This window comes from Crocuta crocuta, unplaced genomic scaffold (assembly GCF_008692635.1).
Source record: "Crocuta crocuta isolate KB4526 unplaced genomic scaffold, BGI_CrCroc_1.0 scaffold299, whole genome shotgun sequence".
Lineage (NCBI taxonomy): Eukaryota > Metazoa > Chordata > Mammalia > Carnivora > Hyaenidae > Crocuta > Crocuta crocuta.
In genome coordinates this window covers 5,020,051-5,092,139 of record NW_027532747.1, presented here as the reverse complement: position 1 = coordinate 5,092,139, position 72,089 = coordinate 5,020,051, and positions in this window count along the sequence as shown.

The following is a 72,089-nucleotide window of genomic DNA, read 5'->3' as shown; positions in this document are numbered from 1 at the left end:
TGGAGCCTCCTTTGGATTCTCTCTCTCTCTCTCTCTCTCTCTCTCTCTCTCTGTGCCCCTCCCTCACTCATGCTCTGTCTTTCTCTCTCTCAAAAAAGAATAAGTGTTTAAAAAATTAATTATAAATAAGAATGAAAAAAATTTATAGCAGAGAAATAAATGGCAATTACAAAACAATTGCATACAGAATAAGAGAAAAAAGGGGATGTAGTCAGTTCAAATGTGTCCATATTGAAAAAGAAGGCAGCATGGAACCTCAAACCAAGGGCAGCTCAGAGGATAGCTCCTCATTCCTTTCTTCTTAGCCTGATCTGCTTGTCCCAGCCACTAGTTTGCTTTCTCATTTATCTTGTTTTTCAACTGGCATTAACATATCTTTGTTGTTCCTCAGCACAAAGCAGTTGGGTCACAGGGCAGAGGTGGCCGGAGGAGAGATTGTGTAGGCATGGTATCGGCAAGGTCAGCAGAATTTCCCCTTCCCTGTGCCCCAGCCTAAATCAGTGCCACATACTTTCCTGGTCCACCATGTTATTTTGTTATTCTGTTGCACTTAACAACCATTTGAATCATCTTTGTCCTGTATTCGCTTACCTTTTTGTGGTCTACCTCTCTGCGTATGTAAACTATACATCCAGAATGTATATAAACCCATACTTCTTTGCAGTTGGGTTTACAGGTACATCCTCAGCTCTTAGAACATCCCCTGGCATATGGCAGGTGGGGAAGAAGAAGAGGGACTGCTATTGGATGAATAAATGGAATTAAAGCCTGTCAGTAGAACTCATGGTCTAGCATGCTAGATAACATCCCGGTCTCTTCCAGCTCCTGTATTCAAACAGAACCAAGTTCGCCATGGCTTTTGGAAACTGGGTCTGAGAAATTGGTAGTTCTCCAGGGGACAAAGGGGAAGAACAACCCAGGCCAAGGAATTACTATGAGAGAAGGAAATACCCACCTTACCTCTTATTATCACCATGGTTTTGAAAGGCTCCTTGGAAAGTTTGGAACATGTCATCAAGTGATTAGTTGGAACTTGTTGGAGTGGCAAGTGAGCATTGATTTTTAGGTGGTTGAAAATGGATACCTACTCATCTGGTGGGATCCCAATCAGGGCCAACACCTCTTTAAGTCAGTAGAAACTGCCATTACAATCAATGGTTTGTACTGAGTATAAATCCTCCAGTCAAATCACTAAGAAGTGATCAATAGAACTGCTTTTTTTTTTTTTTTTTTGATGTCAATAGGCAAATGGTGTGTAAGGTAAGTCGATGGGGAAAGTTTCCAACTCTATTCTGTAAACTTTTGATTCTTTGGCAATTTAAATTGGAGCGATGTGCACAGAATCCTCAGGCTTACAGCTTCCTTTCCAGAAATCCTCACTGGTCTCTCACCCATCTGTGAGGCTTCTTGGTTTCCAAGAGCAGCACTGTAACCTTTAACACATTGCATGGAAAGAACACGAGGGTATATCTGAGGTATAGCAGGTAGTTTTTCTTTCATTTACTTGCAATCACATAAATAGAGAGAGGAAAGAGAAAAGAGCACCCCAAACAACCTCCCATCTCTTACCATTTCATCAGTTACCTTATATAATCAATGAAGTTCCTGAAGGGAAATTGAGCTGTAATGGCTGCCTCTTAGAGCCTACAATCAGAGCGAGAGCTTCTTGATGAGCCTGATATTCAACTTATCCAGATGACTCTCCTTAGGCTAATTAGGATTGGGTGAGCTTGGGGAAATGAAGAGGTTGGGTGGGAGATAATGAAACCCTCATTCCTGAGCTGTCTCAGAATTATGAAGCTTGACGTCCTGGTGTGGGAAGTCAGTAGCCCATGGACAGTGAGCCCTGTCAGTTGCACATGGTGGCCAGGAGGCCAGAGAATATGGGTTTCATTCTGCCTGTGGATATACTCGCTCGTATAGTCACGGTGGCCGCAATCAGCATTTCTTATCCTGGTCTCCCTGACCCCTTCCAGGCTGTCCACATCTTATCACTTACCTGCTGAGTGGCTTTAGGAAGATGATGATGATGATGGCGGTAATCACTACAATAATAATAACAACAATATCACCAGCTAACCTCTATTGAGTGCTCCTACATGAAATAATTTTGTCTAAGCATCTCCTGTGCTTTTACTTATTAAAATTCTCATTGCCTCCTGCTCATTTTTTTTTTTTTTTTGCATAAGGAAACTGTAGCATATAAAGGTCAATTAACTATCTCAGTGTCACACAGTCTGTAAGATATTTGAACCAGGGTTTCTGGGTCCAGAGACCAGAGAGATGAAGGCTTTCATCACCAGCAAGCCAGTCCTCCACCTGGACACCATTTTCTCATTTCTTTAGGGCTGTTGTCATGAGACCTGGGTGAGTGTAAATGTGAGTGCTTTCTCTGTGAATGATACCAAAAGAAATTAGCACAGTCATGCCTTTGATAACTGAAGTGTCAGACTGAGAGCATATGATCCCTACCGAACCGCTGCCCTAATACTGGGAACATAATTTGAAAACACTCCCTTCTGATGGACTGGCTGGTGGTGTCGTTCTGATGCATTAAAGAGAATACTATCATCACAGCCCTTCAGCATACTGTCCCTTGGTTGAGATAATTATCTGCTTACTCAAAGCAGGACAATGACAGCCAGTCTGACATGAACAGATCCAATACTGCATTGACATACATTTTTTTTTTCTGACCCCCAGGTATATTTTTCTCTATTGGCTTGCATGTTTCCAGCGATTATTCTGCCATTTTGACTTTCTTTTACTTTGATTTTCCTCCCTAAAGGATTATGTTTTTTTTTTCCCCCTCACTGTGTCCCTAACACTCAGCACAGTGCCTAGAACACAGTAGGATCATCTTTCTCTCAGGTTTGAATTTTCCTTATTTAGTGTTGATATTTATGCACCTGCCAGTTTTACTGGATTCATGTTCTAAATTCTGAACTTCTGATTAGCTATGTTACTGTTTTCTCATCTTCCAGGTAGGTACCCTTTATTGCCACATTGCAAATGGCCTTATACAGAGTCCATGACACAAGGACTGGTATTTTGTGGCCTGTATTAGTCAGGATGAGCTCGGTTATGCTGTTGCAACAAATACCCCCTAAATTCAATTGATTTATAAAATCAAAGGCTTATTTCACGTTATCTCTAACATGGCATGGCACCATATCTTCTCACTATTGAATCTGGGCTGAGGGGGTAACCAGTTTCTCAAATTGCTGGTTTCATGGTAGAGTTTTGGTGGCCTCAGCACCAGCAGTCAGAACGGACACGTGCAACTTCCATTTGCGTTATGGGCTGGAATTTGTTGTTCAACTCCCCTCCAAGTCAAGGAGGGTAGGAATTGAAATTCTGCAACATTTTTGGGATGTAGACAGCTGAATATATCTGGTACGCAGCTCTAATGGTTACCACATGATCCCCAAAAGTCCATCGAGTCTGAACTACAAGAAAGGAATCCATTAAATGAGAATACAAGAGAAAAAGTGATGATTGCTTTAAATGTCAAAAATAATGTGAAGAGAATGGGAAAAAGAATAAACTGTTTTGCACATCTGTTAGGTTCAAAGATCCTTACATATGGGTTTCTATTGACTTCTCAACAGTCTTATAAGACAGATATCATTAACTCCACTTTTCACCCAGTGGGAAAGATTAGAGATTTTAGGAACTGTGTAAGGTCAGTTGAGGCAGAGTTACTCTTTCCCCTGTATCTTTCTGATGTGAGCAACCAGAGGGGCTGGTCCTTATCTTATCTCAGTGACCCTGAGGACAGCGTGTGGCATGAAATAGATTCTCAGTAGACGATGACTGAAGGAAGGAGCCATTTGAAGAATTGCTTCCTGATTGAAGAATCAGGTTGGGTCTGCCATATGTATTTAAGTATGGCCAGTAAGTGTTAGCAGGTGGACAAGAACTCCATCACCAACTGTGACCAAAGCCTTCCATAATGTTATTCTTTCTCTCTTTCTTTCCTCCTCAGGGATGAGTTCTCTACTTGGAGAAGTGTCAGCTTTTTGTGCTCACCCCAGCTACTCAAAACAGTACAGTCCAAGGTTTCTTAATGTGGTTTCTTTTTCTTATCCTTTCATTCCTTCTTTACTGAGTATTTATTTTTTAATTCTGTTATTCTTGTTCTTTGCAATTTTGGAAGAATGAATAGTAGCACACTTTGTATGTGGATCCAAAATGCAAAAACCAGAAAGGTGCCAGAAAAGAATGTTCTATTGCTTGTCTGAGATGTTGAGTTCTTTTCACTTCTTGAGTAGAAGTACTTGGTGTGTTACCAAGTAGCGCAGCACTATAAATCCCACAACAAACATGTGAACGTTTGAGTTAATTATTGTGGAAACAATAAAACTAAGTGCAAAGTGTTCTTATTCGTTAGCAGGTCAAGTCCTTTTTGAGAGGGATGTATAAACTGAATTATTCAAGGAAGCCATAACTTCAAGAGGAGGCTCTCCTTGCATTTAATGATCATTCTGGAAATATTTTTGAGCAACTAGTTGTAATAACTCTGTTAATTATAATAGTATATCTTCACTGAGAGCTCATGGCTCTCAGAATCGCTGTAAAGCATTAAATGCTATCTCATTTTTCCTCACGGAACTACATGGGAAGGGTGAAACAGACCATCTTGTATGTCCATTGTCCAGATGAGGTGACAAGGCTTTGAAATGGGAAATGCCTTGTCTAAAGATACGGGGCTGGGAGCTCAGTGCTGTCTGGCTTTCGGGGTCATCTTCACAACCATTTGACCTTGGGGCTCCATTCCTAGGATGTGCCGATTACATGGCCACACAATCATGCACTTCACAAGTCTGAAGGGCTACGGGGTGACCGTTACACTTACTCCCTAATTATGTATAAGGGGGAACTGAGGTCCATAGAGGGGATGGCACCTGAGTTATCCATTCGCTTGGCAGGACTGGGGTTCATGTCTGAAAGCCTAGGATCATAGAAGGTGGAGTTTCTTGGGCTCTGTCTAGATTCAGAAAGAATGAATTAAAACTCATCTCTGCCATGACAGAATGGAGTGATCTCCATGCACATGGGGCTCAGTTTCCTCATCTATAAAATGGATAATTCTATGTGAGTGTGTGTGTGTGTGTGTGTGTCACACCTACGTGAGGGTTAAACGAGTTAGTGTGTGAAAAGCCTACCCCATCAGAGATGTAATCATTTATTGTGCAAGCAGTATAATGAATCCACTGCTCTATCTACTGTGATAATTTCCTGATACTGTAGTGAAGTGCTTTTCTGATATTTTAATAATTTTTTTAATGTTTATTTCTGACAGCAGTGTGAGCATGGGGAGGGTCAGCGTGAGCAGGGGAGGGTCAGAGAGAGAAGGAGACACAGAATCTGAAACAGGCTCCAGGCTCTGAGCTAGCTGTCAGCACAGAGCCTGAGGTGGGGCTCAAACTCACGAACCACGAGATCATGACCTGAGCCGAAGCCGGACGCTTAATGCACTGAGCCACCCAGGCGCTCCATGTGATATTTTTGTTTGAAGCAAGGTAGAGTGAAGAGGTGAGAGGCTGGCCTTGGCCAGCGTGGGAAGGAGAAAAATCAAATCAGTGTGATTTGCTTCTGTGACCTCTACATCCAGGTCAAGAGAGCTCTAGAATCAAGAAGGACGTTGCCCTCTGACCACCATGCAGGTAGTGAAAGTGAGTTCATCATTAACACATAAGACCATGAGTAGGAAGGCCTACTCATCATAGGAAGCCCCATCCAATTAATTGTTCTTGCCAAGAATCAGTTAAGAGTTGATTCTACCAGAGTGCCTACCCCGACCACACTGGGGAAAACATACAGTCTCCAAATCTCTGCTCAGGATGAAAATCTGTCACTGATTATCCCTTTTCCTGGTCCCTAGATATGCTCACCAATGACTCCCAAGTCTCAGGGCCCAAAGGACACAGCACAGTGTGTGAGCAGTGGGTGCAGCAGGGCAGCCTCCAGCCAGCTCTGCTCCATGGCAGCCTGGCCCTTGGGCAAGTCACACCCTCTCCCCTGGCTTCTCAACCTAATGAGGCACAGAAAGGAAGGAAGTGCCATTTGCCGTGGCTTCGTCATAGTCCTCTGTGGGGCTACATCTCTTTGTGTAGGAGACCATCATTCTGAGCCCGGAGGACACTGACACAGTCAAATGCCGTAGCATAGGCAGATTCCGGGAACAAAACCTGATTCTCAGTGCTCAAGTAACAATAATGATGATTGTCACACTGAATGTATTTTATTTTTGTTTAGAAGACTCTGAGCTCCTCAAGTACAGGGGCTCTATCTTTTTGTTATCTATCTACTTCCATCCTCAAGACATTCATAAACAAGAAAAGGGGCGGGGCACCTGGGTAGCTCAGTTGGTTGAGCTTCCAACGTCAGCTCAGGTTTGACTCATGGTTGCTGGGTTTGAGTACCTCATAGGGCTCCCTGCTGTCTTCGCAAAGCCTGCTTCAGATCCTCTATCCCCCACTCGATCTGCCCCTCCCCCACTCATGCTTGCTTGCTCTCTCTTTCTCTCTCTCTCTCAAAAATGGGGCCCCTGTGTGGCTCAGTCGGTTAAGTGCCTGACTTTGGCTCAGGTCATGGTCTTGCGGTTCGTGGGTTTGCACCTCACATTGGGTTCTGTGCTGACAGCTCTGAGCTTGGAGCCTGCTTTAAATTCTGTGTCTCCCCCTCTCTCCCTGCCCCTCCCTCACTCATGCTCTGTATCTCTCTCTCAGAAATAAATAAACATTAAAAATTTTTTAAAAATGAATAAACATATTTTTAAAAAGGAGCAACATCAACACCAAAATTTACTGAGGACCTACCCTATGCTAACCACTGTCCTAAGAGCTTAAAATACGTTAGCTTCTTGAACCGTTACAGCACCCTCCCAAGTTTTAGATGAGGAAACCGGGACACAGAGAACTCAGGTAACTCGCCCAAGGTCACACAGGTATGCTGAGATTGTAGCAGGCACTCATTAATCATTGAATGGATGGATGCATGTCTTGCCCAGACCCCGTCCGTTGACCCTGACTATGGCCCTCTTCCAGTGTTTCTGGCTGGATTTGGGAGTGCCGCTGGGGATGGTGACGAAGGAGACTTTGGGAGCGGCGGGGTGGCCTGCCGTAGTGAAGCAATGCAAGATTTCTAAGAAAACGAGAAGAGTGGGTAGTTCGCTTATGTTGCTTCCACACGTGAAAGCCTCCCATGCAACAAGGTGCCATTAGCTCTCTCCAAGCCACAATGCTTACGTGGAAAATGAAATCGGCTTGCGGTGATTTTATTTTTATACCTGGGTCCGCCTTGGTTCATCGGCCTAGTTAGCACTTCGGAACCTCTAGCTGACTCTGCACTGCCTGCTAGCTTTAATACACTTCTACTCCGGCTTGGTACACAGCCCTAATGTCGAACACACGAGGCAGACAGCTGCCCGGAGGCATTCTCCATAGAAACTCTCATATCACAACAGAACCCAGCTTTCCACTATCACGCCATGCCTCTTCCTCCCATCAGTGAGCACCAGAGCAGGGTACAGATGCCAGGCAGTGTCACAGAAATGTCCTAATAGACACATCGGGGGAAAGTGGGGCGGCCCCCACTGCACACCGGGTGCCTTTCCATCATGACTTTTGTTCCAGATAACCCGATTACATGTCATTAATTGCTCTTCGAAGAATCTGTTTGCATCCTACACCGTGTGGACCTAGAATGCTAACCTAAAGGGAATTGCCATTGTCTTCTTCATAGCCGCCCCAAACTCCAGTACATTTGCATGAGGGCGTATTTTGATTTTTCTCCTTCCAGGAGATGAACTGTATCTGTTTCCCTGAATGCAATAATTATTTTATTGCCCTGGCTTCTATCTGGGCACACATTCCATTTTCAAATGTAAATAATCATTTCCACCTTTAATAAATTAGATGGAACCTGTCTTGCTCGGAGAATGAACATTTCAATATCTTCAGACACACAATGACATCGTATCAATATTTAAAATCATTTTATGCATGTATTGCAGGCTGTCCAACTTCATTAAGTCCATTCATCAAGCCTCTAGCTAGAGTGTATTCCCATTGGACTTGTAGGCCTGGGGGCCTACCAAACAGAAATTTAAACTAACTTGCCTTTTTAATTCACATTATTCTCAAATATTCTCTTTTTTAACTCCCTGCCATGACTAAGGCATTTAGACTGGGCCATGATTCGGTACATGTCAACCCTTAACTGACACAGTCCCCATTAGTATGTCTGAATATGTGTGTCCCGGTAAAATACAGTATCCATTCCTCCCTCTTTGTTGATAAATTACCTCTACTTCCTCCCTGCACTTGGCAATAATTTGAGTTTATTGCTTGATGTTTCTGTTAAATATTTACAAACATCTTAAACTATGTATAAACGGAACCTTCAATGTTTCCTAAGTCTCATTCTCTCCCCCGACTCCAAAATCATAAATCTCTTGATCTATTTTTTATATTCCCAAGACTGCCCCCACCAGAATGTGCGATGCTGGGAATGAGAAGAATCTTGCAAGTAAGATCAGCCCCTCTCCTGGCCGCCTCTGCAAATCAAGCCGGATTTGTTCCCAAGACATGTATTATCGAGCTGAACTGAAATTCCGTGCCACAATGCCAATAAACAATTAAGGCATGCTGAGGAAATTGCAATAAAGCCTTCCCAAACAGGGCCCCGACCCAGAGAAGACTGGAGAGGAACCCTTCCTCTGTGAGGTCACCTCGTCAGAAAAAGCCGATGCAATACACATTCATATTTCAGGGGCAACCGGGCATCTAGGAGCTAAGTGGCTCTGTGGGAAAAAGAGTGGGGCATTGTATTAGTTTCTTAGGGCTTTCCTAACAGAATAGCACAGACTGCATGGCTTAAACAGTGGACATTCTTTTTTCCCTCACAGTTCTCGAGACTTGATGTTCAAGATCAAGGTGTTGATAGGGTTGGTTCCTGAGGGCCATCTCTTGGCTTGGCAATAGCTGCCTTGTTGCTGTGTCCATGCGTGGTCTTCCCTGTGTGCAAACACTGCCCTGGTGTCTGTTTATGTGTGTACAAACCTCCTCTTCTAAGGATTGGATTAAGGTCCATCCATACGACCATGTTCTAACATAGTCACCTCTTTAAGGGCTGTATCTCCAGAAGCAGTCATATTCTTGGTTGGTTAAAGTCTTCCAGGGCAGGCGAAGTCTATTCTTCTTTGGTTCATCTAGCAAAAGCCCATTGTCTCAATCTTGAATGAGGACTAGAGCAGCTCATGTCTTCTCTGAAGTTCTTGGAGGTTTCGTGGCCAGCTTAGCTTCTCTGAGTTCCTGCTCCCTCTGGGGTCCAGTGGGGATAAAGATTGCTTATTTTATGCAGTTCTAAGGATTAAATGACCTAAAAAATGAGGAATGGGATGTCTGACAGTAGGCATTCAATGCATGTTAGAAAATCTGAATCAAATGGCATCAGGGAGGTGGCATTTAAACTTGGGGTGAAAAATGCATGGTGCTTGTAAGAGGGAGTGGAAAGGTGAAGATATTCCAGATGTACGGAAGAATTGAGTGTCGCCTTTTCTTCATACTTCTTCCCAGTTTGGGAGCTTTATTTTTTAATGCTGGGTGATTGCATTTTCAAGTTAGTCGTGTGTTCAATATAGTAATAGAACATTATTTGAGTGACTTCCAAAATCAAGTGCTTATATTAAAAAAAAAAAGTAGTTGAAGAGCTCCCATAATATTAAATTGTTCTGCACTGTGTGTGCCCAAATCCTCGATCTTTTCCAAATTCCGTACTTCACAGTTTTAAGAGCCCTTCATTTTAGAATTGAATGGGGTGTTCTGGGCACGTGCACTGCAGGCCACTTTAGTCTCCCAACGATCGCGCTGATAATGTTAAGAGCGCTCCAGCTACATGGAGCACAGCTCTGGTGTGCATCTGCCCCTTCTAGGATGGAAGCAGACTGGCCTCTGGAACAACAGTGCCTATGTGGGTCTGGGCTGGAACCACTCCAGGCCTTGAGGCCTCTGACACAGCCTTCTCGCTCTGGTTTTGTACAGAGGTCTGGATCCCAAGCAGAACTGCATGATTAGGTAAGGGACTATGGGGTTTATTTCCACAAGGCCAGCCATGAAGAAATCCCTGCAGAGTTGATTGTCCATTATTGGAAGGACAGAGACAAATAGTTGCTAAAATTCTACCCTGTTCCAGTTGCGAGTACATAGACTTGCGTGGTCTTTCGTGTAAAACAACTGGTGTGATAGTCATGCAATGTGAAGACTGAAGCTCAGAGAGATTAAGAACTGTTCCTGCAGATGATAACGAGCATCCCTGGGTCTGGAAACCCAGTCTATCTTATTCCAATGGCCATGTCCCTTTCACGGCTAGTAGGCGATGGGGGGCGGAGAGGAATGAGGTCTTAGAAACGAAACATGGAAGGAGCCTGGGTGGCTCAGTTGGTTGAACATCTGGTTTTGGCTCAGACCATGATCTCAGTTTGTGGGTTCAAGCCCCGTATCAGGTTCTGTGTTGACAGCTAGCTCAGAGCCTGGAGCCTGCTTCTGATTCTGTGTCTCCCTCTCTCTCTGACCCTCCCCTACTCATGCTGTGTGTGTCTCTCTCTCTCTCAAAAAAAAAAAAAAATTAAAGAAATGAAACATGGAGCCAGGCCTTGAACCAAGTATTCTGATTCAGTCCAGAGCTCCTTGTACTCATAAGAAGTTGATGCCGCATGCTGGAAAAAGAATATTCCTTGGCTTTCTCCAGTATCAAGTCCAATGTCATTTTCATTCACAGAGAACAAGCAGCATATACATATAGACCATCAGTTACTAAAGAAAATCCCACCAACAGACAGAGGCACAGGTGGAAACATACGGATTGAGGCATGGAGACAGCATATGGCTATTCAAGGTACTGAGGTCAGACAGCTGCCTAACAAAGATCCATTCTCTGTGCCTCAGCTTCCTGGACCCCAGATTCTTTTTTTTTTTTTTTTAATGTTTATTTATTTTTGAGAGTCTGAGAGACAGAACATGAGCAGGAGAGGGGCACAGAAAGAGAGAGACACAGAATCTGAAGCAGGTTCCAGGTTCTGGGCTGTCAGCATGGAGCCCAATGCAGGGCTCGAACTCACAAACCAGGAGATCATGACTTGAGCTGAAATCAGACACTTAACTGACTGAGCCACCCAGGTGCTTCCCAACCCCAAATTCTAAATCAGACCCCTGACCTTCACTCTCAAAATTCCCTTTTTTCTTCTTCCTTTTGAATTACAAATATCATACTATGCAAAGTGCATGTTCCTTTCAGAGACTTTATTCATAACTGTAACCCTCATCTGTTTTTCCTAAGAGGCTGGGGTCTGTGTCTGTGATTTGAGAGTTAACCTAGGACCTAGGTTTACTGGAATATAGTAGAAACTTAACAAACATGATTTGAAGGCATGTATGGAACTAATATTTTTCTTCCACTTCTCAGATATGGTATAGAATGAACCTATTTTTGGACCTACAGTCTGAAGACTTGGGTTAATATTATGTTTTTGCCCTTCATTTGGGTGACCTTGGGCCAGACTCTTCACTCTCTGGGCCTCAATTTTCTCATGCATAGAAAGTGGATAATAATACCACTTTTCTGGGGTTCTGTGAAGATGAAATGAGATAGAATCTGTAGAAGATCCTACAGAACTCAGTGCATAGCTACTAGCTGGGATGTTTGTTGACTGTCAAGGATTCTCTACTCCAAGTGGTACTGTCTCTTAGAGTCTCAGCCATGGGCAGGCTCAGGACTAAGACAAAGAAAAGGTTTTTCTGGTAGTTGGTGATGAAGCACCAGCTACAAAATTGTGTTTGGTGAGATAAACACAATGACTGGGGCAACTCATGGGATATTCCAACCAAATATACCTCCCTCCTTCAGAGTGGAAGCCACCTAGAGACCAGACATCTTGTGGACACAGAGAAAACCTATCTCCAGTGACAGGAGACTCAAAATAAAGATGAAGAAAAAAGGAGTCAAACGGGCCAAGTTCAGCATTCATCTCAGCTATGCAAGTGCTTGATAAGACAGTTCCAACTCTCTAATGTAACAGTTCAAAGGGTGAGATTATGTAGAAGTTATTTATCATTATGTGACAGGAACCTAAGGTATTGCTTATAAAAAATCAACTTTAAAAAATTGCTCATTCACCCCATTCTTACTTCCAGAACATGTGTTCCACCATACTTCTTTTGTCCCTAATTCTTCAATTTGTCAGTGGATTGCTCTCCAGATTCATTTAAACAAACAACAACACCAGGAAACTTCTTATGTTGTTTTTCATTCCTTACATGGTTTGTGCCCAGTGATTTTGTTCATGCTCCTCTATTTGTATGGCTAATTCTTCCTTGTACATTCTACCTTCGAAAATCCTATGTTTTTGTCCAGTTCCTGCTAGTCTGGTCATATGGTTAGCATGGGATTCTGGCCTCTCCTCATGAAACCAACACCAGAGAGGCCATAAAATTAAGGACATTGGGAATGGATTTGAACAAGTAATATAAATATTTAAGAGATTTCTGAAAAGACCAAAGCCAATTATCGTGATCAGAGAGGCCTGAATGTCATTTTTAGTAGGATGGATATTAAAGAGAAAAGTTTACATGTTTTATCTTTTTTTTTTCACATTACTCCTGACATATCTCTGATAACCATATGGTCTCTTTGAGGCATAAAAATAGCAAAGTTCAACCAGCGAGTTATGCGGTCAGTGAGGAAATATCACCCCTCAAGAAAAGTTTAGGATTCAGGTATCAGCAGTGTTGGTCAAGAGCCTGGATGTTGAGTGTTTCCATCTTTATTTCCTTCCTTATCTTCCAAGGAGGCTCTTTGGGAAAAGCCATGCCTGGAGACAGAGAGGAAAGCTACTCTACAGCTTTGGGGTTATGAAGCAAATGGCATGATCAAGCTCAGAATTTGATATTGGAGCTCTTTATCCTGTGGTGTGTGAGGAGCATAGTCACAATCAAAGAAACTCTAACCCTAACACTCAAGAATACTGGGATCATGAAGCAGAAACAAGCAGTTACAAAGAAGAATCAAATTGAAGTAGTAGGGATAGAGTATACAATATTGGACATAAAGAATCAGGATGAAATAAAAAGCAGAATGAATACAGTTTAAGAATAAATTAGTAAGCTAGATCAAGTTGAAGACTTTTCTGAGAAAGAGGCAAGCAGGGATAAAGAGGTAAAATGTATCCAAGGAAAGCTAAAATAAGTGGAGACCAGGAGCACATGATTCAATGTAAATATTATAGGTATTCATAAAGAGAAAGACAAAATAAATCGAAGAGAGGAAATATTTAAAGAACAATAATGACAGAATAAAAGAAAGAAAAAACATTCATATTAAAAGCTCTCGTGGAATGTCAAACAGAATATGAGACAAATCATACTCAAGAGTATCAAAGAAAAGTAAAAAAAAATAACAAGCTCCCAGAAAGATCACCTATACAGAAATAACAATCAGATTAGTCTTATTTCTCAGTAACAACACTGAATCAAAAAGGCTGTAGAGAATAATTTTGAAATGTTGAATGAAAGTAACTTTAAATCTATAATTTTATACCCAGCTGAACTATCCTTTAAAATCTGGGCAAATAGGGGTGCCTGCTTGGCTCAGTTGGTTAAGTGTCCAACTTCGCTCAGGTCATAATCTCACTGGTTTGTGAGTTCAAGCCCCACATGGGACTCTATGCTGACAGTTCAGAGCCTGGAGCCTGCTTCAGATTCTGCGTCTCCCTCTCTCTGTCCCTCTCCCACTCATGCTCTGTCTCTGTCTTTGTCTCTCTGTCTTTCTCAAAAATAAAATAACCATTTTAAAAAATCTGGGAAAATAAAGACTCAGAAGGTTACTACCCAAATACACCTTCTTTGAAAATATTTTTGGAAGAAGGACATCAGTAGGAGGATGCTTTGAGGAATTTGGATACTAAGAGTGAGTACATAACTTAGTATACTTTATCTTGTGTGTGTGTGTGTATGTGTGTGTATGTATTTAAAACAATATCCAAAAAGAATCAGGTAAAAAGATAACCCACTACATATTAAAAACACAGTCATGGTTCTACATAATGTAACATAATATTAACACATTTACCGGGGTGGAATGAGGAAGGGGGCTAGGAAAAGTGTTTAGTTAATCAGAGAAAGGTGAAAGCAACCCAAATACTTCTTATTCTGAGGAAAGATAATGACCTTGGTTCTCTCTGATTTGCCCACCAGGTTGATGCCCAGGTTGTCATCTTGGCGTCTCTACTTTATGGCTGTGAAACCTTCAGGAACCTTCTCCTTCTCTCTCTGACCTTCAAATCCAGGATGATAATACCTGCCATGGAAGGTTATTTATAAAGTTTGGATGTATAGCTCGACTTCACCACATGGTTGCCCTGGACACAATGTTGGCCCTTAGTGCCCACCGGTCAGATGCCAGCATTTTTGTTGGTGAAAACATGGCTTATGCTTACATGTTTTTTTTTCCTGACTCTGGCAGAAGGCAGACAACAAAAAAAGGTTTTGTTTTTTTTTCTGTGAGGGGTAAGGTGGTTTAGGGGTAGAATGAGGTAAATCACATCTGAAAATCACATTTCTTCCACCAAAGTTTATAAATGTAGTCTTCAAAACTTTGCAAACTGTTGCTTTTTATTTTTTCTTTTGGACCCAGTATGCATTTGTGGCTCGAGAGATCAGGGCTCCCGCAGGGCCATTAATTGCCCGGTTTGTTCCCTGGGAGTAAATCATGGGCACTAACACATGTTCATTAGGACATCTTAATTGGAAACAAAAATCACCATGGCGACCGCAAACATGATTTAAGAAGAGTAAAGCAGGCTGGTCAGTTTTCATTTGGATTTTGTTTTATTTCATTTTATTTTCAATTCTCCCACAGGCCAGGCACAGCCGCTTCACGATAAAAAATAATGGCCTGAGAAATGTCCTTCTGTAACATATCCATGGCTGTGTGAGTTTGCATAACTCAAATGCGTCTGGAGGGACCCATCTTTTTCTCTGATCCTGCTGAGAGCGAGTTGGGGTGCCCACATGTGGGTGACTTGGATCCCCCAAACTGCTGCCATGGGAAGCCCCAGAAGGCGATCTTCAGGGAACAATGTGGTCCCTCTCCAGTCTCTCCTTTATTGCACTTGTTCAAGCGATAACGTTCTGAAATTCCCATCCCCTAGTCCAGCTGTTAGGCTGGGGACCCTCGAATGGTCTTTATCTTCACGGAGAGAGTACAGCAACCTGCCCGTGTGTCTTTTGATCGATGCCTAGTTTTGCTGTAGATTCTGGAATGACGAAAGTTCCGTAGTACGATAAAGGGCGCCCCTTGGTCAGACGTGCAGAGGTGTGGGGACGAGACCTCCTCTTTCGTGGCACTTTTTTCTTTATTCTTTGATTAAAGTCTCTTCTCTTACTTACAACCCCCATTAAGATGTCTCGGTGTCATTTAGGGTGTTAATTGAGAGGAGGTTTAAGCTCATCAAAGCGATTATAAGTGATAGTTAAAAATTTCTATATATGGCCTGTGCTGGAATCAGCACGGTGGGGTGCCATTTTTTTCCTTTATCCAACTGACATTGGTAATAATAGATGAAATTATTACTAAATCACAGCTGCAGAGATGATATCATGACTTTTTTTGTGTGTAATCTTTGATGAAAAATTAATTTTTGAGAGGGATAATTTAAAATGATTTAAATAGTATTATACTGAAGTCCTTGCTGGTAATTAACACCAATCTTTTCAGAAGTGAAACCACTTTTGCAGCTGTTTCTAAAGATACCTACAGTATTTGTAACTTTTCTGTGAGTGAAATTATAGTGTTTGGACTTTATTTTTACTGCACAAGGACCATTAGAAGAAAAAGCCGTCTGATAGGAACTTTTGTTCTTTGAAGCCTCGATCCTGTTTTGTGTTCAAAGCTCCCCCCTCCCCGCCATGCTAGTTTAATTATCTCCAGACGGTGGATCAGGGCAGCGTGGGTCTTTATTTTTACGTTTTAAACACATAAAAGTGTTTATGGCAGATACCTTGTGCATACGTCTCTTTAGTCCCTACATATTAGTTACGTAAGAACAAATAACTTGATATGCGGAAGGTTTAATTGACAGAACAGATGGCCAGTCATAAATGTTCGTTCATCTTCATCAGTGACTTGACTTTTCTTCAAAATCCCCTTCGATCACAGAGGCAGAAACACTCTAACGAGAACAGGCTGAAAATAGACTTTTCTCTGCTGGTTTCTCCATACTTTAAAGGACAGAAGGGAGGAAGTGAGGTGTGTGCTGGTGTGTGTTCGTCCTATATCTACAGACCTGCAGGAGAGGTTAAAAAAAAGAAAGACGGCGAGATTTAAGTGGAAAAACAAATGAATGAGTGTAGGGGGGAGCTGCGTAGTCTTCTGAGTCTTGAGCTTTGCTTTCTTCTGTTTGAACATGTGTGCTGATGTTTGACAAGACACACGGCACCAGATATTCATGGCAATTGTAGTGCATGCCACTTTGTAATCTTTTTTCTCCCCCTCAACTTTTGTGCAGAGAAGGGGAGGAAGGAAGCTGGGGGAAGGGATGAGTAAGGGGAAAATGGAGAGCGCGAAGGAAGGGAGGGACCAGAGGTGAGGGATGACACGAGAGCTTCAGAAATTGTTATCCTGGGTATCTGTTCATTAAAACTGGAGCTCCAGCCTCAGCTTCTGCCGGGGGTGCGATTTTCTTCCCGCAGAGTGCAACTAGCACCGCTCTGAGCTTCCCTTAGGAAAAGAGAGAACAGCGAAGGTACAAAAGAAAGGTCCTTCTGGAAGCAGAAAGGCCAGTTTATTGGCGAAGGGGGGGGTGCGTGCCTGTGGACTCGGCAGCATGGGGCTCCTGTCAGATAAGATCAGCTCACGCTGTAACGCTTGATGGTTTCTTTTTCGGCTGCAGGTGGAGGGCGATCGGCAGGCACATCTGAAAGCTGATCAACCAACCAAGGTGCCTTAGGTGACCCCACTGATACCTCACTGGCCAAGAGGAGGAGTGAACAGGCTTGCCTGCGCGGGAGGCTCAAATGGGGGGCAGCCACCCTGCAGCCGTGAACATTAAAAACGTGTATCTTACTTTAAGTTGACTCTTGAGTACGTGTGCGTGCCAAGTGTATTGTAGGCGTTAGCTAATTGAATCCTTGTAAAAAACCCAGGAGGTGGAGCCAGAATCCTTCTATCCATGGAGCAAGGGAGGGTGGTGTGCCCCCCGGTACATGCCCCGTGCCTGGAAAGGGGCTGGAGTCCTAGAAGCTGCACATTAAATGTTGGTGGAAGAAGAAATTCACTTCCCCTCTCACGGCTCTGTGAATACTCCGGCGTCTCTTGGCTTTGATCTCTTTGATCTCTGGTTCAGGAACCCATGGATTTTAGAATTAGAAACTCTGGCTCTTATTGTCCTTCAAGACCGTGTTTGATGTCCTCGCTTCCTTCAGCAGGCTCCCCTTCCGTCAGGAGCCCACGCCTTCGGAAAGTTTGTTCACGTTTATCGTGACCCTCACCAGGTCTTATTTTAATGATGTGGTTCCACACCAGTCTCTCCCACCAGACTCTAGGTTTCCTGGTGGTGGAGACCAGGCATTTATTCCCTGAGGCATGGACTGTATTCATTCATTCATCCCACAAGCATTTCCTAAGGGACCTCTCGGTATCAGGCACTGTGTTTGGCACTGAGGATGCTAAGGGAATCCCTTGCTCTCAAATCCCACATAGTCTGCTGGGAAAAAGACCAGGAACAGTTCATTGAATGAATAAATTCAAGAATAAATGAAAAAAAATCATTAAATCTGATACCCTTTAGGGAAGAAATTGGCCAACTTTCTCTGGAAGAGGCCAGCTAATAAATATTTGGGGCTTGGGGTGCCTGGGTGGCTCAGTGGGTTAAGCATCCGACTTCAGCTAGAGTCATGACCTCACTGTTCTTTTTTCTTTTTAATGTTTTATTTATTTCTGAGAGAGAGAGAGAGAGAGAGAGTGAGCAGGGGAGGGTCAGAGAGAGAGGGAGACACAGAATCTGAAGCAGTCTCCAGGCTCTGAGCCAGTTGTCAGCACAGACCCTGACATGGGGCTCAAACCCACGAACCGTGAGATCATGATCTGAGCTGGAGTCAGACACTCAACCAACTGAGCCACCCAGGAGCCCCTCATGATCTCACGGTTCTTGAGTTCAAGCCCCACGTCTGGCTGTCAGCACAGAGCCTGGATCCTGCTTCGGATTCTGGGTCCACCCTCTCTCTACCCCTCCCCTATTCACGCTCTGTCTCACNAAAATATTTGGGACTCTGCAGGCCATAAGCCCCCTTGACAAATATTCCCCTTTGTCACTGCAGCCTGAAAGCAGCCTTGAAAGATACAGAAGCAAATATGAGTGACTGTTTCAATAAAACTTTATTTATAGAAACAAGCAGTGGGCCGAGTCCGCAGACTGGTTTGACGACGCATGCCTCAGGGCCTCAGGCTCATTCGCGTTAAACACGAAGACAAAATATGCCGTGCTGAGTGTTATTTCCCGGTCTGTGGGTGTAGGCCGCTGACAGGGTCCGAGGGGCGTGGGCTGGGTGGATTCCTCAAGATCTGCACGTCGCCAAGGGCCGGTAGGCCTCTCTGTCGGCAAACGTCTGGGGGGGGCCCGGTGGTGGGTGTCAAGGCAGAGGCGTTTCACCTGGTCGCGGGCCTCAGTGCTCTGTTCTCCCCGGGGGGCTCTCACAGCCTTAGGAGAACCGTAGGGAGGCGCCCCCATCTGTCCGGGCTGGAGGGCGCGGCGGGCGTGGGCCGAGGACGGAGAGCCCAGCTAGGCTGGCCAGCAAGGTGGGGTCCCGCACAGCAAATCAGCGTCTCCGTGTCAGCGCCGTCTGCTCCCGGGACACACTTGTCACCGGCCCAAGTGACGATCCCGCGTCCCAGGAGCCTGGAGGCAGGTCCTTCTTGACTGGCCGGGCAGAGCTCTCAGCGAAGGGCCCCCAGCTCGCCTCCTGGACTGTCACCTTCCTCGGTGCAGGGCGTCATTGTCCCCACCCAGGTCCACGCTCTTGGGACTTGAGGTTGGGTGACAGGACCCTGCTGGCTGCCACGCGGGACTCAGATGGCCCTGGAGGGGGAGAACTCGCGTCCCGAACGTGGGGTTCCAGGCGCAGAGGCAGGTGGCTGCACTGCCCTGGAGGCTGGAGGTGCTTTTGCTTCCATTTCACAGACGCGACTGCGGAGGGACAGAGAGGTGAGGCAGCACGCGGAGTGGCCTGACCGTCGGGGTCTTATGGCTGCCACGCGGACACGGCCCAGCGTCGGGGTCTCTTAACACCCTTCCAGGTGCCAATGACTTAACCGCCCTTATCAACACTCGGTTCACAGGCCACTTCTCCCCCTAGAGGCCTCTCGGATTGTCTGGCAAATCCGATACTTCGTGGGGTCCTGGGCTTGTCTCGGTGCCTCAAGGACCTCAGACTGTAAGGTCCTTGAGGGCAGGAGAGGCGTCTGCTTTGCTCACCGCCACATTCTAGGAGCTAGCAGGGGCCCAACATCAACTAGATCTCTGTGAACACTCGTCCTGAATCAAGCACTTGGTGAGCTGTCTGTCCCTCCTGCCATCACATTAGTTCCTTGCAGTGACCCAGGCAGGCCGCGTGGCCTGCTGCTGCTTGGCCCTGCACCCTGAGGCCCAGGGGCATCGAGGCAGCCCCAGGGGAGGGGTGGGCTGAGCCTGTGCACCTCTCACCCTCTGGCCTGGGGCCTCCGCACACTGTGGGAATGTGGCTGAGCACCCCAGGGTGCCCGGGCGCTGGGAACCCAGAACAGATGCCTGTGTTAGCCTGCCTCCTGAGGGCGACAGCCCTGCCTGCTCCCAGGTCAGACTTGCCCACACAGGCTGGCACCACCCAGAGCTTCAGCGGGACCCCTCCGCCCCCGGGGCACTGCGCCTGCCTCTCATCCGAGCTCCGAGTGGGATCTGCACCTACAAAGGAGTCAATGAGCCTGTTTTATGGCACACCAGCCCCCACCCCCCAGTGTGCGCATAGAGGGGCTGCGCTGATCGGGGTTCCCCTTGATCAGGGCAGGGCCCAGATGGGAGCCCAACCCACGGCGATTAGGCCCCAACAGGGCGGATTAATTTCCAGCGATCTCTCCTCAAGGACAGTATGACTCGGGCTGAGTGAACGGTACTGCCGACAGCAAGCTGGTGGATGTCTGTCACCACGGAAGCAGCTCGCTCTATTCTCACACCGAGGTGTGCCCTCCTTGCTCTTGCAGTCCGTTTACTGCCTTCTCCGGCTGGGATGATACCGGGCACGTAGCAGGCACTCCGTGAATATTTTCAGAAGGATTCCACAACTGTCTTGGGGACTTGATTTTCAGATCACATACACACACCTGCGGACCCGAGTCAACCAGACCAAGGATCGAGTCTCACTATGTAAGGTTTCAAATACTTCTGGAATTTACAAAGAACCAGCCAACTGAGAAATGTCCAAATGGGTTCACTATAGCAGGATGGTCAGCCTCGGCTCTGCAGACATTTGGGACTTGGTGTGTGTGTGTGTGTGTGTGTGTGTGTGTGTGTGTGTGTAGTGGGGGTGTCTTGTGTTACACTGTAAGATGCAACAGTATGCTTGTTCTCTACCTACTAAATGCCAGTAGCATCACCTTCACGGTGTGACAACCAAAAAAAATGTCTCCATCACCTCGTGCTCCCCGTCACCAAAATGACGAGGGGCTCTGCTCTGGAGGAATTATCGGAACTCCGCAGGCTGGATGCATTCGTTTTGCAGCCTGTATCTCAGTGTGCGCTAATGGGTCTCAACCTGGCCTTTGGGGCTGGGATAGGAGGTGGAATCTGTCCCTAAAGGGAGGTAGACAGATTTAGGTGACACTACACCTGTCCCCCCGAACACCCACCCGTCCAGCTAGGCTCTCTGTGTCTTCCTTGCTCTGAGCTCCCAGCTTGCTGCCCTCTGTCACCTTCACCTGTTGAAGTTCTGATTCACTGAGGTCCAGTCCCAGTGCCACCTCTTACGTCAGAGTGTTACCCATCCTGGTGACATGCCACCTCGTCTCGATTCTCTTGTTGTCTTTAAAACTCCATTTTAGCATTGAGTTCAGCCTCCGCCGTCTCACTTCTCACTGAATGCGGGACAAGACTTTCTGCGCTGAAATTCGGCACATTGTATTCATCGAGGTCGGGAGCTGTGAGAGTGAACTGCTCTGAGTGTAAATATCCTTTTCAGCATGGGTCACATGGGTGATCCAGAGGACATGCTTAAAAGTCTCTAAGCCTCAGTTTACCCATATGTAAAATGGAAGGTAGTAAGAGCATAAGCCAACTTCATGTGTTTTCGTCCAGTAAGGAGATGACACACGCAGATGGTTTAGTTGGCATTAACTATCATAATTTTGTAGCTGCCTGCAGCAGTACATGGTGAGACCCCAGGGGATCGAGGGTTCTAGCTTGGCCTATGATGGTGAGTGATCCAAAATAGATATCCAACAATATGTAGAAGATTGAACTGAATTATTAATCTCTCTGAGGTTTGAACATAGGCTTCTGCTTCCATAAACTGTAAACTGTAGAAAAAGGTTTACCTCATAGAATCACTCTGAGAATGAGTGGAATGAGGCATGCTGTGGCAGCCGGGAATCAAAGATGGCCCCCAAGATTCCCATCCCTCTGGTTTTCACTCAGGCTGTCTTCTCCAATTGAGTGCACGAGACTTGTGAATACGACCGGATGCCACCCCTCTGATTACATTGCATTCTACAGCAAAAGGGATTCTGCAGATGTGACTGAGGTCCCTTATCACTTCTCTATGAGTCAATCAAATAGGGGATTATACTGGATGGGCCGCACCCGATCAGGTGAAGACATAAGCAACAACAGCTGAGGCTCTTCTGTTGGCTTTGAAGAAAGCAGATGGTCACACTGTGGACTGCCTAAGAGGTATCTCAATGCACAGGTTTGAAAGTCGACTCTGTGAGCTGAGTGTGGACCCCAGCTGATGACAGCAAGCAAGGGAAGAAGGACCTCAATCATACAGATGCCAGGAACTGAATTCTGCCAACAATCACACGAGTTGCAGGAGAATGTCAAGCCTCAGATGAGATGTCAGCCCAGAGGACACATACATGTCACTTGCGAGACCCTAAGCAGAGAACACAGTTACACTGTGCCTAGATTCCTGACCTATAAGACTGACAACGAATGGGAAATTGATACAAACATGCAGGGCTCACACATGGCCCCGTAAGGACTCAGTGCTCCATGAATCATAACTCTCCTTACTCCCCACTTCTTGCTCCTCCATCTCCTTTTTTTGTGGGAAGTACAAAGCTCCATCCTCAAACCCAGATGGGCATGGAACACAGCTCTCTTCTTCCCTCCTGTATCGTCTGGTAAATTTCCACAGGTCGGGCGGCTTGCACGACAGCCATTTCTCTTTTCACAGTGGGAACCTGGAGGTCCAACGTCAAGGTGTCAGCCAGGTTAGATTCCTCTGAGGCCTCTGTCCTCGCTCTTGAAGGGGACTGCCTCCCCTCTGTGTCCTCACGTCTCCCGTCTGTACCTGTGCGTGTCCAAATTTCCTCTTCTTATAAACACACCATTTGTACCGAATTGGGGCCCGCTCATATGATCTCATTTAGACCTAATTACGTCTTCACAGAGTCTATCTCCCAATGCAGTCACAGTCTGAGGTGCTGGGCATTAGGACTTCCACATACGAAGTTTGGGGAGACACAGCTCATGACGCCTCCTAAGGCTTGAGTTAATTTCTACTTGATGGGGCCACAGAGTTCATCTCAGCCGATGCAAGGAGTCCTTCCTCTGACAGCTTTTTCGCTGTCTTGGCTCTCGGATAAGACCCTTATGTTTTAATTGTGCACATGGGTTCCTCCTCTGCTCCACGTGGCTTCATGGGGACCTTCTTGCAGCCCAGCTGGGTGTGGGAGTTGGTGAGGCCCCCGGGGGCACGCAGTGAGGGCCCCGGTATTTCACGAAGCTGTTCATTGTCTGCAGACCGAGTGTTTTCCTGGTGCTCCCTATGGAAAGGAGGCCCAGGGGGCGCCTGGGTGGCTCAGTCGGTTAGGCGTGCGACTTCGGCTCAGGTCATGATCTCGCGGTACATGAGTTCAAGCCTCGAGTAGGGCTCTGTGCTGATAGCTTAGAGCCTGGAGCCTGCTTTCAAGATTCTGTGTCTCCCTTTCTCTCTGCCCCTCCTCCGCTTGTGTTCTGTCTCTCTCTGTCTCTCCAAAATGGATAAACATAAAAAAAAAAAAAAAAGTAAATAAAAGAAAAGAAAGAAAAGAAAGAAAGCACGCAGCTTCCACAAACCTGCCTGCGGGTGGGTAGCACGGCCCCCATGACTGGTGTCCACACCTTCATCTCTCCCTTGCATCTGCCTTCTCTCCTAGGCTGGGCTCAGGAGACCAAGGGGGGAAGTGTAACCTCACCACCCATAGCTCATTGTTTCTGGAGGGATCTTTGTTGTTGTTGCTATTGGACAAAAGCCAGGGAAAGGCAGCCATCCGTTTTATTCCTGCCTTGATGTTCCCCACCTCCAAAGCAGCGAATGCAAGAAAAGTCTGGCTCTATCAAGGGGGTGGAGATGGAGGAAGGAGAACTTCCGGGTGGGAGGGAAATGTTAGTTCACATTTCGGAAGTACCATCCTGCCACAGGTTGCTTACAGCTTAGTATAGAGGCCCGCGGCAGCTGTCATTTCAAATAGTTTGTCCCGGGGTCTCCAGGAGGGTCCCTTCAATTGTTAGACTCCATACTCAAAAAAAATTTTTTTAACGTTTGTTTATTTTTGAGCAAGAGAGAGAGAGACAGAGTGTGAGCAGGGGGAAGAGGCAGAGAGAGAGAGAGGGAGACACAGAACCTGAAGCAGGCTCCAGGCTCTGAAGTGTCAGTGCAGAGCGCAGCTCAGGGCTCGAACCCTCTAACCTTGAAATCATGACCCGAGCCAAACTCTGAGGCTTAACCGACTGATCCACCCAGGCGCCCCCTATCATACTCAAAGTTTTGATCAGGCATCAAAGTTAAGGGGCCTCACACACTTGCAAAATTTAAAACCCCTGGCAAAACCCAGGGCTTGAGCTGATGCCTTCGTGGAACACCGAACCCCGCAGACACCTGCTGTGGAAGGCTTGCGAAGTAATTGTGTTTTAGTCGGTAAAATACCTGGACTCAGAATTAGGACAAAAACACATCTAGAGAAAACACAGGATAAGAACTTACACACAGTGGTTTTAAAACATTTACATTCTAATTTGAAAGCTGGTTTGATGAACATCATGGCGAATCTTTGGTGGACCCGGTGAGTTCCTTCTGTTTCCCTCTATTGGTCTCCCAGAGCGTCCGTCTTCCCCGACTCTCCAGCAATAGTCTCAGTGATTGGCTAACTGGTGGGCACGTGACTGCAGTTGGGCCAATCGTAGATCCTCACACGTTCGGCCATCAGATTGGTTTTGTTTGGACACGTGACTCAGGCTGGGCCAATCTGAACCTCTTTTACAGATTCCTGAAGACAGGGCTGTGTGTGGACGGGTGGGGGGCAGATAGGCGGGAGGTGGGGAGACAAGGAAAGATCTCGGGGCTCTGAACCCGGAGGGTCTGAGCACCGGAGTTGCCGGTGGCCAAGGAAACGGAGTGCTCCGGGGCATGAAGCCAACTTGCTGAGAAAATTAGAGGGAGCGGGAGGGGATTCTGATGGCACCCTCCTTTCCGACTCTGCATGTACCTCTGAGCCCCCCACATGTGAGGTGTGTGAGCCCTAGATGCCCCATTTTGCCTAAGCTGCTCTTGGTTGTGTTGCTGTTGTGTGTAAACAACGTCAGCCTTGACTAGGGAAGACTCAAGGCAGGGGAAGAAATTGGATTTTAAGAGTCCCACCTCAGACAGACGTGCGTTCAAACCTGCTCCGTTTATCACCTGGGATCTCCAGCAAGATGATTGACTTCTCCCGGCCTTAGTTTCCTTATTTCCAGAATAAGGAAATTGGGATAATAAAATCTCTTCTGAATCTGAAGGATGCAGATCGGCATTTTTCCCCCCGCTTTGCAAAGTCGTCATTGAGAAACTGCCTCAAAGCCAATTTATGAAGCCCATGCTGCATATTTATTTTTGCTTCGTTTTTGAAACCCTTCATTCCATGTGTGTGAGTTGCAGATGTTCTATTATAGTGCCTCCTTCCCTTGACTCGGGCGTGTGGCACCAGGGCGAGCCTGGGATGCAAGATGGGTAAATCAGTATTCCTCTCCAAGGATTTCTCATCCTAGAGGTATCGTCTTTTGGGTCACGGAGTAGTTGTCTTCCCTGAGACCTGGAGAAAGGCTGTGTTTCAAAGGAGAGAAGGGTCCCGAACAGTAGCACAGAAGAGAGAAGATTCACGATAGAGAATGTGTGGTCTAATGTGGAATGTTGATGTGCCTGAATCTGCTTCATTCTGGATCTGTCCGTCACCAGTAACATACTAAGTGTATACACTTTCCCCCTCAAAGTACTTGATATTGGGTTTTTGTTACTGGTATCTAAGACGGTTCTAATGGTAGGTGACCAGATGTTATTTGTCTGGGAGAGTCTTGATTTTATTATGCCTATTATCATGGCGCAGTTATTAATATCACCTAACTTAACTCTCAAGTATTCTGGTTGGATGATAAATTCCATGATACTCAACCTGGTGCACGTGTGCCGGAGTATATAAGAGTGAGAAAACCATATATTCAGAGAAAAGTTAAGGTCAAAGAAGACCAGAGGAGCCAAAGATCTTATGGTAGAGAGGCGAGCTTCTCTTCTCTCAGCTCTTGGAAGGAAGCAAAGGGTGGGATTGCCAGATGGGGGGAGGGTGGGATGCCAGGAAGTCATGACAAAGGAATGTTCTGAAGATAATTGATCCAAAGCACTCCTCTTGGTTGCCTAATTTTAGGGGATTTTCCAGAAGGGAAGGTCTACTCTGCCCTGCTTTGCCATCTCCCTGATGTTGGGTCCACGTCCAGTCCCTTCCTGGGGATTTGGGGGTCCCAGAGACCCCCAAAGGCACCTCCCCTTAGGAATAACCAGAGTGCCAATCACACCCAGTCCTCACCTTATAGTCAGAAATGGCCAATGCTGGCTGAGTTTCTGAAGGGGTGCAGCAAAGGGACGTCCGTGAGCACCCTCCTCTGCTTTCTAATCATTACCTATTTTCCAGGGAAAGACATGGGCTAATCACTTGCAAGAACATTATTTTCATTGTGAGTTTTGCTCTGCGCATTCCAATGCTGACATCTCTCTTGGCATGGGTCAAGGTGACATTAGTATCCCCACCCCCCCACCCCCCGCACCCTCTGGGGATGACACTGACTTCAAACAAGAATGATAAATACCAGGATCAGACTGGAAGTAAAGAGATCCAGAAGATGTTACCTCTTAAGCATAATGGAATGTGAGTGGCGCCTGAAGAGTTCTTTGCAAAGTTCTGAAGAAACCAAAGATGTTTCAGGGACATATGCAGCCTACAGTGCTTCAGAGGCTGGAGCCCAGGATCATGAGAGAATGCCAATTTGAAGAATTTGGAATAAAGAATTACTCAGAAATAGAAATCATTTTGGCAGAGTCGAAATGTTATATCAGTACAGAATGACTTCAAATTAATGGGCAGAATTCAATTTTGTTCATATGCATGCTCCAGTTTGGGAAGGGAGTCAAGTGCAAGGTCTACATGAGGCTTTAAAAGACCCTGGATTTTCTGACAACTTTTTCTTCTTACAAGTTAGAATAGAGAGATGAGCTTGACTGAAGCTCCAAGCGTATTCTATAAGGGGTATGTGACTTCAGACAACAGCAGTGACCAGCAGGGACAATCTGGAGCATATTTAGGTCCAGGACACATTGCTTGAGGCAGTGTGTAGATCAAATTATTTCCTGACCCACGACATGATGTCGTGGGGTTTGAAATCTACTAAGGCTCCTTATCTTGCCAGGCAAGTGGGCTGCACCCTTGCGAACATGACATAACAGTAAGCATCCTGTGTCTGAGTCCCATGTCTGTATCTGTCTTTATCTGCACCCATGTCTGTTTTGTCTGGTGATGTCTACACACCCAGACACACACAGGGCCCCGGCCCGGTTCAGAAAGCGCTTGCTGAGGCCCCACTCTGTGCAGAACTTTGGGCCAGGCCCCGGTGGCTTCAGGAAGAAAGACGTCCTGGCTTTTCCCACCATGTGTTTACAATCTCTTTAATGCTAACTAGGGGAGTGAAAATACTAACTGTCACATTTAGGGAGCCCATTGGCATTTACAAGATGCTTTCACAACAACAAAATCCTGTGAAGATAAAAAGAGCTGTTCTTCCCATTCTACAGATGGGAAACTCAACTCAGAAAGGCCAAACCACAGGTTCATGGCCGCCCAGCCACGCAGAACCCACATCTCCACTTCCTGCCTCTTCTGAAGTTACTTTTAACTGGCTCACCTTTCTGTCTGACATTTTGAATTTCAGTAGGTGGACGATCCTAAGCATGGATATGGTGATAAAGAATTTTTTAAAAAGGGGGAGGGACCCTTGTAATGCTTTGTACCATGAAAATACACATGGACATGAGCAAGAATGAATCTCTTTGCCTTGGGATTTAATATTGTGACTTCAGAACTTGGGGAATATTTTAATTTTAATTATTTCCTCCTTTAAGCTTTCTCAGACCATTTTAGGGGGCCAATAGCCTGGTTTAGTCTAGCCTAGCCTTCCTTCCTTCTTTCCCTCCAGTCCTTCCTCCTTTCCTCCCTTCTGCCCTTCCTCTCTTACTGAGCCATCCATTTTTGAGAGCCTCCCCACCAGTAAAAATAGAGCTGCCCCCTGTTAACAGTCATAGAATGTTCCATTGGATGGCTATACCAGGGCTTCTGTACCCAGAATCTTCTTGTTGGATATTAGTTTATTTCCAGTCATATGCAAATGATGATTATGATAAGCTCTTTAGGTAATTCTGTTGTCCCCTCAACTTTAAGAACCTCTAGCATACTGTGTGATGCCAACATCTTCACTTGCCTTTCTGAGTTTCCCATAATCCCTTTACCTCCGTGACTGCACCCCCAATGGCTTAGTCCTGCAGTCATCGAGCCTTATCATACATGCTAGCTCCATTTCCTTGTCTTTAGAATAGGGGTGCTGGAGTGCCCACTGCTACTGGTGGTTGAGGGGACTAAATGTTTTAATGCCAGCAGAAATCCTAGAACAGGGCATGCCCATTAACAGGCATGTACCGACTGGGCAAATGCTAACCCTTCCACCATTGCTATTCTTAGTACCAGGGAAAGCTCCATGTCCAGGATGCTGAAGAGCTGGAGATGGTTACTCCTCACTCCCTGGAGAGACAGAGATAGTTTGGATTCTCTTGGAAAATCATCAGTTGACCTGCATTAACTCAGAAAGGGGGATGCTTGATAAATTGATCTCTCTCACTTTTTGATTTGGAAGCCATTTATGGGCGGGGATCTCAGGACTTGGAAGCAGAGTTTCTGTATTGACGCAACCAATGAAATGGCTTCTTCTGGATTCAGGTGGGGTGGAATTCAGGAAGCAATGCTACCATGGCAGTTTCCTCCTTCCATGGCCTGGATGACCGAAGCCGCAGCTTCCTTCTCCCCCAAGGGGAGGAATCTCAGAGATGGCAAGCCTGCATCACATACTCCCTCCCAGTGGGAGCTGTGAAATTCTGGGATCCTGTTCAGAGCTCTTGCGATGTGCTCAGAGATGATATTAAATGTTTTATATCATTTTGGCCATGATACAGCCACACTTACCTCTGATTCCGAAGCAGCTCAGAATTTCAGGAGGCCTCTCCTCACTTCCTGACGCACCCCCCTTCCCAACTCTCTTCTTTACCAGTGAGGACAGAAGCTACATTCCGATTTCTGAAACACTGTAGGTGGGACTTCTCTCTCTCACTCTTTCTTACCACTGTGGGCATTGGATATGTGTGTTTTCTCTAGGAAATCAGATACCACATGCTTTATAGTAAAAAATAGACACTTCTAAAACACACAGTGATGCTTTGGCCAGTCTACAAACTGGATGGCATAAACACTAAGCCCAGGTACCCAGATGTTATAAAATACCCATTTGATGTAGCTTTTTGATGATGTAGCGTCGCCATCAAAGGCTGCTATCTCACAATGCAGAACCAAATCCCGTGGCAAACTTTGCTTTGCTTCAATCAGATAAGCACGATTCCTGTAGAACTTCATTTATCTAACCTACCCCCAACCTTCGGGACCGGGGAGAAGGTTTATTGCCTTGAAATTCTCTGCCTTCTGGGGAGACCTAGATTGTCAGTCAGCTCACAGGGAAGAGAGAAGAGGTCTCTTTCCGTGCCCACAACGGCATCTCCCTCTCCCATGCAGTGGTGTGTGTGTGTGTGTGTGTGTGTGAGGGAGAGGGAGGCACTTGCCACATGCGCGGTTACTAACCAGTGGCTAGTCTGCACAAGGGGAGGCGGCCCTGCCACGGGACGATGTGTACACTAGGGTGAGTAGGACCCAGTCCCCACCAGTTGCTCACAGGCATGTGGTAGGGACAGAAAGGCACATAGACCCAGGTAACCATGGGTTACCTCATGCGGAGAGTTTAAATGTCAGGGAGATGTCAGAAAGCTTCCTAGGGGTTTGGTGCTGGGGCTGAGGCATGATGGACAAGAGGTGTTCCCTAGGCAGACAAGAAGGGGAAGCTAGAGGGTGTGGAGTGTTGGTCAGTCATGGCAGCGTGGGAGGCAACAGTGGGTCCGAGGACAAGTTCAGTATAGCAGCACCGTGGGATGTTTGGGGTGTGTGTGAGGGGGATCGTAGTGTGCCTCCTTCATCAGCTGGTTCCTCCTCGAGCATCAGCGCCCAGCTGGCCAGGCCGGCAGCATCCCTGACTTCTCACATATGCACAGGCTCTCAAAGCTATTGATGTCTTCTCGGTGGGACCTTGGGGGCTTGGCCCTGTTCTGGCCCCTCAACTCCTGTGCTAGGAATAGGCAGCTTCCTCTTTGCCTTCTCTGCCTGTAGCCTCCCTTGCTTCCGCAATCTATCTTCTCAACCACGTTGGAATAATTTCTCTAAATCAGGACCCTCAATGATCCTAAGTGTTAACAGCAGTGCATCCTGAAGTGCGGTTTTGTATCAGACTCACCTGGGGTAGAGGAAAGTCTTTCATAAAATGCGCTTTCCTTACCCCGTGCTCCTGTCCTATTAGAGCAGAATTTGGAGAAGGTGCTTAGCGCCTGTTAAGCACATGCACACGTGTACACACGCATGCACACACACACACACTAATACAGTCACACGCAGTGCATTGATTGAGCAGAGTGATTGATGGACAAGGTCATGTGCATACCTGGGGTAAAAATTTAACACAAAAATGATACAAACAGCAAAATTATTTCTCTTATCCCTGTCTCCCAGTGATTCATTTTATTTACTCCAAGAAACACCCAACAATCGTACAGTCCTGAGCAATTTTAACACAAGGGCAGCACAGAATTCACTGTTCCTCATCTTGTCTTGGTTACCTAGCCACCTGTCTTTGAGACTTTTCATCGGTATATAAAATTTGCCCCATTAAAAAATTTTTAATGTTAATTATTTTTGACAGAGAGTGTGTGAGCACAAGTTGGGGAGGGGCAGAGAGAGGAAGACACAGAATTGGAAGCAGGCTCCAGGCTCTGAGAAGTCAGCACAGAGCCCAGTGTAGGGCTTGAATCTACAAACTGCGAGATCATGACCTGAGTTGAAGTCAGACACTTAACCGACTGAGCCACCCAGGTGCCCCCAATTTGCCTCATTTTTACAGGCTGCAATGTATTTCATTGTATGGGTATCAAAGCATATTTAACCAATATTCCTTTGGTGGATTTTGGCTTGTTTCCATTCCTGTGAGGCCAGCTCTTATAACACCATGTGATTCCGAAGCTCACTCCATACTGCGTGTAGTCTAAATCCTTAACTTGGATCCATGGATTCATTTCTCACTGTATTTTCTTACCTACCTTGGGACAAATCAGAGTTTTTCTTAGAGAGTAGTCTGTGCTAGGTGGTGTTACAATGTCTGGCTTTTGTTTCTAATATTCTTTGCATTTCTGGAACCTTCCATGTCCATCTGCAACCCCAATTTTTGGCTTTCCAGTTTCATGTGCTGACTATTCTCTTCCGTCTTCTCCCCTAATCTTCTCTGTCATTCATACTGGTGGGAAGATGACCATTTGTTGTGTTTCAGAAACAGAGGAAAAATAAATCTTGTCGAGTCCAGAATTGAAAGTTTGCATCCAAGATGACAGGGAAAGTCCTAAGATTGGTCTGAGGTAGCTCCACTCTCAGGAGCACAGGTAGTTTGGTATGAATTACCACTATATACTCAGACAAACACAGAGTCAATGTTTGTCCTTCTTGATGTGACTTTTTACTAAGTTCCACTTCTTGAACTAACAACGATGTCCCTGGCATGAATCTTCCTTCATCCCTGACAGTTTGGTTTAGTGCTGACCTTCAGCAGCAACAGGGAAAATCCCACGGTCTCTCTACATGTTGTCCCACATATACACGTCTTATATGTCCATCCCTCCCTTGCCCTCCGGCTCCAGGTTTGTTATAAAAATACTTAGAAATGTCATCAGTTCCTGCTTTCCTGCCCACCTCTCTGTTTTAGGTTTCTCTATACAAATAACTCCTCCTACCAACTTTGTGCTACTCTTGTTTGGACCAGGTGGTTTGGGGATATTCACTTTGGCTTCTCTATGACCATGACTCCAAGGATGGGGTGGTGCATCATTACACTCCATCAACCTGATTGGTGTAGAGATGGGTGCATGACCCAACTCCTATTCTAGGGAGAGATCATCTGATGGGTATATTTAAAATCAGATGTTCAAGGCTGGGCCAATCAACTGTGGTCAGGAGGTTCTGGTCACTTGGTCAGAACCAAAATGCTGGAAGAGTCTTCCCTGTGAATTTTGGAGACAGGAGTCTGTTCTGAACTGGGCTGACTTTCCCTAAAATTTGCATTTATGAACTCAGCTCAGCATTTTAACTTCGGAAGGGCAGAGTCTTTTGTGTACCCGTGGGCCTTTATGCCTGTTTGTCAGAATTGAAAGTCATCAGAAATATTTGGTCCAATCATCTCATTTAGTGAACGAGGAAACTGAGGCCCAGGACAAGGCAGCGAGTTGTGTACTGCCTGTCAGTGAGTTCGCTGCAAGGTGGCACTGGGAACCAGTTCTCCTGACCCCAGCCTCGATCCCCATCCATTAATCCATGCTTCCTCTCTCTACTTTTCTTTTGTGGTTTCCTAAAAGGGAGGCAGATGAGGGAGCATGAACTTGAAACACAGGAAAATACCTCAGCCTTTAAATCCATTACCGAGGAAGGTAGCTCCATTGGACCCAGCTGAATGATAATGTGCTCTTCTTGGACCTGGCCTTGGCTTATTGGCTGGTGCTCCATCATCCAGAGCCTTGTTCCCAGACATTTTCATTATAGACTCTGTCCACTATGACGCCTTGGCGCCATGCCATTCCTTGCGTGCATGCCAGAACGCTTTTATGAAACCATTAAAGGAAACCTTTCCTAAGGAGAGTGGTGTAGGAAATGAATTCCTGAAGGTTAACATGCCTTGCATATAAGTCTGACCACAAGTGGGAACTCCACAGGGAAATGTGCAAATGACCAGTCATCAAAGGGAGACCCAATCTACACTCCTTGCCCTGTGTAGCCTGTCCTTCACATACTGTCATCACCACCATGACCACCACAACTGCCCCAACAATGACAACAATCGCTACAATCATTACAGCTACAGCCACAAAAAGCAGGGGGAGGTGGTCATGTAGAAAGAGTAGTATCCATCTGACTTTGCCTGGGTTTGTGCATGCCTGGGGTCTCAGCAATGCAAGTGGTACCCCTCGTGCTCAAAGAACATGAAAGAGATGGTCAATGGCCTTGTCTTCTTTGGAGTCATCAGTGGTAAAGGCTTGTAGTATCCAAGGCCTATGGGAACAGAGAAGACATTGCTGTCCCTTTGGTGTGAGAAATAAATTAAATGCTTAGGATAAAGAAATATAATGGGGATGCCTGGGTGGCTCAGTCAGTTGAGCATCCCACTTCTGCTCAGGTCATGATCTCATGGTTCATGAGTTTGAGCCCTACATCGGGCTCTGTGCTGACAGCTCAGAGACTGCTTTGGAACCTCTGTCCCCTTCTCTCTCTGTCCCTCTCCTGCTCACATGCTCTCTCTCTCAAAAATAAATAAACCTTAATAAATTTACAAAAAAGAAATACAATTGGTTTGAATGTAACAAAAAAGTTCAAGCAATGAATCTTGGTTATTCCGAGGCTAAATCTGAAATATGTCATCATAAATAATGCTTTTCCTTTATTAAGAATAATGATGATTATTTTATTTAATCTGTAATATGTATTTCATTAGTGCCTTCCTGCACATCTTCATAATAAATCCCTTTCTGCTAAGGTGACCCGAAGGTATCTCTAGTCCTTGAATTACTCACACTAAAACTCACTTTTTCTAGGAACTTGAGTTTGAATGGTAGCTCTCTCTCGATGGTATCCTAGTTAATGTTTAACAGTTGGCTTCCCAAAGAAAAACCCTCTGATTTGTAGTGTTTTCTGATTTCTCTGGTGTAAATAATCTCATGAGGGCCAGTTTCAAGCTCCCACTGTGATGTCATTGAAGCGGCAGTTGGAAAGAGATGGGTGGTGGCCTCCCATCGGGCCTGATAGGCATAAATAACCTTGGGGGCATAGATGAGATTAAAACGTAGAGTAGTCAGGAAGCATCAAGTTCAGAGTATTTGTTACCTTTGTCTTTAATACAATTCATTTAAATCTTTGTACAATTTACTTTTTAATAACATCTGAGTTTAACAACGGGATGGTAAAGTCTCAGAGAATTTCACGCCCACATCTCATGAGCCAGTGTGAGTCACATCGCAGCGCAGCCCAGTTTTCTCATCTGTAAGATGAGGGTGGTGCTGGCAGGTACCACACGGAGTAATTGGGGGTGGGAAGAGTCAAGGCCTGTAGAATACTTAGAAGACGATCTGGTCATAGAAAGTGCTGGATAAAGATCAGCTTTGTTGCAGCTCTCTGGGCTGTGGCAAGGTCTTTCCACTGCAGCATTCCTTGGGTGGTCTTAAGCTTCGCATCACGGGGTCTTTGCGGGGGCAGTGTGAGGTTGGAAGAAAGAAAAAAGGCATTCAGTTCAGTCAGGGTTGCATTTGAAACCCGGCCTTGAGCACGCTTTCCTTTAGCTTCTGGAACTTTAGATTTTTCTGTTTGTAAAACAGGTTTGGGTAAAAATTGAAGAGAAACAAATGAATAATGTGCATAGAACATCTTACACATAGTAAGTGCTCAGTAAAGGTTAAAAGGTGTTTCCCTTCTGCTATCCAAACTGGTTGCTAATGACTCAGCAACTAGGATGCTCTCCTTTGAAGCTAGTTAGGCTATGTCCATGGGGGCTCGAACTCACCTACCATGAGATTATGACTGAGCTGAAGTCAAGATTCAGAGCCCAGCTGGCTGAGCCACCCGGGCACCCATCTTTCCCTCATCTTTGTAAACAATCCACTCATGTAGCCGACCTCAGTACCGGTCTGAACTAAGGTACTCCATTGGGCAGCTGCCTGGAGACTCAACTAGAGTTTACCCCAACCACAAGACATCCCCTCTGGTTGTGGGAGGTGCCGTTTGTAAATAGCTCTGCCTGCTGTTTCCTTTTTTGTGAATAAGCTGGAGGGTTTCGTCTCTGGGTACCCATCTGGCAACCTTTCCAAGAATTAAATTTGCTTACAATATCAAATAAAGCCTGTGAGATGGTCTGGCCTCACTTTCTCTGTCTCTGTCTCTCCCAAGCACATCGTTGCATATTGGACTCATGAAATGGTGGTAGAGGCTGATCGGGAAGTGCATGTGGGCAGCTGGAATAGTGAAACAAATCCCTACGCAGATCTCCCTCTGGTTTCGGGGTCTTTCTTTGAGTACTCCTCCTTCACCGTCACTCCTTTTCCCTTTCCACTTTGTCCCCTGACCTTGGGGTTTGTTGGGTATGGACAGAATTCACCAGAGAACCCACTGAGTGGCCCGCTCTTCCTAATGCCTGTGGCCACAACCGATGCAAAGGAGCGAAGGAAGAAGAGGAGCTTGGGACACAAATGGCTTTTCTCGAGAGGGATGAGGGAGAAAACAATTTACGTGAATTGATTAAACACCACCCACAAAAACACACCAATGCAACACGTTCTAAACAAATACTACAGCATCCCGAGTCCTTGTCAGAGCATGTAAATCCACGTTCTTGCCTTCCCAATCTTTATCGAAATTTCAGTGTGAGAAATGATAATGTGAAGACCCAGAAGCACCTGGGTTACATGTACTTCTTTTCTTTTCTTTCTTTTTTTGAAATGTGTTTTCTTTTTCTTCTTTTTTTAGATGTTTATTTTTGAAAGAGAGAGAGACAGAGACAGAGCTTTAGTGGGGCAGGGGCAGAGAGAGAGAGAGAGAGAGAGAGAGAGAGAGAATCCTAAGCAGGCTCCAAAGCTGTCAGCACAGAGCCTAACGTGGGGCTCGAACTCATGAACCACGAGATCATGACCTGAGCCAAAATCGGACACTTAACCGACTGAGCCACCCAGGCGCCCACGTGTATTTTTTTATAGTGTGTAATTTTGTCCTATCAGAAGGACACAGAGTGAGTGTGGCATGACTGCCCCCTGCCACTCAAATCCCTTTTCACCTTTTTTCCTTAGTGATAAAGTCTGCTTTCATTTGGGGGTAACAACAGGCTCAGCTCAAAGCACTAAAAGATGGACAGTAATCAACCTTGTCTTTGCCTGTTTCACTTCTGGCTGCGAGAAATCACGTGACACAGCTCTGACTGATGGGGCACAATAGATGCTGTTGTGTGGGGCTCCTGTGAATATTTCTTAGTGCAGGTTGACTCAACTAACATGTTCCTTTTTTGCCCTTGGATTTCCTTCTTCGTCCCATTGGGAAAGTGATGCACACCCTGGAGGAGTAAGCTGTCTCCTGAATGCACACACAGGCACACTCATAATGCACTTATCTGTGTGTGTGCATTTATGTACATCACACAATCATGTTCTCATTCACACACATGCGCATGTAAACCCACACATATGCACATATGCACACAAACATTACAGACCCACTAGCCCATGTGACGGACATATATTAAACACACTGCTAGGGGCGCCTGGGTGGCTCAGTCGGTTAAGCGTCTGACTTCAGCTCTGGTCATGATCTCACAGTTCATGGATTCGAGCCCCGTCTCGGGCTCTGGGCTGACAGCTAGCTCAGAGCCTGGAGACTGTTTCAGATTCTGTGTCTGCCTCTCTCTCTGCTCACACTGTCTCTCTCTCAGAAATAAAATTTAAAATTTTTTAAAAAATTTAAAAAACATTAAAAGTTAAAAAAAAATAAAATAAACACACTGCTTTCCTAAGTGCGTGCGCGCGCACACACACGTAGACATTCTTCTTTATCTGCCTGACTCAAATGCATATCCATCGTGTGTTATCCCATATATGTGGAGTCATGCACACATTTAGACTGAATGAAGCGAGAAGTGGTTGGAGCCTCCAGGTAACATCCTGTCGCAGCTAAAGAATGACTTGGGCTTCATCCTTGGGGGAATTACAGTTAACCTACTCCAGGGGCAAAACTGTGCTGGGTACTTTTAGTGGCGTTTGGTGTATAGTTTGGATCTCAAGGAGTTTACAGTTTTCAAGGGGAGGGGAAAAAAGAGAACTTCGTATGTTCATGTTACCCGGAAAACACTAAAATCGATACGAACAATGTCACAAAGCCATAACTGAACACCCACCATGGGGGGAAGGCAGACTGAGGTTTCCTGGTCAGCATCCTATCACAGGTCAGTAATGAAAATCATGACTGACCAGAGCTGCCACATACAGTTGTACAGGATGCCTACTGTGCAAGGGCCCTAAGCTAACATCAAGCCTACTCTCTGCTCCTTAAGCCATTTACTTGTCATGGGACTGTGCACTCAAAAGGAGGGTGTTTTCTTTTCTAAATTGCACGAAAGTGCCCTATGGGCTGGGTGGGGATAGGGTAGTTATTGAGCATGTCTATGAGTTCTATCCAGGTCCCCCTATCTAATCAGGTGATTAGATCTCAAAGGAGTTGTTTGGCCCCGAGTAGCTTTCCTCTGTGGTTCCTTGGCTGACAGTCAGCTTTGCCTCTGCGCTCAGCATTCACAAACCATGAGGCTTAACTCCGGCGCATTGAGTGAAGTGAAAGGGAAGGAGCAGACAAAGCGCCCCAAACTACCTTTAACCAACACAGAGCAGCGCGGAGAGAAATTGATTAAAATATGCATTCCCCCTAATAGAGCGGCTGGTCCCAGCCTGGAAATTAATTAATGCTAATAGTACACAATCAAAACTGCTTTTGGAAATCTTCTTAGAACATTAACTAAAATGTTCATCTTTTTAATGCATTTGCCCGAACCACCGAGACTAAAAGCTTTGCGTGTTCCATGCAAATGTGAAGGCGTGGAATGGGGGCAAAAAAAAGAAAGGAAGGAAGAAACCAAGCAAGCAAGAAAGCACATTCAGGCTCTTTCAGGCTTGCTGACTTTCCAGCTAACCTGAACCTGTGTGTCGGGTCTGGTCAGAGGGCTCTGTGAGTCCGGAGATGGAGGGGTGGCCTGGGCGCTGGGGGTGCCGCCTGTGCATCCTGAGCACGGACTGAACACAGGTAAGCCAGGTGGGGAAAAGGACCAAGAACTGAAAGCAGAGGCGGGGTCTCCAGGGTGCCACCCTGGAGCGAGGATACAAGGGAAGGAAAGAGGCTCCAGGTGGCCTGAAAGGGTCCCCCCACTTAACAAAGGGGTCTGGGTCAGTGGCTTCCAAACAGGAGGGTTTGAGGCCTCCATGCCTCTTGGGGACCAAGTGTCTGCCATGTGATGGGCCTCTGACTTAGGACTCCAGCCATGGGGGGCCATGTCACTGGTCAGGGGTTTGGGTGCTCCCGGCCCTGGATCAAAAGTCCTGGACATTACCAGCAACTTGTCAGTCAGTCTCTGATGTACCCAGTCACTGCTTGCCTGCTTCCTGCTGCCCAGTGGCCAAGTACAGCTGCTCCCTCAGGCTCAGAGTTCGCTGTGGGAGGCAGACCCATGGGTGGGACAAGTAGATGGTGTCAGTGTCCTGGAGGTTTGTCCCACTGAGGAGGGACCCTAACCCTGCCGGTGCAAGCCCTTCGGGGAGCTTGGGGGGACACGGATTGGTTGGGCATCAAGGGAGAGAGCAGGAAGGGAACAGAGACACCAGGGGTCTTGATCTGGTTTTGCAACATGTGTGTGTGTGTGTGTGTGTGTGTGTGTGTGTGTGATGCGGGGGAACTGAGGCAGGTGTGGGCACTTGGGGACAGAGGCAGGAGCGGAAAAGTGGTTCCGGGTGAGTGAGTGGCACGGATCAGAGGAGGCTGATGGGGGCCACCTGCCGCACCGGGGGAGGCCGGGCCAGTCACTGCCACGGAAGTGTGCTGACCCAAGTCAGCACGTCTTATCCTGTCCTGCTCTCCAGGTGACAGGGACGCGTCGACAAAGTCAAGAGGAAGCAGTTGCACCGACGAAGACGGAAGAGCTCCCCTACTTACACAACTCCTGTATTTCGAGCATATTTCCCCAAACGTTCTCTCCCCCAAGATTGCGACGGGGCTTCTCGGTTCACGTCTACTGATATCCAGGGCCAGAGAGTTCTTTGTAGTGGGAAGGCTGTCCTGTGAGGTTTTGGAGGCTTAGCAGCACCCCTGACCCAATGCGCTGGATGCCGGGCTGATGAACATATCTTCAAATATTGTCACATGTCCCCGGAAAGGAGGGTGAGGGCCGGAGAGATGAGGACGCTAGTCGATTACAGTGCCACGTCAAAGGGGCTTCACCCGTTGACCAGCACCAATCCTTGACTCCTAACCCTACAACCTCAACACCTGTTCTCCAGTGAGGGCCCTTGACAGCTTTACCATATTGACTTACATTTTGTATTTCCATGTACTGTTACCTGCAAAACTGGAACAGAATAGGAAAACACGTGGTGGTCTTTTTTTGAAATGCAATTTCACCACCTCCTTAGTGCTTGCTGTTAACACGAGTGCACGGGAAGTTTTCATTAAAATGCGTCCATCTATCTTATTCTATTATTTTCTCAGTTGCGGTGAGCTTATTCAAAATTTTTAATTTCTCAGAACTCATTTTAAAATAAACTGATAAGATAAACACGAATATATTGATTAAAAAGAAAACCTATCTGTTTCTTTCATAGTTTATCAGTTTCTGGCATCGAAGGAAAGAAGGGGGACTGAGTGGCCACAAGCCTGAATTCAGGCCCAGAATCTTCCAAGTTTCAGCTGTGAGACCCTGGTCTAGTCTGTGCTCTTTGATCTCCTCTCCTGTTTAATGGACATTTTATTTGCTCTCTTGGACTGTTGGAGAATTCCAAGCGAAATCAGGGCTACTGAAAAACCTTGACAACTGAAAACAGGTGCTGTATCAATATAAAAGATTATTATAGTAGTAATTACTATAAGTCTATGGAAAGGTCCAATGAAATAAAACAAGCTATCACAAATACACATCTTAAATCTTAGTGCTTACTGGCTGTTTCAGTATGTTACTTAGTTTCTCTGAAATTCTGTTTCTCCATCTATAAAACTCAACGGAGAACGGTATGGGATTTTGTAAATTAAAGACAAAGTGGCGCCCCAAATGCTGAGCCCAGTGTGAAGCAATGAGCATGAACTCAAAGAAAGAGTTAGTATATTATTTTTATTACCATCACAGCTATTATTATCACTCTTGTTAATTTTTCAAACACACTTAACCTAACTACATATTTAAAAAAATATACATGGCTGGGTTTTTAACCGAAAGCTAAGTCTTCCAGCGTTTGCACATGGAAGGGGTGTAATGTACACGTCTAGCCTCATCATATTCGCACAATTGCACCAAGCTATCTTCTGGACAATGCTTTTAATAGGCGCTGTTACAAAATCATCGAACATGTGTCAGGCTGCCCTTGGCTAATCACCTGTACATGGGGCCTCGTTGTTCGATCCTCGTAAGATCAAACACACCTCGTGGGACTGTAATTTTATTAGCGCCATTTTACAGATGAGGAAATGGACAGCCCAGGAAGGGAGGGGGAGAAGACTTTATCTTGTTCACTGCCTTATCTTCAGCCCCGCAGCAGCACCAGGCTCGTAGCAGGTGTGCAGTGAATACCAGGACCGATGCTGTGGGTGGATGAGTGAAGGGAGAAGTTCCGTGCATCCCCAAGACGGTCCCATGCGGATGAGATTCCTAACCAGGTGGCCTGGCTCCAGTCAGGCTGCCAGGCCTACGAGACACAGGTATGGTCCCCGCCAGGGACAGCTGCTTGCAAATCCGTTCCCTCAGCGCCTCATCTGTCCCTTTCTTACAGCAGGTTAGCATCTTACCTTGGCTCACCTCATAGACGCCCGCCTCTCTCTCCCAGCAAACTGCAAGTGGTTTGCAGACCGGTCCACGTGTCCGAGTTGCCCCTGGACCTCCACCCATGTGTCTGATGAATATTCATAAAAGATGTGATAGTTTTAAGAGCTGTTGCTTCAAAACAGCCTCACCTATTACCCCTACGATTACACTGATGCCTCCCATTCACTTAGTACTGAAGAGGTGCCAGGCATGGTATGTGCATTTTCTTTTCTTTTTATTTTTTTAATGTTTATTTAGTTTGGAGAGAGAGAGAGAGAGAGTGAGAGAGAAGGGGAGGAGCAGAGAGAGAGGGAGACACAGAATCCAAAGCAGGCTCCAGGCTCTGAGCTGTCAGCCCAGAGCCTGACTCAAGGCTGGAACTCACAGACCGTGAGATCATGACATGAGCTGAAGTCGGACGCTTAACCGACTGAGCCACCCAGGTGCCTCTATATGCGCATTTTCTTATTTTATCCTCACTACAATCCCATGAAGTAAGTGATGTATTATTAGTAGCAGTAACGTCATCTTTATCCCTGTTTTACAGGGGAGAAATCAAAAGAACAGAGAGGTGGCGTGACTGGTAAGTGCCAGAGTCTTGAAAGGAACTGCACTGGGCAGTGACACCATGCACTGCCCTCTCCCTTCTTCATTCTTGGTCTTAGGGCTGGTGTCCAGCCCGTCCTGGTTTTCCTCTTCCAATTCCCGGACACGTGGGCGCTGGCTCCCAGTAGAGACCGAGGAGAGGCGGGCCCTGCTCCCGCCGGTGCTGTGGTCACTGCGGCTGCGGGAAGCGCCTCAGGGCTGCCCTGGACTTTCCACGGAGGACGGGATGGGCCAGCTGGGCTATCGTGCAACTTTTTAATCATTAGAAAGTGATTAGCACAAATAGATCTCAAGCGTTTGTCAAATACAACAGAGAGGAGCCCCTGGCTTTTGATCACAGTCCACTCCCGTTTTCCAGTCACTGGCCTTGGATCTTGTTGTTGGCTTGTCCCTCGCTGCGCCCCAAGGCTGGAATCCAGTGGGTCCTGACTCCCCCGGCGATGCGTTAGTCACACCCAGCCTCCCCCTTCCGTTCTGCAGAGCGTCCCAAGGCAGCTCAGGGGAGGCATCTCAAAGGCTCTCCTCCCTCCACTCGGGGACTTGGCAATAGAGGGAGCGGGGCTGGAGGCTTACCCGCTGGCCCCACGTGTCCCCCGCTGGACTGAGTGGCTGGAGTTTCTGACCATTCTTTCCTTTATTGGGAAAATGGGAGAGTATCACCCACCTGGCATGGAGCGAACGGATACACCGACCAAGATCCATTGTCCCAAAGGGAAAGTGAGTCACGATGGGCTGTAGGGACTGACCGCGCAGTGCCGGTGGTAGAGGGCTGGGTCCCCTATCTTACTTCCCATGCTCACCTCTTCTTCCGGTTGTCCTGAGCCGTGCCTCCCTCCCCCCGACCAGCTCCCCTCTACAGCGACATGTCCAAAGCACACCCTGTGCTCCCAGCATCCCACCGTCCCTTGGACACACATCCAGATGGACACCCATGACCTCCAGCCTCACCTCCTCCCACCATGCATGCCCTTTTCTCAACTCCAGCTTCTGGAGGTACTCTCAGATGCCGAGCACCCCTGCCCCACCTGTACCCCGGCCCATGTCTGCAGGAGACACCTCACCCCTGCCACACACAGACCCTCATCGGGCCCTCTGGGGCAGTGTAGACGTGTCCCACGAGTGCGGGCTTTTCCCTTCTCCCTTTCTGCCCAGGGCCCCTTGGGAAGGTGGCGCTTCTCACCCCCTCTCCTTCCCTAGCTCTTACCCAGGCTGGATTTTGACCCAGGGTAGACACTCCACAGAGCTTTTTGTACACATGAAAGATTTATCACGGGGCCTCCAGAAAGAATGATGGGACTTGCATAAGCTGACAGGATTATTATTGGAATTCATTTATTAAAAAAAAAAAAAACTTCATATATTTTATTATCCCAAACACTGGGATACCAAGGCCCTGCATTCCAAGACATTTTTTATGCCAAACCTGACAAATGGATGGCTTTCCCCAGATTTTTTTTCCCTTTTAATTATTTGCATTCATTTTGTTTCAAAGACATTTTAACATTGTGCTACCAGCTGATGGCTTAACCAGACGTTATTAATGGAAATATTACAAAAATTAAAATCAGAACTTTTAATGCAAATTGAATGGAATGTTCAACCACCCAGCCAAACTGAATGGCTAGTTCTTCATTCCGAAAGCACGGAAGGAGATGGATGACCCCAGCCAAGTTGGGGGAGCAGACAGGAAGTCTCAAAGCTGATCTTCAGAGGCTGTGTGACCTTGGGCTAGTTTCTCAGCCTCTCTGAATCTCAGTTTCTTCATCCAGACATCAAGGAGGGTTGAATAAAATAAGAGGCTCTTAGTCTGGATCCATGAGCTTTCTCGCTCTTCAGAAATAGCTGTGGAAGCCCCAAATTATGTGCAAACTGTGTCACTTGTATGCATTTTTCTATATAGAATGTCTGCAGGTTTCTATCAGATTTTCAGAGATCTGTGACTCAGAGATACTTAGTAACCAGTAAACTAGTAATTTCTAACTTCATTCATTCATTCATTCATTCATTCATACACTCACTCATTTGTTCAAGTAACATGTATCTACAAGCACCCAGGAGGTCTTCCATGGACCCTGGAGATATGGCCATGAACGAGAAAGTCTCCACTCTCACATCCCTCCCAAGCTGGACCGGTTTATTCAGGCCTACTGAGAATCTCACTTTGAGTGTTGACGGTACTGACCTTGGAAGGCAAGCACCACTTCTCTGCTGTGTGGCTCCCGTCAGGCGTGTGAGACCCGGGCAGAGCGGGGCCTCCGGGAGGCTGGAGGAGGCAGAAGAGCCTTCTGAGAAATAAGTCGCTGGGAAGAAGGAGGGGAGCTGATACGGCTGGCCAGGGCTCCGTGCATGGAAGGCAATGGGCGCAGTGGCCTGGGACAGTCACAGGGCACCAGGTTCCGTGACACCTGAGACCGGATTTCCACAGACAGCCAAGCCCGAGTGCCCTCCCCTCCCCCATCAGCAGTGCCCCAGTGGGAGGCCCAGCCCTGCGGCAGGTGGATGGAGGGGAAGGAGATGGCAGGTGCAGGGCCCAGGAGCTCCAGAAACAAGTCAAGAACGTTGATGGGACGAACCAGGGGACTCTGGTCCTAGGAAGGGGCAGACAGCGACTCCCGGCGGCTTTGGGGATGCTGTGAGACTTCGTTTCTGTGCCATTTCTGCACATACTGGGAAACGCAGTTTACACGTTGACGCTTGGGAGGCTCAGTAGACAACACCAGGGCTGGAGGGTCCCCTCTGGGCTGTCCCTCTGGGGGTCAGAGGGGCCTGAGTGGGGGTGAGCCAAGGGGGAGACATCTTTCTAAGGGTGGTGGGAGCTTATTGTGGCCCAGGAGGGGCCTGCCTTCTAACCCACGGTGGGGGGACCCAGCTGGGGATGGAAGACTCCACCACAGAGCTGGAATCCAGGGACCCCAGTCCCCAAAGAGTCACCAGGCAAGGTGAATGTCAAGTTCAGGTCCAATACTGCATGGGACATACTTATCCTCAAACAAGTTATTGCATGTCTATTTGAAATTCAAATTTAACTGGACATCTGTATTTTTATTTCCCAGATCTGGCAGCCCCTGCAGAGGAAGCCCAGAGGAAGAAGAAATGGGGGAAGATGAGGAATGGAAGAGAGGTGCCCGTGGCTTGCTGCTGCTGGCTCTTGTTCTGGGATTACATGAGTAGACTGGACCGATTGAAAGGCAAACAAATAAATCTGGTAATTCAGCTGTTCCAACATAATATAATTGAGGGGAAAAAAAGCAATAGCACCAGAAAACAGGTTTTTTTTTTTTTTTTTGTACTCTGGGCATCAAAGTGTCAAAGTTCCTAAGTGTTTGAAAGCTATAGATTTGTGTGAGCCTCAGACAACACTGTGGGGGAGGGGGTCATGCTCTCTTGCAGATATGGCCACAGGAATTGAGGTGTCCTCCCCCAAGGCTCAAGGTGTCAAGGTGCAGAGCTGCACTTTAAGCCCTCTGACCATTCTGAGAGCAGGTCCCGGCTCACATCTCTCCACGGGCAATTGTTCTTGGCCTGTGAGTTTCTCCTTAGATCATCTAAGACAGAGGTCAGCAGACATTTGCTGCAAGGGGCCAGGTAGCAAAGCCCGCAGGCCTTACTGTGTCTGTCCCCCCATTCGCTTCCCCTGGTGCTGCATGAAATGAAGGCACGTGGCCATATGTCCATAAAACTTGATTTACAGAACCCGGTGGCAGGTGCAATTTGGTGTGTGGACCTCTGATCCAAGGACATGAGACACAACCCAAAGTTGAGGGCACAAGGCAGTGCCAGCGAGTCACAGGCAGGCGGCAGTGAGTCGTGGCTCCTGGCACCGGTAAGTTCACAGCACCTGGGTTCGTTACTTATCTAAAACATATAAAACAAATGCATGGCTGTCCAACTGTACAAGGACCGTCAGGTAGAGGTGGCAGAGAAAGCCTACACCTTGCTGGATGAAGGGCAGGCTCAGAGACCCCGACTTCAGAATTCAGGCCAGCTCCAGTACCTCTCGGTCGCCCTTCCTCGAGACATTATTTAATCTCTCCAAGCCCCAGATTTCTCATTCGCAAAGCAAAACCGGAGACGCTTACCTCAGGAGGCCATGCAGGGATTGATGGACTTGCACTACTTATGAGAGCATCGGTTCATCCTCGCTGTCCATTGCAGACCCTCTCAGATTCCTTCCCCCTCCGTCCCCTCCTCCGCCAGGTGAGCACATTCCCCCCAGAATGCAGACTCTGCCTCCTCGCACTGACTCGCAGTTTAAAGAAGCAGAATTCCTGCTGCCAGATTGCATTTACTAAACAATCATTTTGCTAACTGGGATTCAGACAATGTAGGAAGAAACACTTGAAAACAGTCGTAATTGGTGTTGAAAATAAGAAGTGGGGCGGGCGGAGTCAGAGCATTATTAAATTTTGCTTCCATAATGACCATTGTAGAGTTGGCTGGTTATTCCTCCCATTCAGATGTAATGACACCCATTGTTGGCGGCTCTGCGTTTGATTATAAGATAATGACAATAATTCATTGTTTGCTGCTCTTTACCTTGAGACAAGGTAACCACAAGTTTAAAGGAAGATGTATAAGAGGTAAATTATATGTTGCTAAATATGAAACAGCACCTCACTTGTCCTGGTTTATAACAATAAAAACAACAATTTTAGAGAGAACATATATTTAGTCGAGTTTTCCCCCAGGAGAGACTGAGACACTGATCATGGCATAATTACTACAAAGGAAAATCCCGCTAAATTGTTAGGTTTAGATACTGTACGAAACCTTCTTCCTGAACTGGGGGAAGAACACGGAGCCTTTTTTTGGGACCTTCTGCTTACTGTTGGAACCAGGTCTTCGTTGATCACAGAACTAAGGTCACCAGGGCGGGGATTTGAGATGTAGCCCCTGTTTGCCAACACAGTCATTCACGGATGCAAAACAGAGCTACTCCTCAAACTCCGCCCTTTTCTCTGAGTCCCCTGTCCCCTCCACACTCGGCTGTCACCACCTACCTCCAGCCTGGCCTGGCTGCATCAGCGGGCCCACAAGTTCACCTACCGGGGTCTTTAATCCACCAGCAAACACACGAATCTTTGAACCCTCCGGTCAGATCCAACTGCTCTTCTGGGAGAGATTTGTCAGTTTCTTACACAGCTGAATGTATTTGTACCATCCGGCCCTGCAACCTCTCTCCCAAGTATGTGCTCATGTGAAAACAGTAATGTCCACATGAAGAAAAGTCTACATGTCTATCTTTATCGTTGTTTACTGATCGTCATCCCAAACTGGAAGCAACCAAGAATGTTCTTAGTGAATGACTCATCCGGATGTTCAGATGAACACATTACCAACCTGGGATACCTCCAGGTAGTGGAATACTATTGAGCAAACAAAAGGAATGAGCTGTCAAGCCACCCAAAGACCGACCAGGAAGAACCTTAAGCTGCTGGAGGAATTTAGGTTGTCATGCGAGGAAGTCAATCTGAAAAGCCTACATACTGTCTGATTCCAACTACGTGACATTCTGGAAAAAGCAGTATCGTAGAGACCGTCAGAAGGTCAGTGGCTGACAGGGGTTTGGGGACAGGCTGAGGGTTGAATAGATGGAGCATGGGACATTTTAGGGCGAGGAATCTATTCCGCGTGTTCCCATCACTGGAGAAATGTGACAACTCACACCAGCCAAAGCTTTTGCAGGACGTAAGGAGCGAACTCAATATAGACCATGCACTTTAGTTGATAATAATGTATCTACATTGGCTCATTAATTGTGACCATGGTAGGGGCGCCTGGGTGGATCAGTTGGTTAACCATCTACTCTCGACTTCGTCTCAGGTCATGATCTCATGGTTTCTGGGTTCCGGCCCTGCATTGGGCTCCATGATGACTCTGGGGAGTTGGCTTGAGATTCTCTGTAATTCTCTCTCTTCTCCTCCCCTGCTCGTGCTCTCTCTCTCTGTCCCACGAAATAAGTAAGTAAACTTTAAAAAATTGTAACAAACATATCCAATGCAACAAACACTAATGTAAGGTAGGAATAATCTGAGAGACGTGTGCTGGATGGATAGAATGTGGAAACAAACCCTCTTGTGATCTTTCCTCAATTTTCTGTAAACCTAAAATTCCTCCAGAAAATAAAGCATATTAATTAGGGGTGAAAATACCCTGTAGGTAAGCCTCTCCCTCAGTCGAAAACCCAAGTCCTGGGGCGCCTGGGGGACTCAGTCGGTTAAGCGTCCAACTTCAGCTCAGGTCATGATCTCACGATTTGTGGGTCTGAGCTCCATGTCGGGCTCTGTGCTGACAGCTCAGGGCCTGGGGCCTGCTTCGGATTCTGTGTCTCCCTCTTTCTCTCTGCCCCTCCTGTGCTCATGCTCTGTCTCTCAAAAGTAAATTAAATAAAATTTTTTTTTTAAAAACCTCAAGTCTTTAGCACGGTTTCAAGACCCCCCATGACCCACCTCCTCTAACCCTCGCACACTTAACCTAACTATTGCACTGCAGTCCGGCCATTGGGACTTTGCGCTCCACACTTTCCGCTCGCTCGTCCCCAGCCGGAGGGAGTGTATGTGCCCCAGATGTGCTCTGTGCAGGGTCCTGGTTATGGGTCCCATAGATTGTTCCCCGCAGTCACTGAGCACAGCAGGCACTTAAAACCCGGGCCTCCTGTGTTGGGCCAGTTCGCTCAAGGACTCCCTGAGGGTCCCATCCATCTTATTTAGTCGGAACAAAGACTTACCTTCCCTCCTTTTCTCACTCATTAGGGTCAGCCCTCCAGCACAGTCTGATGGCCCTGGCAGCCCCTGGCTCCCTTTCCATCCTCAGGTGTCCCCCTTCTGAAATCTTTGGCTGGCCTCATTCCATGTGCATTTGCTTCTTGGAACGTACTGACAGGCAAGAGACCACTCTCGTCCCAGTAAAGTGCACCTGTTCACAGACAGCCAGAATCCAGGGGCTCTCAAATACCCAAACTACATTCTAAGCTAAGCTCTCACCGAAGAACACCAGCATTCGCCGAAGCTTGTAACAGAAGGAATCGTCTACGCAGACCAAAAAGGTCAGTTTACTTATTCACTCAACAAACATTTATTGGAGGTCTACTCGCCATGACCCAAAGTGCACAAGTTCTGCTCTCAGGGAGCCCCCGTGCAGCTAGGTGGAACAGACAGACACAGGGATCGAAATACTCAAATAATTTTTGTTGAAGCACAGTCGGGCACGGAGCAGAGAATGGATGCCCTTGAGATGAGGCTTGAAGCAAGATTCATTTGATGAGAAAAGAGAGGAGAATGGGTCAGGTCTATGGGCGAGCATGGCTTGAGAGGCTCACCAGGCTGGTGAAGCTCGGCCCAGCACCTGCGAGCACAGGCTCCAAAGTCAGGCTGCCTGGATTCTGAATCCCGTTTCTGCCCCTCACTAGCTAGCCGTATGGATGTGCCAAGTTATTGCCCAGATCAGCTGGGGAATAGTCGTGCCTTGTAGGGCTGCTGCACAGATTGAAATGGTGAATAAGTATGAAGCTATGAAGCTACCTGGAATGGTAAATGGAACATACTCTCAAACGTTGTTCATCCTTTCGGCTAGGGTATGAAAGGCGTTTGGCAAAGAGGTTTAAAGGGTGATTGCATTACACCGGGATGTGCAGGTGTTTCTCCATAGGTAGTGACATTGACCTTTCTGAGCTGTGTGTGCTTGCTAAGAGTCGAGCTCAAAACACAGGGAGGCACCGGAATGCTTCGAGTCTGTCTTAGGAAGGGGCATAGACACATAAATGCAGCCTCCCAGAAAAAAAAAAAAAAATCTCAAAATCGTCTGGTTTATCCCCCCCACTCCCAAAGCAGGAACCCCCCCTTCCCAGCATCCCAGAAAGATGGGGGCCACAGCTTCTGCTAACACATTTCCAGAGACGAGCACCTCACTCCCTCCTGAGGCGGCTCGTCAAGCGCACCCCAGCTGTTAGAAAGTTTGTCCTTGCGCCGAGCTGAAGTCTCTCTCCAGCAACTTCTACCGCCGCTTTGAGGTTTCCATCTGGAATTCCAGAGAAGAGTCGGCTTCCTCGCCCCCGCAAAAAAAGAAAACTGTTGAAAGCCTGTTGACTGCTTCTGAAACTTTTCTCTGCCCAGATCTCCTCACTGCTCTCCTGAGGACGTGGTCTCCACATCTGCAGGCTGTGCTGTGCCGTCTGAAGAGCTGGACCCTGTCTGGAAGCTGGAGGCTGGGATTCGTCTTATCTCTGTGTTTGGGGGAAAGCTGTCCTCCAGTTGTAACCTGCTGTTGAAGCAGAACGGGGAGCTCTCCGCCTCCCCCTGGAATTTCCTCCTGGAGGGGAGGGAATGCTGCTGCAGATACTCTTTGCCAATCCCTGGCTCTTTGCTTGGTCTTCCCTAAGGTGTTCCCTCACTAACTGGGAGCTTTGGAAGGAATGTTCTGGAACGCTTGATAAGTGTTCAGATCTCTCTTATTTCTGCTGCAAGTTATCTGCCCAGAAAAATGTGAGTTCTGCTCATTCCTGGGAGCTGCTGGTTTTATGGAAGGGCTGGGCTCCCCCGACAGTGCTGATGCCCTTTGGGGCATAGGCATCGGGAAACCCATCCACCTGCAGATACAGGCTTCTCATGCTTCCTCATGAGCTGCTAGGTCAGTACCCAGGTATCATGTGGCTTCTATCTGCTGACTCTGGTTGGCTTCCCAATATAGTTCAAAATTACGTGTGTGGGGAGGGGGGAGCGCTCTTACTGAGGCCCCCCTTAGGCTCCCAAACCTGTACATGATGGTTCTATGGGAATCTTGATATTCTTGCATTCCATGCTTGTTGCGAAACATGCATTCTCAGACTACATATAATCATGGCTCTACAGATAGATCTTATTAGACAGATGGTATTTTTAGATTGCATGAGACATTCTGAAAAAATAACACAATTCTTTCCATTTTCACAGTTTCCTTTTCTGCCCTACCGGCAGAGGCTTCATGAATGTCTAATTTAGACGGGCCTTGAGGAATCGGCCTGAGCGAAATCGCCTCATAATCCAATTCAGCCAGGGTTAGATGGCCACCACTTTACTGTTATCTCGTGGGGACCCGTGACCTTTAACATAATCACATTCTCTTCTCTGTGCGTCTTTAAGCTCTTCTATAATAGAGGGAGACACCCTCCCCCCATACCCAGGACCGTGGTGTTCCTTCCTTAAAGAAGATCCAAAGCCTCTTACTGTCTCCGTCAGCCACGTGGCATGAGCAATGCTTTTCCCAGGTGGTATTTTGTCAGAAAAAAGTAGAAGTTGAAAAATGTGGCAGAAATTTGCATGCATACCCGAGCTGAATATTCCTGCTTTGTTTTTCATCTTGAAAAATATGAAATGAGTCGTTACTCAGTCTTACTGCATTAACTGAAAAGTCCTTTCCATTTCGCAATTATAAACGTCTCCATCTCCTGAAAGTCCCAAACAACCTATTTATTTTTTTAAACATTCACTTCAAAAATAAGTAGATAGGGAATATTTTTTATAACCTGAAAATTTATTTTAGTTTTCCTTATAATCCCAGGTAGAAAAATCTAAGCGTCTGGCCCTCTGACGTTATTGACTCAAATGTTTCACCTGCTACTGTCAGTGGGAAAAATATGTATTATAATAATTATTCTTCTACCCGAGGGAAAAAATGATGGGAGTCAATGTAAATGGTAGATATGTGAAGACGAACATTTTGACTCAGGAAATACTTGCTGTGGTTCAGAGGAGCGCAAGGCTCCCGTCTGTTTCTGTGGCTCCTTCTGTTTGGACATCTAGAAGCTTCTCTCTTCTGCCTCGTGGTTACCCTTACCAACTGTGTGGAGGCTTGGTCTTTGCTTTCTGGAAATGTCTGGCCAATGCAGAACCGCGTCTCATTCCTAATGGAAACTCAGCAACCTCCTGGCTCTCTCTGCTTCCCATTCCTGCCTTCATTTTGCCTCCTCCTTTCAGCACAAACAGGTCGATCAGTTAGGAAGCAAGGGAAAGTGGAATAATGATTCCAACGGATTCATTTATGGGACACTTTAGGTTCTCCACTCACATATGGAAGCTTCCCTATGTTATCTGTGACCTGGCCCCATCCATGCTGCCAATGCCATCTGGGGGCTCCCGGTGACAGGCGCCAGGCCCCCTTCATTCTCAACCACCTTGCTCTCCATCTCTATTTTCTTATTTCCTACCTCTTCTCCCAATCGAGTTTTTCTTGTTTCTTGAGACTCACTGTAGCTGCCACCTGTACTTGAACTCCTTTTCTAACGTCCGCAGAATGGACCAGATGCTTTCGTTCCTGCCACACACTGAGTATGGCTTCCCAGTTGGTATTTTATAGAGGAGGAAGTTGAGTCAGAGTGAGAATACAATGAATCTCCAGAGGCTGGGAAACGTCACATTTGAAACTCAAAACCAGGTGTCTAGACTCGAGGCCCAGAATTTTTTTTTAATACACTACCCACATCATCCAATCGTGTAGGATGGAAGAAAAGAGTCAATGAAGGATGCAGGAAGCCCATTTTACCACCAGACAGTTGCTATAAACGTGAGACATGCTCACATTAATGTTTGTGAGGCTGGAAGCCTGGGTTTCCCTTTCTTGGCCCTGTGCCATTGGGCTAACTCCCCTTCCGAGCTTCAGTTATCTTGTCTATAATTAATCAGTATGAAATGTATCTTTAGGGTTGCTATGTGTGTTAAGATGTGGATCAGGATCCCTGGAACATAGTAGGTGTTCATTAAAAGGAAATTTCTTTGTTTATAGGAACTTAAAGACAGGGACTAGCATGAACGAGAATGAGAGATGTCTTTATGAATGTTCCTTGTTTCATTCCTTCCCACTTAGAAAGAAACTTAAAATCTGCAAAACAAAAACACTGCATGCATGTCACCAATGGCAGGATTTCCTTCTTTTTTCACTGCTGAATAACATTTCATGCATATATACATGTACCACATTTTCTTGACTCATTCATCCATCGAGGGATACTTAGGTTATTTCTATGTCTTGGATCTTGTGCATAATGGTGAAGGCACCTCTTCAAGAGAGTGATTTCATTGCCTTCTGATATGTACACAGATATGGGGTTGCTGGATCATACGGTATTTCTATTTTTAATTTTTTGAGGAACATCTACCCTGTTTCCACAGTGGCTGCACCAGCTCACATTCCCACCAACAGAGCACGAGGGTGCCCTTTCCTCCACATCCTCGCCAACACCATCTCTTGACTTTCTGATGACAGTCTTTCTGACAGCTGTGAGGTGATCTCTCATTGTGGTTTTGATTCACATGTCCCTGATGAGGAGTGACGGTGAGCATCTTTTCATGTGTCTGTTGGCCATCTGGATGTCTTCCTTGGAGAAATGTCTATTCAGGTTCTTTGCCTGTATTTTAGTTGGGTTATTATTACTTTATTGCTATCAACTTGTAGACGTTCCTTATGTATTTTGGATATTAACCCACTATCAGATATATGATTTTCAAATATTTTTTCCATTCCATTAGACACCGTTTAATTCTGTTTTGTTGTTGTCGTCATTTTATTTTTTTGCCTTTTGCTATGCAGTACATTTTTTAGATTGGTAGAGTCTCTGTCTCTCTCTCTCTCTCTCTTTAAATTTTTGTTTTCATTGCCTTTGCTTTTGGTGTCAAATCCAAAAAATCACTGCCGAGGCCAATGTTAGGGAACTCATCCTCAATGATTTCATCTAGTAGTTTTATGGTTTTATAAGTGTATAAACTGTTTGAGGTGATTTTTGTGTTTGGTGTAAGAGTGGGTCTGATTTAGTTATTGTGGGGGTGCTTTATGCTAAGTGAAATAAGACAGAGCATGGCAAATACTCCAAGGGATCCCATGTATGTTGAATCTTAACAACAAAATAAAAGGAAAGTAGATCTTACAGAATAAAGAGAACAGTGGTGGCCAGAGGCTCTGGGAGGAAGGGAGAAAGGGGACAGAGCTTAGTCAAAGGGTACAAACTTTCAGTTATAAGATGAATGACTTCTGGAAACCTAGTGCACAACATGGTGACTATAGTTAATAATACTGTATTGTGTATTTGAAATTTACTACAAGTAGATCTTGAGCATTCTCACCAAAAATTTTTTAAAAAAAATAAAAAATAAAAGAAAAACTATGTGAGGGGATGAATGTGGTAATTAACTTGATGGTGGGGATCTGCTCACAATGATATCAAATCACCACACTGTACACCTTAAATATATTGCAATTTGATTTGTCAACTATACCTAGAAAAATATTTTTTAGGTTTATATTTAGGGAAACACATTTTTCTAAAGCTAGAAAAAATATATTAAGAGGATAGATATGTACAGTGTTTATGGCACACACACACACACACACACACACACACACACACACACACAGCCTAAGAGATCCCAGGATACTTCTCAAGGTGATACATGTTTCTTACCTTCTGTGGTGGTGATGGTGACACTAGTGTGCATATGTCCAAACTCACACAACTACATACATTAATTCTGTGTAATCTCTGTACACAATCTATACCTCATTAAAGCTGAAAAATATGGTATATCCGTATAATGGAGTATTTATTATTCAGCCTTAAATAAAAAGGAAATCCTATCATTTGCAACAACACGGATGAACCTGGAAGGCATTGTGCTACCTGAAATAAGCCAGGAACAGAAGGACACATACTGCATGATTCCATGGTAGTCAAACCCATAAAAGCAGAGACTAGGATGGCGGCTGCTAGGGACTGGGGGCGGGGGACACGGGGACACTGTTACTCAGTGGGTCTAGTTTTAGTTGTGCAAGGTGAATAAGTTGGAGCCTTGTGCCATCAACCAAGAGACTATGGGAAGCGATACACTATTGTACGCTTCAAATTATGTTAAGATATGATCGATGTTTAGGATAGATCTCTTGTTAAATATTCTTTTTTGAAAAATATTTATTTATTTTTGAGACAGAGAGAGAGAGACAGAATGAGCAGGGGAGGGATCGAGAGAGGGAGACACAGAATCTGAAGCAGGCTCTAGGCTCTGAACTGTCAGCACAGAGCCCGACGTGGGGCTGGACCTTACAAACTGTGAGATCACGACCTGAACCGCAGTCAGTTGGTTAACTTACTGAGCCACCCAAGCACCCCTAAATATTCTTAACACACACACACACATGCAAGAAAACAAGGACATTTTGAGAGGTGATGGATATGTTTAGTATCTTCATCATGATGGTGGTATCATGAGCAGATTCCCATTGCAAACTCATCAAAATGATACATTAAATGTGTGCGCTTTTAATATCAGTTATTTCTCAGTAAAGTTTTTGAACAAGGAAAATAAGACACAACCACACACAACTATCTTTACAATGCTCTAAAATTACCTGGTTAAAATAAGTTCGTTCATGGGGCACCTGAGTGGCTCAGTCAGTTAAGCGTCCGACTTTATCTCAGGTTATGATCTCACAGCTCATAGGTTCGAGCCCCGTGTTGGGCTCTGTGCTGACAGCTCAGAGCCTGGAACCTGTCTTCGGATCCTTATCTGTCTCTCTGACCCTCCCCTGCTCATGCTGTCTCTCTCTGACTTTCAAAAATAAATTCAAAAAAGAAGTTCAGATTGGTATTCCATTTTATTTTATTTTTTAAAAATATTTTTATTTATTTCTAGGAGAGAGAGAGACAGTGTGAGCAGGGGAGGGTCAGAGAGAGAGGGAGATACAGACTCCGAAATAGGCTTCAGGCTCTGAGCTGGCAGTCAGGACAGAGCCCGACGCGGGGCTCGAACCCACGAACCGCGAGATCATGACCTAAGTGAAAGTCAGACACTTAACTGACTAAGCCACCCAGGCACCCCCAGATTGGTATTTTAATGGCAGTGCTTTATAATTGGAAGTTCACTAAACATGTATCACAGTATTGAATAAGTAAGCAGCATCCATTCATTCAGTAGAACTTTCTCGAGTGGCTTCTCTAGGATGGTCAGGGCCCTGGAACCGGAATGTAGAAATACACAAGACATAGATTCTGTCATCAGGTGGGAGGGACAGCTGGGAAGCCAGTCATCATGGAGTGTAATTAAGTGTTGTAAATTAATATTAACCAGTCGATTGCTTAATAGTAATGAACCAATATGAATATCTGTGTGGGAATGGCAGAGGAGGAAGAAAGCAACTGGTAGTGGACAGTAAGAGAAAAAAAATCAGTCACTCGAGATGACTCTTAAGGAATAAGTGGAAGATTTTCAGGATTAGTCAGATCATTAGAGGCAGAAGGGGTAGTGTGGAAAATCGAAAGAGGCATTTAGTTGAAACAATGGTAAAAGTTCCAATGAGATGGTTAACGTGGGAGGTAGGGAGTGAACCCAGTTTTGGCCGTGGAAGGCTCTGGAAGGTGAGACATCGCGGGGTATGTGGCCTGAGAAAGGTCTACAGTCCGAGTGTTAATTTTCAAAGAAGATAGGAGTCATCAGCTCCTTTCAGACTCAGACCTTCTTCTCTCCAACCTCTGCCCCGCCTGTACCTGCAAGGCACTCTGGGTACTGAGAACTTGGCCCATCACCAGCACAAGTGGGACCCCGTGGCGGGGAGATGGGGGCTGCCTCTTGTCAATGGGAGGCCAAGGCCAGCAGGGGGAGGAGACGAAGGCCAGCCTCTCAGAACCTGTTTAAGACAACATGAAAAACCACTCACGTACTTTCAAATAGGTGAAATTTCGCTTTCAGCTTTATTTACCTGAGAATGAATTTCAGTCTGAAGAGGCCTTTATGTCGTTTGAGACGAAGCACCCAAGATATAAGCAATTTTCAACAAGAGTACTACACATTTGTCTTTATAACAATTTGTGTGTAACAGCTTTTATGCAAATGACACTAAAGTGGCACCTTTTTTTCTAAATTGGACATTTTTATGGTTATAATTTTCTTCTGTAATAACAGCAAAAAAAAATGGCTGTCCCAGTGGGGTTGAACATTTCATCTTCGAGCACCGTCTTGTGAAGTTGGAGTGACAAGTTTCTTTCATTTGAGCAAAGAATGACAAAAAAAAAAAGTATTCTTTGTCTTCATGTCTTAGTTTTCAGAGGTAGTTCAACTTTGGGCGCCTCCCTCCCCCCTCAGCGTGCTGTCAGAAAATCACCACATAGTTTCCAGGCACCAAAAATATGGCTTGCTCTTTCTCCTTTCAAGCTGAGTGGCTTACATTCTTTGGTTAGATTTCACTTCCAACACGTTGTTGGGTCTTTTGCATTCATGCCCACTTTTCTCCAAGTCAGACAGGTGACTTTTATAGACAATGGAGTTTAATTGACTACGATACAATGGAATTTATATATAGTATTCCGGGCTAGCATCCCGAGATACCCATAGAATAATCCAGGTTATTGTTGCTTAATCGACCGAAAATTTTTGCAGAGACAACAGAAGAAGGCGTGTGTTTCAAACAATGACTTAAATGTATCCAAGGACTCAGCGACACAATATATATAATTTGTGACGGTGGGGGCCTTTGGGATGGGCAATCCTGGAAGGTCGTAGCAAGTGGTGGAGAGCAGAGACAAAGAGATGTGCTGGAAAGAATTGGAAAGATGGAAGGCCTGACCCCAAATGACCTTGGAGTCACACCCTCTCTCTGTGCTCCTGATTTTTCAATGGTAAAACAGATGTTCTTTCCCGACTTTTCTTTTTTCCCTCCTCATTCTGAGTCAGGAGTTCCAAGGCACTGCTTTAAGGTGTTCAGAGGAACTTACCATAGATTTAGCTATGGATTTTTGGAATTTAGAGAGAGCAAGGGAAGGAGAAATTGAGAGGCAAAGAGACAACTATTGACTACAGTGACACTTGGTGGATACCATGAGGAAAAGAGTCTAGGAGCTGGCTTTACTGCACCTAGTCCTTGAGCCCAAGACTTTAGAACCCTCTAGGTATTTGACCTTCAGGAAATACCTTGCCCATTTTGAATTTTGTCAACCCATTTGAAACACTGGAGCAGTGGTACCTTCCTCTTGAGGTTCTCCTGAAGACCAAATGCGGTCATATGTATACAACACATGGTAACATTTATCTGTTGGTAGTTACGGTGTTAGTAATATCATCAAGACTTCTTTTTATCCTTGAACTGAGATTAGAAGATCCCCCAGAAGCCACCTACTCTGTTGCTAATACCATCCAACTCAAAGGCTTGTAGTGATTTCTCGCTTGAAAAGTTTGCATCTCTGATGGATAAAGCCATACAAATACAACACGTGTTTGTGGCTTCTTTCCTAGGGTCACACAGTCTTTTGTTCATCTACAAGCACTTCTGGGGGTGTACACTTGGTTCTTAGGCAGGTCCCAGAAATTCAGAGATGGGAAAGATAGTCCCTGTCCTTATCAAGGATTTGATTGGAAGGGAAGGATAGACCCAGAAGCCATGTTTCTTTTTTCTCTCTCCCCAAGAGGGTTCTGTCCTGAGCATTTGCTGGTGGCATATTGGGTGGCTTTGACTTCCTTCCTTAACTGCTTGTGAAGTAGGTGAACGTCTTCTCTTTTGTGATGAGCATACACTGTTTCTAAAACCAAAATGCTGCTCCCGTTGTGAAATAAAAAAAGACAAAATAGAGCAAAAATAGTTTGAAAGGGAAGCTGGCCATTCATGGTACACTGAGTTTGAATTAAAGGGGTTTTAAGTCATAAACATATGTGTAAGTTAATATTAGTACAAATATGCATATATGTGTATATGTGTGTGAGCTCTGAGTAGATACACATACACACGTGTATTAACACATATCAATATAGAGGTGTTTCTAAGAGCACTTCTTTAGCTCAGGCTGCTGAGTGGGACTCCCGTGCTATGATCCATGTCTACTGGCATCTCTCCTGTCCCTGGGCCTTGGTGTTTTAACTCAGGTTCTCCTTCACCCAGCCACCCAGGGTGGACCTCCAACCCTGGCTTGCAGCCCCAGGCTTTGGCCCACTTGGCTTATAACTCCAGCCCAGAAGTCCTTCCTAAGCCTGCCCTTCGAGGCAAAATGGAAGAGGGGGGTAGGTATAGTCCCTGGGGTTCCTTTCCCCATACACCACGTGCTGAATTTAGTCTTCTCATGGAGCAATACAGAGAGTGAGGGCTCTCAGAGACTGTTGTGGGGATGAAATCCTCTGATACATGCCAACCATCTCTTAGGCTTCACTTCTACTTCTGGTCTGATCCCTGGGAAGAGGGATGGTGACCTCAGAACCACCTGTCAGCTGATTAACAGGCATTAAGAATTTTTCCAGGGAGGAGTAATTCTGGAGACTTCTACAATTTGCCCATTGGACTGATGAGAAGACTGAATATCAAGGTAGGAGGTGTCTTGGTGCTGAGGACCCAGACCTGCCTGGGGGCCCACCAGCAGATGCCCACAGGGGAAATCCAGCCCTGACGTCTTATCCCAGAGACCACACCCTGCATCTGCAGCACTGATTCACCTTGCACTTTTGTGAGCAGAAATGCATAGGGGCCAGTGTGCATAGATCAGCATATCTGTATATCATTACAGAAACCAAATATTGAAGCATGTCATCATTCTAGGATTGCTGCACAAGACAAAGCAATTTGCATGGATCCTTTGTGAGCTTTCTTTTCCAGTGGTAGAAACTCATTAAAATCTCATGAAATCCTTCTACATAAAATGTGAAGCAATACTGAGCTGCCTCCCTAAAAGTTAATATGTGTGTGTTGAAGGGGAGGTGGGGGTTGGGGGCACGTATTTGAAGCAGCTCATCTTTGAGCCCAGCTGCCATAGTACAGGGAAATTCCTTAGCATATTTTAATTACTGTCTGGCTTCCCTTGTAAATAAATGAGCCAGTGGCTGGAGCATGGATCAGGCTGGGGACTGAAGTAGAGGCGTGGAGTCCCAGTGGCCCGTCCACCTGCAGCAGGGCTGAACTTGGGCATGATTGTTGCAGCGAGAAGAAAGGCTGCTGGTCTACCTGGGATTAATGAGTACCCAGGGAATGTGGGATGGCTCTAGGCTGGAGCCAGGGTCATTAAATTCCGCTGGTCATTAATCCCCTGGAAATGCCCAGGGCTGAGGTCATTATTCTTGGGAGATAAAAAATTCAAGACCAAACAGCACAAGAGCATGAATATTGTGCGTTTCTCAGATTGGTGGTGTTTTTCAATTTGTTGGCAGAGTGTAATTTCAGGAAAACAAATTCCTTTTCATATATCCACTGTGCAGGCATTGATCATCTCAACCCTACATTTGAACTCAACTGGCATTTTTGGTGTCTCCCTACTGTGTGTCAGGGAGCTGTTATTAAGTCAATTTCCTTTAACCCTCTGGGTGGTAAAGGTAGCATTGTCAAGTTTAACAGCGGAGAAATCGAAGGTCAAACAGTGTAAACGACTGGGACAAATTCAAACCGCTGGACAGCGGATTGGCCAGAACCTACCGCTAGCTTCTTCAGTCTCTCAGCTCAGTGCCTTTTCCATGTATCTCAGATGATTGCCTTGGGGTGCAATCATTGAAGCAGTGGATCAGAACCTGAAAATCTTCTCATATTTAGATTTCTTTAGCTACTCATCCCCTGTGGAGCTCCCTCCTACCCCAACTCATTCCTGTAAGTTAGAAGAGAAGCTCAGCCTCACTTTATCTTCCTGCAGTGTCTGATGCTGCTAGCAGGGAGAGCCTCTGTGGTACACATCCTCTTCTTGCGTGGTCGATGGGACATCTTAAAACTCGTCCAGACTCTTGGAGCTAACTATACTGTAGGAATGAAGCTCTATGATTACAATGCTGAAGAACATCTGAGCCAATTGCAAGTGGGACTTGGTAGACAATTTTACTTCTCTGTGCCTCCGTTTCTTCATCTGAAAAATGGGGCTCATATTGTTCTCCCTTACAGGATTGCTGGGAAGATGGATGAGCTGGTACTTGTAAAGCGCTTAGAATGGTGTCCGACTCAGGGTATGCAGCACAGATCGCTTATGAGAGAAAATAAAGTAAAACCAAGGAAGAAAAAGTAAAATAATAAAATCATATATAAAGCAAAGTAAAATGAAATAGTAAAGTAAAATAAATTAATAAGGCGGAGAAACAAGGCACTGCTCTTGTTCTTCTGAGTCCTGGAATCTGTTTGCATGTGCAAACTATTTTGCAGTACTTATTGATCTTCAGTGTAACTTTGAAATGTCTTCCAGCTTCACCAGTTTTATTGAGAACTGCTTGCTTCCTTCTGCAACTGCACACCCAAGAATGCCAGCAAAGCCATATTGTTGGTTGTTAGCCTTTTGTTCATTTTGTACTAGCCTTATGAGTGCTATTTGCAAAAGAGAAACAGGTAGAGAAGAGTATCTGTGCACGCATAACTTTTCATGAGACCATTCTGCAAGTGAGGGCTTTTTACTCTTATTCTACAAGTCTCCAGGCCCCTGTGGGTTCAGTTCGTCTGGTGGGAAGGAAGTTTTGAGTTAACTCACGTCTTTGTTTGCCACATACCAACAGATGGAAGTTTGTATAACTGTTCAATACATTGATTACATCATTGATATTATTTCTAATAATATACTTCTTATATGGGTTCATTTGGAGGCATTTTGTAATAACATTAGAAAGCATAAAACCAAGAATTAAAAATTCAGCTATAATTGGGGCACCTGGCTAGCTCAGTTAGTTGAGTGTCCAACTCGTGATTTCAGCTCAGATCATATTCTCAGCGTTCATAGGATAGAGCCCTGTGTTGGACTGTGTACTCACATTGTGGAGCCTGCTTGGGATTCTCTCTCTCTCTCTCTCTCTCTCAACAAATAAATAAACTTAAAAAAAATTAGCTACAGTCCTTTTTCTGCAATAAATGGTCAGTCTTCTTCAACTATATTCCTTTCCACTTCCTTGCTATCTGTACTTCTTCCTAGTCCTATTCGTAGCAGAGATCCAAGCTGGATGGAGGTTTTTATGCTCAACAGTAATCCAAGGTAGATAATTTGAAAGGCTTCACTCATTTTGAACTCTGTCTTCTGATGTGTTTTGTTAAAAAAATTAGTTATGCTCTTTCATGACCATAATTGAATACCGTTTAGCTTCAAATAATTGCCAATGAGAACAGTGTGCATTATTTTCAAAATTGCAGTGGGAGAAAGGATAAGGTTCCTGGGGCAGTGGTAAGCCTGTCCATGGAAGCAGGGTATTCAAACACTTTCAGAGAGGCTGTGACTTCATTTCTCAACATACTTGGTGATCAACCACAGGTGCATTTCCCTCATTTGGGAAATCCCTCTTCTTAATTAAATGAATTAAATTTCTGCAGCCCCAGAAGAGCTGCCATACAGTTTAGCAACATAGAACACTCAAGGCCTATACCTTTGCTTGAGATGCCATGCTCTATCATTCATTGATTTATTTCATATATTTCTGTTGAACACCTTTGTTTTCAAGGCCACAAGGTAGAACACTGCTTCCAAAACTATCAACTGCATTTGAGTATCCAGGGGTATGACTAAAATGAAGATTTGGTAGAGTGGGAGCTAAGAGACTCCACATTCTTAACAAGCTCCCAGGTGAGGCCAGTACTGCTGACCAGTGGACAGCACCACAGCATGCTAGCGGAAGTGACGAGGAAGACAAACAAACATGGCTCCTGCTGTCAGCGAGTAGCATTCTAGTCCAGGAGACAGAGATTAAACAGGCAAGGCAAGGCTGAATGAGATAATTCAGAGAGTGATGCTATGAGAAAGAGACAAAACTTGGCCCTGAGGATGCTGGTAACATAGGATGTTCAGGAAAGGCCTCTCTCTGATGATGTGACAGTTGATCTGAGACCTGCAAAATGAGAAGGATGTAAACATTGGGAAATAAGGGAGAAGAGCATTTCAGACAAAGGAATTAGCAAATACGAAGGCCTCGTGGTAGAAACAAATGAATTGTGTTTAGGAAAAGAAGTCCAGTGTGGACAGTGTAACTGAAGAGGAAGGTAGTGTGAAATGAGATCAGAGATATGTGTGGGGGCTGGGGTGAGTCAGGCCCTGTGGGCTCAGTAAGCCCATATATAACAGAAAACCAGGTGATGGTGTAGATAGAACAATATAGAAAAAGATATACTTACAATGACTTTTTCAAGGTGCTATTTAAAAGAAGAGAAGCAGAGTCACCAAGCAGAAACTGGGGACTGGGTCCAGGAGAGAGTGGTGAGTGGTGTGGAATGGGGTGGGAAGAGCAGGTGGATTGGTGGAAAATTCTGGACACAGGACCTACAGGCTCTCCGTTCTTTAAAAAAAATTTTTTAATGTTTTATTTATTTCTAGGAGAGAGAGACAGAGAGAGAGAGACAGCGTGAGCAGGGGAGGGTCAGAGAGAGAGGGAGTCACAGACTCTGAAACAGGCTCCAGGCTCTGAGCTGGCAGCACAGAGCCCGACGCGGGGCTCGAACCCACAAACCGCGAGATCATGACCTAAGCGAAAGTCGGAAGCTTAACCGACTAAGCCACCCAGGCGCCCCTCTTTATTCTTTTTAAAACCAAAGGATGTGAGTGCTGCCGGCATGTCAGCCCTTCTGTGGCTCTACCTGCTGGTATTTAGGGATGCTGGTATCTTCCTGGATCTAGGAAGACCCTCTGTCCCTGGGAGGGAGACAAGAGAGCGGCCCTCCATTGTAACATAGGGGCCAATCACTTCTTCCACAAGGCATCTGAAGAACAAAGGAGGGGCAGGGCCGGCTTCCCACTTAAAACCCGGCAATCACATCCCTTCCCTGAGAGAGTCTGAGTTCATCTCTGCAAAATATAGGGATGAACCAAAGAACCCCTTCAGATCAAAATGTCTGTGTTGTCGACATTCTTTTCTTTATCTTTGTCTTTGTTTCTCAGATGTTGTGTGAGTACTGGGTGAATCATGTGATTGGTTTCCCGAAATCCAAACTGAAGAAATAGGTTTTGGGGATGGGCTCTCTGGTGATTTAAGAGACAGTAGAGAGTACAGTGGGGAGGCCCACGGACTCCGGGACTCCTCGGCTTTGTGTCCCACTCGCTATGTGGCCTTGGGCGAGTTACTTAACCTCTGTCTCCTCTTCCATGAGAACTGCACAGCATTGCTGCCAGGATGGAATGAATGAATGTAGATTAGACATCCACACCCAGAAGCATCCAACTCAAAGTAAGCACTATATATGTTCAGCTGTGGTTGATGTCTATATACTGATGCTATGGTTGATGTCTTACAATGATCATTACCTGGCTAGTGATGCCATGACAATTTCACTGATCATGGGCAAGACCCTTTTTTCTTCGGAACTGGGTGAATTTATTCCGTGGTCCATCTGGGGAAGATACAAGGGGAAAGAGAATGGGCTCCAGGGCCCCACAGGTCTATATTGAACCTCACTTTCATCACTCACTAGCTCTGGGATTTGGGAAAGGAGTTTGAGTTTTCCCAAGCTGAGCTTCAGTTTCCTGTATATTCCCATATTCCCATAATTGGAAATAATGGTTTTGATCTTAAAGTTCAAGATGGAGATTAGACATGATGGCTGCTAAGTGACCAACACAGTGCCTAGACTGAGGTATATCATTTATCAATGGCATACTCTTGCATCTATCAGATATTTGTCAACAGCCAATTCCATGTCAGACACTGTGCTAAGCATCAGAAATGTAACATGAGCAAAGCAAAGGAGGGAAGCACAGACAATTGTGTAAGGTCTCTACTAGGGTAATGCTAACATATCTAGTCAGAAAGGATCCTGTGAGCAGATGACAGTTGCATTATTATTAGCGTTTGGGTTCTCAATCATGGAAACATTCCTTACTTGACTGCAAGTCATCTTGTATCTAGCCGCGCAGTTGGTCAATTCAGTGTAGGCATTATAGATTAGTTGCAAAATAATCTTGATCTGTGGTGTTGTCAAAGAGAGCTTTCCCCATATGGCAGGAGGAATATGTCCCCCCAGACTGTCCCCTGTACACAAAGATGTCCAAGTCTTAATCCCCAGATCCTGTATATGGTACCTTATCTGGCAATATAACTTGCAGCTGTGATTACATTAAGGATCTTGGGTTGGGACCGTCTTGGGTTATCTGGGCGGATCCAGTCTAATCATGTTGATTCTTAAAAGAGGTCCACAGCTCTCTCAGCTGGAGAGGTTTTGCTAGCTGAGGTCAGAGGAATATGTGACTACAGAAGAAGGGTCAGACAGATGTAACGTTTCTGGCTCTGGAGATGGATGAAAAGACTCACAAGCCAAGGAGGGTGGATGGTGTCTAGAAGCTGGAGAAGCCAGGGAAATGGGTTGTACTTTGGAAAGAAGTACACACAGCTCTGCCCAGGGATTTTACCCCAGGGACACCTGTGTTGGGGACTTGCAGCAACAGAAAGTGAATATACCCTTGTAAGCAGGATGTGATGTCCGCCATGTCTCTTTTCTTGAAGGAGTTGATATTATCCCATTATACAGATGAGTAAAATTTGAATGTCAAGGAGGATAACCCATCTGGCAAGACTAGCAGAAGAGTGATCTGCGGCTAACATTGCCATCTGGGGCCCTCACTCGAAAGCCCATCCTGATTCTATGCCACCAGGAAGCTTTGATGGATAGTCTCATTTTCCAGAGAGATCCATGGAGAGCCTCGCGTCAGCGACCACCAAACATGGTGGAGGTGAATCAGCCATGAGAGCTCCTAGGCCACTGCCCACCTGTTACACGGCACATCTGTTAGACTCCACCTTCAGACTTATTTGGGTTGAGCCTGTCACGCCAAACAAAAGTCGTGTGACTGCACTTGTAGCAGCTTTTGCCGTGAAGGTATCATTTCCTGACTGTGCTGTTATAGATCTCTTCAGTCAAGCAGCTGTCTCACGTGCTGAGTAGTCTTTCATCTTGTCAAACACTTCCATTCGCCTTTCTACAGCTTTCTCAGCCAACATGTACACACCTAATCAATCTCATGCCACGGTCTCCATACTTTTCAAAACCCAAAGCACTGCCCCAACCACTTTCTTAAAGAGACAATCATCTCTTTTTCATTGTGCTCCAAGAATGGAGAGTGGCTTCTTACTAGGAGATGTTTTCTGAGCAGTGGAAAGGAAGATGGCGCTGAGATTTTCACTTGCCCACCTTTCTGCTAGTTCAGTTTAGGAGCTCCCTGCTACCCGCAAAAAGGCACATGGGTTACCATCCTTGCCCTTTTCCTAGCCTACACACCTGTTGAGAAAGCAGATTTTCTTCAATGTACTCTCACATATTCATCACTTACACAGGAATCCCGAGGTCTGCAAATAAGCAAAGCATGTAGTGTCTGCCATCTTCCAGAATCAGAACTCACATAACTTCTCAGCCTCAGTTGCTACCTTCCCCCTCCCCATTGCCTTACCCCATATGCTCCTCCAATGCGGATCAGCATTATTTTATGCCTCTGTATTTACCATGGTCTTACCATGGTCTATAATACCGCTCTTCCTGACCTATGTTATGGGCTCCTAAATACCCTCCCAGCTTCCACCCCGCATCTCCCAGTATGCACTTCTCTATCCTTGATACACCAGAGTGTACCCCTTCTGTTCTGTGATATATGTTTATAAAATCGCGGTATTTATCTTATCAGCTCCTGCGAAGCAGAATACAAAACCAGTCCTGTTCTTCACCGTTGCTGGTGCCCACGCCCTTCGCTGTGTACCCTTGCGATCTTCCTTTCTAACGTGGACTCAGCCATGTGATCTTTGGCCAGTGAGATGTTAGCAAATGTGATGTAAGCAGAGGTTGGCAAGGCACTGATGCGGTTGGCCTTGCCCTCCCCCTTGGGTGTCTGCCATTGCCATGAGAGCATGCCCAGACTAGCCCCCTGGAGGATAAGAGACACAGAAAGCTGAGCCCAGTCTCCCCAGTTGCTCAGATAACAATTAGCCAACCTTCAGACATGTGAGTAGATTCAAGTGAGATTGGCAGAGCCCCCAAGACACATGAGAAAAACATGTTTCTTATTGCATGTGACTGTGATTGTGTCTGTTCAGCAGAGTACCATAGGGGACTGATACACTCCCCTATTAACCTACACTCTCCTTAAGGGCAGACATTGAAACTAAGTTCTATTCATACCCTCAAGGCTCAATGTTTTGTAGTAACTCAATAAATAATTGTGGAATTGAAGGTAAAAATGATTTTCAAATTCTGTATACATAACAGCAGCTCTGAATTGCTAATACTTAATCTGGGCTTTGGTTATGCAGAGGGAGCCTAATATCATTTTTCTCTTACTACTCCACGTTACAGAATTTCCATTAGTAGATTGATCCTTCATTCGTGGGAAGATGGAGGGGCGGCTGACTTCAGAGGAGTCTTGCCAATCCTCATGCAGAGCGTCTCTCTCCATAAACCATGTCTGTGTACCAAATATTAATTAAAACCTCTTATTTTTTATGGTAAATACATGGCTTGTATTACTTAATGGAACTGTGTGTGGGAAACTGTGCAGGGAAGGAGTCACCTTCCTTAATAGTTAATAGTTATCCATAAACCAGTTCATCAGAGTGGATTGTGAAGAAGGCGATGGACAAAATAATCGTTACTTGAAAAAAGCTCAAAACCAAACCAAACCAAACTCTCTTGTGAGGCGTGTGATTTGCGATTGACTGTGGTTTACTCAATTGTACTTTTGTTTCTCAGTATGGTTTTCCTTTTAAATTTCAGATTTGCTGCAAACAGATCCACACAAAGAAGGCACTGAGCACATAGGTAGATGCGTGCTCTATTTCTGTCTTTCTTTTTACAAAAAATATAGACAGACATACATGCACACGTGCGTGCACACACACACACATGCGTGCACGCAAACACATATGTCTTTGAATTAGTGGGGATGGATGGAGGTGAGTCACTTCAACCTTTAAACCCCGTTGACATTCACAAGGTGCTAAAAGTCAGCTGGGGTCTCAGCTCTGACGGATTTGCATCTCTTTGAATATGACGCTTGAAAAACCCCAGCGATAGATTAAATTTTGCCAAGGAGAAAATGAGAGAGGGGCTTCCATTTCTCAGGTCTGCTGGGAGGATCTTTATGGTTGATTTACTTTTTTTAAATAAATGTTTCTTTATGTGTTTCCCTCAGTTCCTGCCCAGGCTGTCTCTATCATACAAGTTGTAACTTCTTCCCGTCCTATCAGGGAGCGAACAGTAAGTCAGCCTGGTTCTGAGTACAAGGTGAAGGGATATTTCAATCTAAGCTGCATATACCTTCTGTGTTTTCTGATTAAAATGTGCAGGCAAACCTTGGAATAAACTCTACCTGACATGACTTCTAAAATAATTTATGCTCTTTGCAAACCTGGGATGTAGGAATTGATTTTGGTGCCTGTCACTATATTTCAGATGATCAAAAATGGATCAGAGCTTTTAAATGAATTTAATGACCAACGATGATCCTGTATAAAAAATAACAGTGAGGTTAGAAAATAGAATTCCTCATCTAAAGCCACAGTAGAATTCTTTTAAATAAAAGTGACACATAGTAATCACCAACAATTTGAAATATGCAGAGATAAGGAGAAAAAAATTACTGCTAATTAAACAAGCCAGAAAGACCCATTGCTAGCACCTGAGCATATGTTCCCCCAGTGTTATTTATGTCTCTGGGTTGTTTTATATAGGTTAACATATAAAACAAGTTCAATTCTGTTTCCTGATTTTTATCACTTGCGATCATGATGATGAGGAGGAGGAGGATAACGTGAGAGCAAAACTGATTGGGAACTTTCTAAGGACTATGCGTACATTGCTTTGTTTGGTCCTCAAAACAACCTATCAGATAGATATCATTTTCCTATTTATAGATGGTAAGTGATTTGCTCAAGGTCATACAATCATACAGTTCTAAAGTGGGAATTGCAGCCAAGGCCATCTGGTTCTTGAGTCCTGTGCCCTTAATCACTATGCTATGATAGAAGATTTTTCAATATTATAATTATATATATGTTTATATGTATATAATTGCAATTATATATGTGTTTATATATAATTGTAATTATACGTTTCTTTCTATATATAAAATTTAGTGGTTGTATAATATGCCAGGAAACATTATTTGCTCTATATTCACAATGCAGTCTATGCAAATATGCCCTCCCGGAAGTGTGTAAAGTGGAGACCCTGTACTGTAACATTATATAAATGACCTTTATCTTTAAGCCGTCTCTCTGTTTCTGGATATCAAGTGGTAATACATTTTGCTCTTTGATCCACACTCCCTGGTGGAGTTGAAAGAGCACCAAAGATCTCATCCTATAGATCTGGGTTTGAATCTCAGCCCTGAAACTTACTATCAGTGTTTTCCTGGACATTGCTTATCCTCTGTGCAGGTAAGGCCAAGTGGGGGTGTTAGAGAAATTAAATAAGACGCCATTGGCATAGACAGGGTTTAGCGCAGTTGCTGACCCTTCACATGCGGCCAATATATAGTAATATAGTAATCCTTTTCATTACTAATAAAACTTTATAATAACTGCCATGTTTTGAGCAATAATTCTGTAACAATGAGTGATTGGATTCTGTCGGCACCACTGCCCAGTAAAATATACATTCATTATCCTCTCTGATACATGAGGGCATTGAGGCCAGAGAGGGCCAGTGGTTTTCCCAAGTGAGATCTAACTGGACAGCAGAAGATCTGATTTCAAGGGGACCCTTCAATGGCATTCTTTGCTGTGTTGCGATCTAGCCATGAAGTGCCTTGAAAACTCTGCAGAGCAGTTAAGGGTGAGGGGCATCTGCAGGACTTTTGGTAAGGAGCAGATGAGTTCCATCTGCGGTAGCATGTGACATGAGTGTGCTCAGTAATGGACAAGGCTGGAGTACGGAAAACCAGACAAGGGGCTGTTATTGGAATTTAGGCAAGAGATGATGAAAAAAATGACAGAAGACTGTGGAGATGGAAAGGAGCAGGTTCCGAGAACTATGGCAGAGGTAGAACTTGCAGGCTTGGTGCTTTGGGGGAGACTGGGGAAAAAAGGAAATTGCTGTTTCTATAATACAGGGGAAACCAGAAGTGTAATCTACCAAGAGAGAATGGGAAAATGGTCAGGGTAAGATGGTCAGTTTAGCTTTGGACAAGTTGACTCAGTTCCCTCCCAGATAGTTGAATGTCCATGTCTGAGGCTCAGAAGCAGAACCTGGACTAGATTTGTGTGTTTTCTGCACACTAAGGGGTTTGGGCTGGGGGAGGCCATAGGAGAATCTAGGAAGAGTATGAAGATAAGGAGACTGAGAGTGCGGCATGAGGAACATCATTCAGGGAGTGCGCAGAGGCTGGGCGGCGCGGCCATGCTGCAATAAGAAATGAATCCTGCAGGGGGCGCCTGGGTGGCTCTGTTGGCTGAGCGTCTGACTCTTGATTTTGGCTTAGGTCATGATCCCAGGTTGATAGGATGGAGCCCCGTGACGAGCTCTGCACTGAACATGAAGGTTGCTTAAGATTCTCAGTCCCCACCCTCTCCCCTGCTCTCTCTCTCTCTTTCTAAAATAAATGAAAAGAAATGAAGCCTCTGTCTGAATGGGTTAGCACGATGGAAGCATATTTCTTTCTTGTGCAAAATGTGATGCAGGTTAGCAGGGCTCTCTGCATCTAGTGGCTCAGGGAAGAAGCACCCTTGCATCTTGGGACCACAACTTCTCAACAATTGGCCCTGAGACATGGGAATACCCTACGTAGATAGGATATTGACTTCCTTATTTGGAAGAGATACATATCATTATCCGCAATTAATTGCAGGCCACCAGCCTAACCACGAAGGAGGCCTGCAAGGATTAATGAACACGGAAAGAAGAAATAGTACAATGGCTGAATATGTAGTATTATGTCTCCCATCAACTCTCAGGTAGGTTTCCAAAATCAATTATGAATTTTAAGACTCTATTCAAACACCGTTTACCCTAATTAAGTGTTGATGTCGCCACTTGAGTTGATGGGGGCTTGAGGTGTGATGGCTACAGTGCAGAGAGACAGGAAGCCAGCAAACGAGAGAAAAGGAGCCTGTGGGACTGTCCCAGCTCTAGAGGCTGTGCATATGGAATCCAACCATGTCTACAGAGGTGTGGGAGATTCTCTAAGGAAGACCCATCTGCCCGGGAGGGCCTGGCGGTCTAAGCTGAAATTAAACTCAGAGCACATGATTCTATCCAATCAATTCTGCTAGGACTGTAGAGCCTCGGGATAAAGAGGGGATTGGTCTAGAAAATCAGAGAGGTAGACATGGGGACAAAGCCAGAAGATCGTCTGTCCTGGGGAAAGATATTTACTTCAACAAGTACCCACGGATGATGCTAGAGATGTGCGGTAAAACAAGATGTCTTGTGCTATGAAACAAGGTCTGGATCTCACCCACAAGTGGGCCAGGGGTGATATATGTCTTGCTTTGGGCAGGACTGGATCAGGTTCTGAGTAGGGCAGAGCCCCAAGGGGAAAGGTGAGACTCCAGCTGGGATACTCTAGGAAGGATTTCCAGTCTCAACCTCGAGGTGGCGGTTTGGTCTGGCATTCAGGTCTGGGTCTGCCCCAGATTACCTATGTCACGCTGATTGGGCCATTTCTTCCTCAGGCTGTCTGGACATTGGTTTCCTTTCTCCTGATTGGGGAGGGAAGAGTGAAGTAGATGACCCATGAGATCTCTTCCCCTTCTAAAACCACCCATGGGGAATTAATTGAGATATTGTAAAACAGCACATGTTAACGTATGCTGTTAGGCTAGCTGTTATTTTTATTAATCATAGACGGCTCTTCTCCACACTCTGAGTTAATGGGTGCCGACTGTGGATTTAGAAATTCATTTAGAGGGGCATTCAGAAGGGGGATGCGGTATCAAAACCACATAAAACTTCTCATGAAGTTTAATTGCGATGCACTTCCTGAGAGAGGCAGAGCCGTTATCAAGTAAGTGCAATTCCCTAGCGCATGCCGACTTTGAAAATAAAACATAACGCTCCTCATAACCACACTGATGATATTAGGAAAACCCAATAGCTCGAAGCATTGGAGGTTAAACATTCCTTCCTGCTCTATTGGAGGAACATCTCATCTGCTCTTGGAAGGTTCTGTGTTGCTACAGCGCATGAAAGGGTGGGTATGATGGAGTTTGTTTGGTATCAGGAAGACTTGGTGTCAGGAGCCCTCACTTTGCCCTTCTGAGGACATCTGTATGGGCAGCATAATTTGTGATGAATCAAACACACTCAATTTTCTTTTCTCAACAACTTCCCCATTATTTACACCCACCCAATCCCGGGCCATCTTTGTGCTCTGGAAGACGTTCTCTGTACCACACACTCTTGCGTTTTGGGTTAGCCACTCACGTATCAGCAAACTCACTCTGAGGAAGCTGGGGGTCAGGTTATAGTGCAGGCCTGTGCACAAGAGCAAAGTTCTTGGAAGAAAGATTGAAAGGAAATGAGGACAGCCCATGACCTAAGGGAGTGCATGGTGGGGCAGGGACACAGCACTTCCCGGCTTGTGTGCACCCCCTCTCACCGCTTCTGGCCAGCATCACACCCACCACATGAGGCCAAGAGGCCTGGGCTGACTTAGCAGGATCTGAGGCACTAGAAGTTCAATGACTTGCTGTGACCATGCAGTTAACAAGTAGAGGGTTTGAGCTGAGATTCAGGCTTTTAACACATTCTTCTGCACACTTGTCACTATTATATCCTCCCTGCTCCCGCCCTCTGTGCTGCTGGGCTGCTTCCTGGGTTTCCGCTTCTGCTGATAATGTGCAACTGTGTACATGATTCCTCTGCTTCCCCTTTTTCTGTTGCTCTTCTTAGTGATGTCATGTCACTCAATATTTGCTTTATTTCCTGGGAGCTCTAATCGTATGTAGAGTCACCTTGCTTGGTCATCAGGACGCCTCCACAAAGACCTCTCTGAAGCTTGGAAGGATGATCCACCTCATTTGAATCACACATCTAGAAGTGACCCCGTGGGAATTTGACCTGAATCAATCTA